Below are 72,089 nucleotides of genomic sequence, written 5' to 3'. Positions count from 1 at the left end.
AGTAAAAACCCATCAAAAATTTCAATGCTGCATGATTCTACCAAGAAATGTGATTCTTCATTCAAAACCTGATTTTTGCTATTGGGCTCTATTGAATAATGAATGTTTTGAATTTTCTCCAAAAGAAAAGTAGTTGCAAACTCATCCTTTTAGAGACTTGTTTGGGCTCATGAGAGGAGTAGAAAAATATCAAAAATTTCAGTCCTGCACGATTCTACCAAGAAATGTGTGTTCATTCAAACCGCTGGTTTTTGATATTTTGGGCCCTATTGAATAATGAATGTTTTGAATTTTCTCCAAAAGTAAAGTAGTTGCAAACTCATCCTTTTAGAAACTTGTTTGGGCTGTTGAGAGGAGTAAAAAACCATCAAAAATTTCAATCCTGCATGATTCTACCAAGAAATGTGATTCTTCATTCAAAACCTGATTTTTGCTATTGGGCTCTATTGAATAATGAATGTTTTGAATTTTCTCCAAAAGTAAAGTAGTTGCAAACTCATGCATTTAGAGACTTGTTTGGGCTCATGAGAGGAGTAGAAAAACATCAAAAATTTCAGTCCTGCATGATTCTACCAAGAAATGTGTGTTCATTGAAACCGCTGGTTTTTGATAGTTTGGGCCCTATTGAATAATGAATGTTTTGAATTTTCTCCAAAAGTAAAGTAGTTGCAAACTCATCCTTTTAGAAACTTGTTTGGGCTGTTGAGAGGAGAAAAAAACCAACAAAAATTTCAATCCTGCATGATTCTACCAAGAAATGTGATTCTTCATTCAAAACGCTGGTTTTTGCTATTGGGCTCTATTGAATAATGAATGTTTTGAATTTTCTCCAAAAGTAAAGTAGGTGCAAACTCATCCTTTTAGAGACTTGTTTGGGCTCATGAGAGGAGTAGAAAAACATCAAAAATTTCAGTCCTGCACGATTCTACCAAGAAATGTGTGTTCATTCAAACCGCTGGTTTTTGATATTATGGGCCCTATTGAATAATGAATGTTTTGAATTTTCTCCAAAAGTAAAGTAGTTGCAAACTCATCCTTTTAGAAACTTGTTTGGGCTGTTGAGAGGAGTAAAAAACCATCAAAAATTTCAATCCTGCATGATTCTACCAAGAAATGTGATTCTTCATTCAAAACCTGATTTTTGCTATTGGGCCCTATTGAATAATGAATGTTTTGAATTTTCTCCAAAAGTAAAGTAGTTGCAAACTCATCCTTTTAAAAACTTGTTTGGGCTGTTGAGAGGAGTAAAAAACCATCAAAAATTTCAATCCTGCATGATTCTACCAAGAAATGTGATTCTTCATTCAAAACGCTGGTTTTTGCTATTGGGCTCTATTGAATAATGAATGTTTTGAATTTTCTCCAAAAGTAAAGTAGTTGCAAACTCATCCTTTTAGAGATTTGTTTGGGCTCATGAGAGGAGTAGAAAAACATCAAAAATTTCAGTCCTGCATGATTCTACCAAGAAATGTGTGTTCATTGAAACCGCTCGTTTTTGATAGTTTGGGCCCTATTGAATAATGAATGTTTTGAATTTTCTCCAAAAGTAAAGTAGTTGCAAACTCATCCTTATAGAAACTTGTTTGGGCTGTTGAGAGGAGTAAAAAACCATCAAAAATTTCAATCCTGCATGATTCTACCAAGAAATGTGATTCTTCATTCAAAACGCTGGTTTTTGCTATTGGGCTCTATTGAATAATGAATGTTTTGAATTTTCTCCAAAAGTAAAGTAGTTGCAAACTCATCCTTTTAGAGACTTGTTTGGGCTCATGAGAGGAGTAGAAAAACATCAAAAATTTCAGTCTTGCACAATTCTACCAAGAAATGTGTGTTCATTCAAACTGCTGGTTTTTGATATTTTGGGCCCTATTGAATAATGAATGTTTTGAATTTTCTCCAAAAGTAAAGTAGTTGCAAACTCATCCTTTTAGAAACTTGTTTGGGCTGTTGAGAGGAGTAAAAAACCATCAAAAATTTCAATCCTGCATGATTCTACCAAGAAATGTGATTCTTCATTCAAAACCTGATTTTTGCTATTGGGCCCTATTGAATAATGAATGTTTTGAATTTTCTCCAAAAGTAAAGTAGTTGCAAACTCATCCTTTTAGAAACTTGTTTGGGCTGTTGAGAGGAGTAAAAAACCATCAAAAATTTCAATCCTGCATGATTCTACCAAGAAATGTGATTCTTCATTCAAAACCTGATTTTTGCTATTGGGCTCTATTGAATAATGAATGTTTTGAATTTTCTCCAAAAGTAAAGGAGTTGCAAACTCATCCTTTTAGAGACTTGTTTGGGCTCATGAGAGGAGTAGAAAAATATCAAAAATTTCAGTCCTGCACGATTCTACCAAGAAATGTGTGTTCATTCAAACCGCTGGTTTTTGATAGTTTGGGCCCTATTGAATAATGAATGTTTAGAATTTTCTCCAAAAGTAAAGTAGTTGCAAACTCATCCTTTTAGAAAATTGTTTGGGCTGTTGAGAGGAGTAAAAAACCATCAAAAATTTCAATCCTGCATGATTCTACCAAGAAATGTGATTCTTCATTCAAAACCTGATTTTTGCTATTGGGCTCTATTGAATAATGAATGTTTTGAATTTTCTCCAAAAGTAAAGTAGTTGCAAACTCATGCTTTTAGAGACTTGTTTGGTCTCATGAGAGGAGTAGAAAAACATCAAAAATTTCAGTCCTGCATGATTCTACCAAGAAATGTGTGTTCATTGAAACCGCTGGTTTTTGATATTTTGGGCCCTATTGAATAATGAATGTTTTGAATTTTCTCCAAAAGTAAAGTAGTTGCAAACTCATCCTTTTAGAAACTTGTTTGGGCTGTTGAGAGGAGTAAAAAACCATCAAAAATTTCAATCCTGCATGATTCTACCAAGAAATGTGATTCTTCATTCAAAACGCTGGTTTTTGCTTTTGGGCTCTATTGAATAATGAATGTTTTGAATTTTCTCCAAAAGTAAAGTAGTTGCAAACTCATCCTTTTAGAGACTTGTTTGGGCTCATGAGAGGAGTAGAAAAACATCAAAAATTTCAGTCTTGCACTATTCTACCAAGAAATGTGTGTTCATTCAAACCGCTGGTTTTTGATATTTTGGGCCCTATTGAATAATGAATGTTTTGAATTTTCTCCAAAAGTAAAGTAGTTGCAAACTCATCCTTTTAGAAACTTGTTTGGGCTGTTGAGAGGAGTAAAAAACCATCAAAAATTTCAATCCTGCATGATTCTACCAAGAAATGTGATTCTTCATTCAAAACGCTGGTTTTTGCTATTGGGCTCTATTGAATAATGAATGTTTTGAATTTTCTCCAAAAGTAAAGTAGTTGCAAACTCATCCTTTTAGAGTCTTGTTTGGGCTCATGAGAGGAGTAGAAAAACATCAAAAATTTCAGTCTTGCACGATTCTACCAAGAAATGTGTGTTCATTCAAACCGCTGTTTTTTGATATTTTGGGCCCTATTGAATAATGAATGTTTTGAATTTTCTCCAAAAGTAAAGTAGTTGCAAACTCATCCTTTTAGAAACTTGTTTGGGCTGTTGAGAGGAGTAAAAAACCATAAAAAATTTCAATCCTGCATGATTCTACCAAGAAATGTGATTCTTCATTCAAAACCTGATTTTTGCTATTGGGCTCTATTGAATAATGAATGTTTTGAATTTTCTCCATAAGTAAAGTAGTTGCAAACTCATGCTTTTAGAGACTTGTTTGGGCTCATGAGAGGAGTAGAAAAACATCAAAAATTTCAGTCCTGCATGATTCTACCAAGAAATGTGTGTTCATTGAATCCGCTGGTTTTTGATATTTTGGGCCCTATTGAATAATGAATGTTTTGAATTTTCTCCAAAAGTAAAGTAGTTGCAAACTCATCCTTTTAGAAACTTGTTTGGGCTGTTGAGAGGAGTAAAAAACCATCAAAAATTTCAATCCTGCATGATTCTAACAAGAAATGTGATTCTTCATTCAAAACGCTGGTTTTTGCTTTTGGGCTCTATTGAATAATGAATGTTTTGAATTTTCTCCAAAAGTAAAGTAGTTGCAAACTCATCCTTTTAGAGACTTGTTTGGGCTCATGAGAGGAGTAGAAAAACATCAAAAATTTCAGTCTTGCACGATTCTACCAAGAAATGTGTGTTCATTCAAGCCGCTGGTTTTTCATATTTTGGGCCCTATTGAATAATGAATGTTTTGAATTTTCTCCAAAAGTAAAGTAGTTGCAAACTCATCCTTTTAGAAACTTGTTTGGGCTGTTGAGAGGAGTAAAAACCCATCAAAAATTTCAATGCTGCATGATTCTACCAAGAAATGTGATTCTTCATTCAAAACCTGATTTTTGCTATTGGGCTCTATTGAATAATGAATGTTTTGAATTTTCTCCAAAAGAAAAGTAGTTGCAAACTCATCCTTTTAGAGACTTGTTTGGGCTCATGAGAGGAGTAGAAAAATATCAAAAATTTCAGTCCTGCACGATTCTACCAAGAAATGTGTGTTCATTCAAACCGCTGGTTTTTGATATTTTGGGCCCTATTGAATAATGAATGTTTTGAATTTTCTCCAAAAGTAAAGTAGTTGCAAACTCATCCTTTTAGAAACTTGTTTGGGCTGTTGAGAGGAGTAAAAAACCATCAAAAATTTCAATCCTGCATGATTCTACCAAGAAATGTGATTCTTCATTCAAAACCTGATTTTTGCTATTGGGCTCTATTGAATAATGAATGTTTTGAATTTTCTCCAAAAGTAAAGTAGTTGCAAACTCATCCTTTTAGAGATTTGTTTGGGCTCATGAGAGGAGTAGAAAAACATCAAAAATTTCAGTCCTGCATGATTCTACCAAGAAATGTGTGTTCATTGAAACCGCTCGTTTTTGATAGTTTGGGCCCTATTGAATAATGAATGTTTTGAATTTTCTCCAAAAGTAAAGTAGTTGCAAACTCATCCTTATAGAAACTTGTTTGGGCTGTTGAGAGGAGTAAAAAACCATCAAAAATTTCAATCCTGCATGATTCTACCAAGAAATGTGATTCTTCATTCAAAACGCTGGTTTTTGCTATTGGGCTCTATTGAATAATGAATGTTTTGAATTTTCTCCAAAAGTAAAGTAGTTGCAAACTCATCCTTTTAGAGACTTGTTTGGGCTCATGAGAGGAGTAGAAAAACATCAAAAATTTCAGTCTTGCACAATTCTACCAAGAAATGTGTGTTCATTCAAACTGCTGGTTTTTGATATTTTGGGCCCTATTGAATAATGAATGTTTTGAATTTTCTCCAAAAGTAAAGTAGTTGCAAACTCATCCTTTTAGAAACTTGTTTGGGCTGTTGAGAGGAGTAAAAAACCATCAAAAATTTCAATCCTGCATGATTCTACCAAGAAATGTGATTCTTCATTCAAAACCTGATTTTTGCTATTGGGCCCTATTGAATAATGAATGTTTTGAATTTTCTCCAAAAGTAAAGTAGTTGCAAACTCATCCTTTTAGAAACTTGTTTGGGCTGTTGAGAGGAGTAAAAAACCATCAAAAATTTCAATCCTGCATGATTCTACCAAGAAATGTGATTCTTCATTCAAAACCTGATTTTTGCTATTGGGCTCTATTGAATAATGAATGTTTTGAATTTTCTCCAAAAGTAAAGTAGTTGCAAACTCATCCTTTTAGAGACTTGTTTGGGCTCATGAGAGGAGTAGAAAAATATCAAAAATTTCAGTCCTGCACGATTCTACCAAGAAATGTGTGTTCATTCAAACCGCTGGTTTTTGATAGTTTGGGCCCTATTGAATAATGAATGTTTAGAATTTTCTCCAAAAGTAAAGTAGTTGCAAACTCATCCTTTTAGAAAATTGTTTGGGCTGTTGAGAGGAGTAAAAAACCATCAAAAATTTCAATCCTGCATGATTCTACCAAGAAATGTGATTCTTCATTCAAAACCTGATTTTTGCTATTGGGCTCTATTGAATAATGAATGTTTTGAATTTTCTCCAAAAGTAAAGTAGTTGCAAACTCATGCTTTTAGAGACTTGTTTGGTCTCATGAGAGGAGTAGAAAAACATCAAAAATTTCAGTCCTGCATGATTCTACCAAGAAATGTGTGTTCATTGAAACCGCTGGTTTTTGATATTTTGGGCCCTATTGAATAATGAATGTTTTGAATTTTCTCCAAAAGTAAAGTAGTTGCAAACTCATCCTTTTAGAAACTTGTTTGGGCTGTTGAGAGGAGTAAAAAACCATCAAAAATTTCAATCCTGCATGATTCTACCAAGAAATGTGATTCTTCATTCAAAACGCTGGTTTTTGCTTTTGGGCTCTATTGAATAATGAATGTTTTGAATTTTCTCCAAAAGTAAAGTAGTTGCAAACTCATCCTTTTAGAGACTTGTTTGGGCTCATGAGAGGAGTAGAAAAACATCAAAAATTTCAGTCTTGCACTATTCTACCAAGAAATGTGTGTTCATTCAAACCGCTGGTTTTTGATATTTTGGGCCCTATTGAATAATGAATGTTTTGAATTTTCTCCAAAAGTAAAGTAGTTGCAAACTCATCCTTTTAGAAACTTGTTTGGGCTGTTGAGAGGAGTAAAAAACCATCAAAAATTTCAATCCTGCATGATTCTACCAAGAAATGTGATTCTTCATTCAAAACGCTGGTTTTTGCTATTGGGCTCTATTGAATAATGAATGTTTTGAATTTTCTCCAAAAGTAAAGTAGTTGCAAACTCATCCTTTTAGAGTCTTGTTTGGGCTCATGAGAGGAGTAGAAAAACATCAAAAATTTCAGTCTTGCACGATTCTACCAAGAAATGTGTGTTCATTCAAACCGCTGTTTTTTGATATTTTGGGCCCTATTGAATAATGAATGTTTTGAATTTTCTCCAAAAGTAAAGTAGTTGCAAACTCATCCTTTTAGAAACTTGTTTGGGCTGTTGAGAGGAGTAAAAAACCATAAAAAATTTCAATCCTGCATGATTCTACCAAGAAATGTGATTCTTCATTCAAAACCTGATTTTTGCTATTGGGCTCTATTGAATAATGAATGTTTTGAATTTTCTCCATAAGTAAAGTAGTTGCAAACTCATGCTTTTAGAGACTTGTTTGGGCTCATGAGAGGAGTAGAAAAACATCAAAAATTTCAGTCCTGCATGATTCTACCAAGAAATGTGTGTTCATTGAATCCGCTGGTTTTTGATATTTTGGGCCCTATTGAATAATGAATGTTTTGAATTTTCTCCAAAAGTAAAGTAGTTGCAAACTCATCCTTTTAGAAACTTGTTTGGGCTGTTGAGAGGAGTAAAAAACCATCAAAAATTTCAATCCTGCATGATTCTAACAAGAAATGTGATTCTTCATTCAAAACGCTGGTTTTTGCTTTTGGGCTCTATTGAATAATGAATGTTTTGAATTTTCTCCAAAAGTAAAGTAGTTGCAAACTCATCCTTTTAGAGACTTGTTTGGGCTCATGAGAGGAGTAGAAAAACATCAAAAATTTCAGTCTTGCACGATTCTACCAAGAAATGTGTGTTCATTCAAGCCGCTGGTTTTTCATATTTTGGGCCCTATTGAATAATGAATGTTTTGAATTTTCTCCAAAAGTAAAGTAGTTGCAAACTCATCCTTTTAGAAACTTGTTTGGGCTGTTGAGAGGAGTAAAAACCCATCAAAAATTTCAATGCTGCATGATTCTACCAAGAAATGTGATTCTTCATTCAAAACCTGATTTTTGCTATTGGGCTCTATTGAATAATGAATGTTTTGAATTTTCTCCAAAAGAAAAGTAGTTGCAAACTCATCCTTTTAGAGACTTGTTTGGGCTCATGAGAGGAGTAGAAAAATATCAAAAATTTCAGTCCTGCACGATTCTACCAAGAAATGTGTGTTCATTCAAACCGCTGGTTTTTGATATTTTGGGCCCTATTGAATAATGAATGTTTTGAATTTTCTCCAAAAGTAAAGTAGTTGCAAACTCATCCTTTTAGAAACTTGTTTGGGCTGTTGAGAGGAGTAAAAAACCATCAAAAATTTCAATCCTGCATGATTCTACCAAGAAATGTGATTCTTCATTCAAAACCTGATTTTTGCTATTGGGCTCTATTGAATAATGAATGTTTTGAATTTTCTCCAAAAGTAAAGTAGTTGCAAACTCATGCATTTAGAGACTTGTTTGGGCTCATGAGAGGAGTAGAAAAACATCAAAAATTTCAGTCCTGCATGATTCTACCAAGAAATGTGTGTTCATTGAAACCGCTGGTTTTTGATAGTTTGGGCCCTATTGAATAATGAATGTTTTGAATTTTCTCCGAAAGTAAAGTAGTTGCAAACTCATCCTTTTAGAAACTTGTTTGGGCTGTTGAGAGGAGAAAAAAACCAACAAAAATTTCAATCCTGCATGATTCTACCAAGAAATGTGATTCTTCATTCAAAACGCTGGTTTTTGCTATTGGGCTCTATTGAATAATGAATGTTTTGAATTTTCTCCAAAAGTAAAGTAGGTGCAAACTCATCCTTTTAGAGACTTGTTTGGGCTCATGAGAGGAGTAGAAAAACATCAAAAATTTCAGTCCTGCACGATTCTACCAAGAAATGTGTGTTCATTCAAACCGCTGGTTTTTGATATTATGGGCCCTATTGAATAATGAATGTTTTGAATTTTCTCCAAAAGTAAAGTAGTTGCAAACTCATCCTTTTAGAAACTTGTTTGGGCTGTTGAGAGGAGTAAAAAACCATCAAAAATTTCAATCCTGCATGATTCTACCAAGAAATGTGATTCTTCATTCAAAACCTGATTTTTGCTATTGGGCCCTATTGAATAATGAATGTTTTGAATTTTCTCCAAAAGTAAAGTAGTTGCAAACTCATCCTTTTAAAAACTTGTTTGGGCTGTTGAGAGGAGTAAAAAACCATCAAAAATTTCAATCCTGCATGATTCTACCAAGAAATGTGATTCTTCATTCAAAACGCTGGTTTTTGCTATTGGGCTCTATTGAATAATGAATGTTTTGAATTTTCTCCAAAAGTAAAGTAGTTGCAAACTCATCCTTTTAGAGATTTGTTTGGGCTCATGAGAGGAGTAGAAAAACATCAAAAATTTCAGTCCTGCATGATTCTACCAAGAAATGTGTGTTCATTGAAACCGCTCGTTTTTGATAGTTTGGGCCCTATTGAATAATGAATGTTTTGAATTTTCTCCAAAAGTAAAGTAGTTGCAAACTCATCCTTATAGAAACTTGTTTGGGCTGTTGAGAGGAGTAAAAAACCATCAAAAATTTCAATCCTGCATGATTCTACCAAGAAATGTGATTCTTCATTCAAAACGCTGGTTTTTGCTATTGGGCTCTATTGAATAATGAATGTTTTGAATTTTCTCCAAAAGTAAAGTAGTTGCAAACTCATCCTTTTAGAGACTTGTTTGGGCTCATGAGAGGAGTAGAAAAACATCAAAAATTTCAGTCTTGCACAATTCTACCAAGAAATGTGTGTTCATTCAAACTGCTGGTTTTTGATATTTTGGGCCCTATTGAATAATGAATGTTTTGAATTTTCTCCAAAAGTAAAGTAGTTGCAAACTCATCCTTTTAGAAACTTGTTTGGGCTGTTGAGAGGAGTAAAAAACCATCAAAAATTTCAATCCTGCATGATTCTACCAAGAAATGTGATTCTTCATTCAAAACCTGATTTTTGCTATTGGGCCCTATTGAATAATGAATGTTTTGAATTTTCTCCAAAAGTAAAGTAGTTGCAAACTCATCCTTTTAGAAACTTGTTTGGGCTGTTGAGAGGAGTAAAAAACCATCAAAAATTTAAATCCTGCATGATTCTACCAAGAAATGTGATTCTTCATTCAAAACCTGATTTTTGCTATTGGGCTCTATTGAATAATGAATGTTTTGAATTTTCTCCAAAAGTAAAGTAGTTGCAAACTCATCCTTTTAGAGACTTGTTTGGGCTCATGAGAGGAGTAGAAAAATATCAAAAATTTCAGTCCTGCACGATTCTACCAAGAAATGTGTGTTCATTCAAACCGCTGGTTTTTGATAGTTTGGGCCCTATTGAATAATGAATGTTTAGAATTTTCTCCAAAAGTAAAGTAGTTGCAAACTCATCCTTTTAGAAAATTGTTTGGGCTGTTGAGAGGAGTAAAAAACCATCAAAAATTTCAATCCTGCATGATTCTACCAAGAAATGTGATTCTTCATTCAAAACCTGATTTTTGCTAATGGGCTCTATTGAATAATGAATGTTTTGAATTTTCTCCAAAAGTAAAGTAGTTGCAAACTCATGCTTTTAGAGACTTGTTTGGTCTCATGAGAGGAGTAGAAAAACATCAAAAATTTCAGTCCTGCATGATTCTACCAAGAAATGTGTGTTCATTGAAACCGCTGGTTTTTGATATTTTGGGCCCTATTGAATAATGAATGTTTTGAATTTTCTCCAAAAGTAAAGTAGTTGCAAACTCATCCTTTTAGAAACTTGTTTGGGCTGTTGAGAGGAGTAAAAAACCATCAAAAATTTCAATCCTGCATGATTCTACCAAGAAATGTGATTCTTCATTCAAAACGCTGGTTTTTGCTTTTGGGCTCTATTGAATAATGAATGTTTTGAATTTTCTCCAAAAGTAAAGTAGTTGCAAACTCATCCTTTTAGAGACTTGTTTGGGCTCATGAGAGGAGTAGAAAAACATCAAAAATTTCAGTCTTGCACTATTCTACCAAGAAATGTGTGTTCATTCAAACCGCTGGTTTTTGATATTTTGGGCCCTATTGAATAATGAATGTTTTGAATTTTCTCCAAAAGTAAAGTAGTTGCAAACTCATCCTTTTAGAAACTTGTTTGGGCTGTTGAGAGGAGTAAAAAACCATCAAAAATTTCAATCCTGCATGATTCTACCAAGAAATGTGATTCTTCATTCAAAACCTGATTTTTGCTATTGGGCCCTATTGAATAATGAATGTTTTGAATTTTCTCCAAAAGTAAAGTAGTTGCAAACTCATCCTTTTAGAAACTTGTTTGGGCTGTTGAGAGGAGTAAAAAACCATCAAAAATTTCAATCCTGCATGATTCTACCAAGAAATGTGATTCTTCATTCAAAACGCTGGTTTTTGCTATTGGGCTCTATTGAATAATGAATGTTTTGAATTTTCTCCAAAAGTAAAGTAGTTGCAAACTCATCCTTTTAGAGTCTTGTTTGGGCTCATGAGAGGAGTAGAAAAACATCAAAAATTTCAGTCTTGCACGATTCTACCAAGAAATGTGTGTTCATTCAAACCGCTGTTTTTTGATATTTTGGGCCCTATTGAATAATGAATGTTTTGAATTTTCTCCAAAAGTAAAGTAGTTGCAAACTCATCCTTTTAGAAACTTGTTTGGGCTGTTGAGAGGAGTAAAAAACCATAAAAAATTTCAATCCTGCATGATTCTACCAAGAAATGTGATTCTTCATTCAAAACCTGATTTTTGCTATTGGGCCCTATTGAATAATGAATGTTTTGAATTTTCTCCAAAAGTAAAGTAGTTGCAAACTCATCCTTTTAGAAACTTGTTTGGGCTGTTGAGAGGAGTAAAAAACCATCAAAAATTTCAATCCTGCATGATTCTACCAAGAAATGTGATTCTTCATTCAAAACCTGATTTTTGCTATTGGGCTCTATTGAATAATGAATGTTTTGAATTTTCTCCAAAAGTAAAGTAGTTGCAAACTCATCCTTTTAGAAACTTGTTTGGGCTGTTGAGAGGAGTAAAAAACCATCAAAAATTTCAATCCTGCATGATTCTACCAAGAAATGTGATTCTTCATTCAAAACGCTGGTTTTTGCTATTGGGCTCTATTGAATAATGAATGTTTTGAATTTTCTCCAAAAGTAAAGTAGTTGCAAACTCATCCTTTTAGAGACTTGTTTGGGCTCATGAGAGGAGTAGAAAAACATCAAAAATTTCAGTCTTGCACGATTCTACCAAGAAATGTGTGTTCATTCAAACCGCTGGTTTTTGATATTTTTGGCCCTATTGAATAATGAATGTTTTGAATTTTCTCCAAAAGTAAAGTAGTTGCAAACTCATCCTTTTAGAAACTTGTTTGGGCTGTTGAGAGGAGTAAAAAACCATCAAAAATTTCAATCCTGCATGATTCTACCAAGAAATGTGATTCTTCATTCAAAACCTGATTTTTGCTATTGGGCTCTATTAAATAATGAATGTTTTGAATTTTCTCCAAAAGTAAAGTAGTTGCAAACTCATCCTTTTAGAGACTTGTTTGGGCTCATGAGAGGAGTAGAAAAATATCAAAAATTTCAGTCCTGCACGATTCCACCAAGAAATGTGTGTTCATTCAAACCGCTGGTGTTTGATAGTTTGGGCCCTATTGAATAATGAATGTTTAGAATTTTCTCCAAAAGTAAAGTAGTTGCAAACTCATCCTTTTAGAAAATTGTTTGGGCTGTTGAGAGGAGTAAAAAACCATCAAAAATTTCAATCCTGCATGATTCTACCAAGAAATGTGATTCTTCATTCAAAACCTGATTTTTGCTATTGAGCTCTATTGAATAATGAATGTTTTGAATTTTCTCCATAAGTAAAGTAGTTGCAAACTCATGCTTTTAGAGACTTGTTTGGGCTCATGAGAGGAGTAGAAAAACATCAAAAATTTCAGTCCTGCATGATTCTACCAAGAAATGTGTGTTCATTGAAACCGCTGGTTTTTGATATTTTGGGCCCTATTGAATAATGAATGTTTTGAATTTTCTCCAAAAGTAAAGTAGTTGCAAACTCATCCTTTTAGAGACTTGTTTGGGCTCATGAGAGGAGTAGAAAAACATCAAAAATTTCAGTCTTGCACGATTCTACCAAGAAATGTGTGTTCATTCAAGCCGCTGGTTTTTCATATTTTGGGCCCTATTGAATAATGAATGTTTTGAATTTTCTCCAAAAGTAAAGTAGTTGCAAACTCATTCTTTTAGAAACTTGTTTGGGCTGTTGAGAGGAGTAAAAAACCATCAAAAATTTCAATGCTGCATGATTCTACCAAGAAATGTGATTCTTCATTCAAAACCTGATTTTTGCTATTGGGCTCTATTGAATAATGAATGTTTTGAATTTTCTCCAAAAGAAAAGTAGTTGCAAACTCATCCTTTTAGAGACTTGTTTGGGCTCATGAGAGGAGTAGAAAAACATCAAAAATTTCAGTCTTGCACGATTCTACCAAGAAATGTGTGTTCATTCAAGCCGCTGGTTTTTCATATTTTGGGCCCTATTGAATAATGAATGTTTTGAATTTTCTCCAAAAGTAAAGTAGTTGCAAACTCATTCTTTTAGAAACTTGTTTGGGCTGTTGAGAGGAGTAAAAACCCATCAAAAATTTCAATGCTGCATGATTCTACCAAGAAATGTGATTCTTCATTCAAAACCTGATTTTTGCTATTGGGCTCTATTGAATAATGAATGTTTTGAATTTTCTCCAAAAGAAAAGTAGTTGCAAACTCATCCTTTTAGAGACTTGTTTGGGCTCATGAGAGGAGTAGAAAAATATCAAAAATTTCAGTCCTGCACGATTCTACCAAGAAATGTGTGTTCATTCAAACTGCTGGTTTTTGATATTTTGGGCCCTATTGAATAATGAATGTTTTGAATTTTCTCCAAAAGTAAAGTAGTTGCAAACTCATTCTTTTAGAAACTTGTTTGGGCTGTTGAGAGGAGTAAAAAACCATCAAAAATTTCAATCCTGCATGATTCTACCAAGAAATGTGATTCTTCATTCAAAACCTGATTTTTGCTATTGGGCTCTATTGAATAATGAATGTTTTGAATTTTTTCCAAAAGTAAAGTAGTTGCAAACTCATGCTTTTAGAGACTTGTTTGGGCTCATGAGAGGAGTAGAAAAACATCAAAAATTTCAGTCCTGCATGATTCTACCAAGAAATGTGTGTTCATTGAAACCGCTGGTTTTTGATAGTTTGGGCCCTATTGAATAATGAATGTTTTGAATTTTCTCCAAAAGTAAAGTAGTTGCAAACTCATCCTTTTAGAAACTTGTTTGGGCTGTTGAGAGGAGAAAAAAACCAACAAAAATTTCAATCCTGCATGATTCTACCAAGAAATGTGATTCTTCATTCAAAACGCTGGTTTTTGCTATTGGGCTCTATTGAATAATGAATGTTTTGAATTTTCTCCAAAAGTAAAGTAGGTGCAAACTCATCCTTTTAGAGACTTGTTTGGGCTCATGAGAGGAGTAGAAAAACATCAAAAATTTCAGTCCTGCACGATTCTACCAAGAAATGTGTGTTCATTCAAACCGCTGGTTTTTGATATTTTGGGCCCTATTGAATAATGAATGTTTTGAATTTTCTCCAAAAGTAAAGTAGTTGCAAACTCATCCTTTTAGAAACTTGTTTGGGCTGTTGAGAGGAGTAAAAAACCATCAAAAATTTCAATCCTGCATGATTCTACCAAGAAATGTGATTCTTCATTCAAAACCTGATTTTTGCTATTGGGCCCTATTGAATAATGAATGTTTTGAATTTTCTCCAAAAGTAAAGTAGTTGCAAACTCATCCTTTTAAAAACTTGTTTGGGCTGTTGAGAGGAGTAAAAAACCATCAACAATTTCAATCCTGCATGATTCTACCAAGAAATGTGATTCTTCATTCAAAACGCTGGTTTTTGCTATTGGGCTCTATTGAATAATGAATGTTTTGAATTTTCTCCAAAAGTAAAGTAGTTGCAAACTCATCCTTTTAGAGATTTGTTTGGGCTCATGAGAGGAGTAGAAAAACATCAAAAATTTCAGTCCTGCATGATTCTGCCAAGAAATGTGTGTTCATTGAAACCGCTCGTTTTTGATAGTTTGGGCCCTATTGAATAATGAATGTTTTGAATTTTCTCCAAAAGTAAAGTAGTTGCAAACTCATCCTTTTAGAAACTTGTTTGGGCTGTTGAGAGGAGTAAAAAACCATCAAAAATTTCAATCCTGCATGATTCTACCAAGAAATGTGATTCTTCATTCAAAACCTGATTTTTGCTATTGGGCTCTATTGAATAATGAATGTTTTGAATTTTCTCCAAAAGTAAAGTAGTTGCAAACTCATCCTTTTAGAGACTTGTTTGGGCTCATGAGAGGAGTAGAAAAATATCAAAAATTTCAGTCCTGCACGATTCTACCAAGAAATGTGTGTTCATTCAAACCGCTGGTTTTTGATAGTTTGGGCCCTATTGAATAATGAATGTTTAGAATTTTCTCCAAAAGTAAAGTAGTTGCAAACTCATCCTTTTAGAAAATTGTTTGGGCTGTTGAGAGGAGTAAAAAACCATCAAAAATTTCAATCCTGCATGATTCTACCAAGAAATGTGATTCTTCATTCAAAACCTGATTTTTGCTATTGGGCTCTATTGAATAATGAATGTTTTGAATTTTCTCCAAAAGTAAAGTAGTTGCAAACTCATGCTTTTAGAGACTTGTTTGGTCTCATGAGAGGAGTAGAAAAACATCAAAAATTTCAGTCCTGCATGATTCTACCAAGAAATGTGTGTTCATTGAAACCGCTGGTTTTTGATATTTTGGGCCCTATTGAATAATGAATGTTTTGAATTTTCTCCAAAAGTAAAGTAGTTGCAAACTCATCCTTTTAGAAACTTGTTTGGGCTGTTGAGAGGAGTAAAAAACCATCAAAAATTTCAATCCTGCATGATTCTACCAAGAAATGTGATTCTTCATTCAAAACGCTGGTTTTTGCTTTTGGGCTCTATTGAATAATGAATGTTTTGAATTTTCTCCAAAAGTAAAGTAGTTGCAAACTCATCCTTTTAGAGACTTGTTTGGGCTCATGAGAGGAGTAGAAAAACATCAAAAATTTCAGTCTTGCACTATTCTACCAAGAAATGTGTGTTCATTCAAACCGCTGGTTTTTGATATTTTGGGCCCTATTGAATAATGAATGTTTTGAATTTTCTCCAAAAGTAAAGTAGTTGCAAACTCATCCTTTTAGAAACTTGTTTGGGCTGTTGAGAGGAGTAAAAAACCATCAAAAATTTCAATCCTGCATGATTCTACCAAGAAATGTGATTCTTCATTCAAAACCTGATTTTTGCTATTGGGCCCTATTGAATAATGAATGTTTTGAATTTTCTCCAAAAGTAAAGTAGTTGCAAACTCATCCTTTTAGAAACTTGTTTGGGCTGTTGAGAGGAGTAAAAAACCATCAAAAATTTCAATCCTGCATGATTCTACCAAGAAATGTGATTCTTCATTCAAAACGCTGGTTTTTGCTATTGGGCTCTATTGAATAATGAATGTTTTGAATTTTCTCCAAAAGTAAAGTAGTTGCAAACTCATCCTTTTAGAGTCTTGTTTGGGCTCATGAGAGGAGTAGAAAAACATCAAAAATTTCAGTCTTGCACGATTCTACCAAGAAATGTGTGTTCATTCAAACCGCTGTTTTTTGATATTTTGGGCCCTATTGAATAATGAATGTTTTGAATTTTCTCCAAAAGTAAAGTAGTTGCAAACTCATCCTTTTAGAAACTTGTTTGGGCTGTTGAGAGGAGTAAAAAACCATAAAAAATTTAAATCCTGCATGATTCTACCAAGAAATGTGATTCTTCATTCAAAACCTGATTTTTGCTATTGGGCCCTATTGAATAATGAATGTTTTGAATTTTCTCCAAAAGTAAAGTAGTTGCAAACTCATCCTTTTAGAAACTTGTTTGGGCTGTTGAGAGGAGTAAAAAACCATCAAAAATTTCAATCCTGCATGATTCTACCAAGAAATGTGATTCTTCATTCAAAACCTGATTTTTGCTATTGGGCTCTATTGAATAATGAATGTTTTGAATTTTCTCCAAAAGTAAAGTAGTTGCAAACTCATCCTTTTAGAAACTTGTTTGGGCTGTTGAGAGGAGTAAAAAACCATCAAAAATTTCAATCCTGCATGATTCTACCAAGAAATGTGATTCTTCATTCAAAACGCTGGTTTTTGCTATTGGGCTCTATTGAATAATGAATGTTTTGAATTTTCTCCAAAAGTAAAGTAGTTGCAAACTCATCCTTTTAGAGACTTGTTTGGGCTCATGAGAGGAGTAGAAAAACATCAAAAATTTCAGTCTTGCACGATTCTACCAAGAAATGTGTGTTCATTCAAACCGCTGGTTTTTGATATTTTTGGCCCTATTGAATAATGAATGTTTTGAATTTTCTCCAAAAGTAAAGTAGTTGCAAACTCATCCTTTTAGAAACTTGTTTGGGCTGTTGAGAGGAGTAAAAAACCATCAAAAATTTCAATCCTGCATGATTCTACCAAGAAATGTGATTCTTCATTCAAAACCTGATTTTTGCTATTGGGCTCTATTGAATAATGAATGTTTTGAATTTTCTCCAAAAGTAAAGTAGTTGCAAACTCATCCTTTTAGAGACTTGTTTGGGCTCATGAGAGGAGTAGAAAAATATCAAAAATTTCAGTCCTGCACGATTCCACCAAGAAATGTGTGTTCATTCAAACCGCTGGTGTTTGATAGTTTGGGCCCTATTGAATAATGAGTGTTTAGAATTTTCTCCAAAAGTAAAGTAGTTGCAAACTCATCCTTTTAGAAAATTGTTTGGGCTGTTGAGAGGAGTAAAAAACCATCAAAAATTTCAATCCTGCATGATTCTACCAAGAAATGTGATTCTTCATTCAAAACCTGATTTTTGCTATTGAGCTCTATTGAATAATGAATGTTTTGAATTTTCTCCATAAGTAAAGTAGTTGCAAACTCATGCTTTTAGAGACTTGTTTGGGCTCATGAGAGGAGTAGAAAAACATCAAAAATTTCAGTCCTGCATGATTCTACCAAGAAATGTGTGTTCATTGAAACCGCTGGTTTTTGATATTTTGGGCCCTATTGAATAATGAATGTTTTGAATTTTCTCCAAAAGTAAAGTAGTTGCAAACTCATCCTTTTAGAGACTTGTTTGGGCTCATGAGAGGAGTAGAAAAACATCAAAAATTTCAGTCTTGCACGATTCTACCAAGAAATGTGTGTTCATTCAAGCCGCTGGTTTTTCATATTTTGGGCCCTATTGAATAATGAATGTTTTGAATTTTCTCCAAAAGTAAAGTAGTTGCAAACTCATTCTTTTAGAAACTTGTTTGGGCTGTTGAGAGGAGTAAAAAACCATCAAAAATTTCAATGCTGCATGATTCTACCAAGAAATGTGATTCTTCATTCAAAACCTGATTTTTGCTATTGGGCTCTATTGAATAATGAATGTTTTGAATTTTCTCCAAAAGAAAAGTAGTTGCAAACTCATCCTTTTAGAGACTTGTTTGGGCTCATGAGAGGAGTAGAAAAACATCAAAAATTTCAGTCTTGCACGATTCTACCAAGAAATGTGTGTTCATTCAAGCCGCTGGTTTTTCATATTTTGGGCCCTATTGAATAATGAATGTTTTGAATTTTCTCCAAAAGTAAAGTAGTTGCAAACTCATTCTTTTAGAAACTTGTTTGGGCTGTTGAGAGGAGTAAAAACCCATCAAAAATTTCAATGCTGCATGATTCTACCAAGAAATGTGATTCTTCATTCAAAACCTGATTTTTGCTATTGGGCTCTATTGAATAATGAATGTTTTGAATTTTCTCCAAAAGAAAAGTAGTTGCAAACTCATCCTTTTAGAGACTTGTTTGGGCTCATGAGAGGAGTAGAAAAATATCAAAAATTTCAGTCCTGCACGATTCTACCAAGAAATGTGTGTTCATTCAAACTGCTGGTTTTTGATATTTTGGGCCCTATTGAATAATGAATGTTTTGAATTTTCTCCAAAAGTAAAGTAGTTGCAAACTCATTCTTTTAGAAACTTGTTTGGGCTGTTGAGAGGAGTAAAAAACCATCAAAAATTTCAATCCTGCATGATTCTACCAAGAAATGTGATTCTTCATTCAAAACCTGATTTTTGCTATTGGGCTCTATTGAATAATGAATGTTTTGAATTTTTTCCAAAAGTAAAGTAGTTGCAAACTCATGCTTTTAGAGACTTGTTTGGGCTCATGAGAGGAGTAGAAAAACATCAAAAATTTCAGTCCTGCATGATTCTACCAAGAAATGTGTGTTCATTGAAACCGCTGGTTTTTGATAGTTTGGGCCCTATTGAATAATGAATGTTTTGAATTTTCTCCAAAAGTAAAGTAGTTGCAAACTCATCCTTTTAGAAACTTGTTTGGGCTGTTGAGAGGAGAAAAAAACCAACAAAAATTTCAATCCTGCATGATTCTACCAAGAAATGTGATTCTTCATTCAAAACGCTGGTTTTTGCTATTGGGCTCTATTGAATAATGAATGTTTTGAATTTTCTCCAAAAGTAAAGTAGGTGCAAACTCATCCTTTTAGAGACTTGTTTGGGCTCATGAGAGGAGTAGAAAAACATCAAAAATTTCAGTCCTGCACGATTCTACCAAGAAATGTGTGTTCATTCAAACCGCTGGTTTTTGATATTTTGGGCCCTATTGAATAATGAATGTTTTGAATTTTCTCCAAAAGTAAAGTAGTTGCAAACTCATCCTTTTAGAAACTTGTTTGGGCTGTTGAGAGGAGTAAAAAACCATCAAAAATTTCAATCCTGCATGATTCTACCAAGAAATGTGATTCTTCATTCAAAACCTGATTTTTGCTATTGGGCCCTATTGAATAATGAATGTTTTGAATTTTCTCCAAAAGTAAAGTAGTTGCAAACTCATCCTTTTAAAAACTTGTTTGGGCTGTTGAGAGGAGTAAAAAACCATCAACAATTTCAATCCTGCATGATTCTACCAAGAAATGTGATTCTTCATTCAAAACGCTGGTTTTTGCTATTGGGCTCTATTGAATAATGAATGTTTTGAATTTTCTCCAAAAGTAAAGTAGTTGCAAACTCATCCTTTTAGAGATTTGTTTGGGCTCATGAGAGGAGTAGAAAAACATCAAAAATTTCAGTCCTGCATGATTCTGCCAAGAAATGTGTGTTCATTGAAACCGCTCGTTTTTGATAGTTTGGGCCCTATTGAATAATGAATGTTTTGAATTTTCTCCAAAAGTAAAGTAGTTGCAAACTCATCCTTTTAGAAACTTGTTTGGGCTGTTGAGAGGAGTAAAAAACCATCAAAAATTTCAATCCTGCATGATTCTACCAAGAAATGTGATTCTTCATTCAAAACCTGATTTTTGCTATTGGGCTCTATTGAATAATGAATGTTTTGAATTTTCTCCAAAAGTAAAGTAGTTGCAAACTCATCCTTTTAGAGACTTGTTTGGGCTCATGAGAGGAGTAGAAAAATATCAAAAATTTCAGTCCTGCACGATTCTACCAAGAAATGTGTGTTCATTCAAACCGCTGGTTTTTGATAGTTTGGGCCCTATTGAATAATGAATGTTTAGAATTTTCTCCAAAAGTAAAGTAGTTGCAAACTCATCCTTTTAGAAAATTGTTTGGGCTGTTGAGAGGAGTAAAAAACCATCAAAAATTTCAATCCTGCATGATTCTACCAAGAAATGTGATTCTTCATTCAAAACCTGATTTTTGCTATTGGGCTCTATTGAATAATGAATGTTTTGAATTTTCTCCAAAAGTAAAGTAGTTGCAAACTCATGCTTTTAGAGACTTGTTTGGGCTCATGAGAGGAGTAGAAAAACATCAAAAATTTCAGTCTTGCACTATTCTACCAAGAAATGTGTGTTCATTCAAACCGCTGGTTTTTGATATTTTGGGCCCTATTGAATAATGAATGTTTTGAATTTTCTCCAAAAGTAAAGTAGTTGCAAACTCATCCTTTTAGAAACTTGTTTGGGCTGTTGAGAGGAGTAAAAAACCATCAAAAATTTCAATCCTGCATGATTCTACCAAGAAATGTGATTCTTCATTCAAAACCTGATTTTTGCTATTGGGCCCTATTGAATAATGAATGTTTTGAATTTTCTCCAAAAGTAAAGTAGTTGCAAACTCATCCTTTTAGAAACTTGTTTGGGCTGTTGAGAGGAGTAAAAAACCATCAAAAATTTCAATCCTGCATGATTCTACCAAGAAATGTGATTCTTCATTCAAAACGCTGGTTTTTGCTATTGGGCTCTATTGAATAATGAATGTTTTGAATTTTCTCCAAAAGTAAAGTAGTTGCAAACTCATCCTTTTAGAGTCTTGTTTGGGCTCATGAGAGGAGTAGAAAAACATCAAAAATTTCAGTCTTGCACGATTCTACCAAGAAATGTGTGTTCATTCAAACCGCTGGTTTTTGATATTTTGGGCCCTATTGAATAATGAATGTTTTGAATTTTCTCCAAAAGTAAAGTAGTTGCAAACTCATCCTTTTAGAAACTTGTTTGGGCTGTTGAGAGGAGTAAAAAACCATAAAAAATTTCAATCCTGCATGATTCTACCAAGAAATGTGATTCTTCATTCAAAACCTGATTTTTGCTATTGGGCCCTATTGAATAATGAATGTTTTGAATTTTCTCCAAAAGTAAAGTAGTTGCAAACTCATCCTTTTAGAAACTTGTTTGGGCTGTTGAGAGGAGTAAAAAACCATCAAAAATTTCAATCCTGCATGATTCTACCAAGAAATGTGATTCTTCATTCAAAACCTGATTTTTGCTATTGGGCTCTATTGAATAATGAATGTTTTGAATTTTCTCCAAAAGTAAAGTAGTTGCAAACTCATCCTTTTAGAGACTTGTTTGGGCTCATGAGAGGAGTAGAAAAATATCAAAAATTTCAGTCCTGCACGATTCTACCAAGAAATGTGTGTTCATTCAAACCGCTGGTTTTTGATAGTTTGGGCCCTATTGAATAATGAATGTTTAGAATTTTCTCCAAAAGTAAAGTAGTTGCAAACTCATCCTTTTAGAAAATTGTTTGGGCTGTTGAGAGGAGTAAAAAACCATCAAAAATTTCAATCCTGCATGATTCTACCAAGAAATGTGATTCTTCATTCAAAACCTGATTTTTGCTATTGGGCTCTATTGAATAATGAATGTTTTGAATTTTCTCCAAAAGTAAAGTAGTTGCAAACTCATGCTTTTAGAGACTTGTTTGGGCTCATGAGAGGAGTAGAAAAACATCAAAAATTTCAGTCCTGCATGATTCTACCAAGAAATGTGTGTTCATTGAAACCGCTGGTTTTTGATATTTTGGGCCCTATTGAATAATGAATGTTTTGAATTTTCTCCAAAAGTAAAGTAGTTGCAAACTCATCCTTTTAGAAACTTGTTTGGGCTGTTGAGAGGAGTAAAAAACCATCAAAAATTTCAAACCTGCATGATTCTACCAAGAAATGTGATTCTTCATTCAAAACGCTGGTTTTTGCTTTTGGGCTCTATTGAATAATGAATGTTTTGAATTTTCTCCAAAAGTAAAGTAGTTGCAAACTCATCCTTTTAGAGACTTGTTTGGGCTCATGAGAGGAGTAGAAAAACATCAAAAATTTCAATCTTGCACGATTCTACCAAGAAATGTGTGTTCATTCAAACCGCTGGTTTTTGATATTTTGGGCCCTATTGAATAATGAATGTTTTGAATTTTCTCCAAAAGTAAAGTAGTTACAAACTCATCCTTTTAGAAACTTGTTTGGGCTGTTGAGAGGAGTAAAAAACCATCAAAAATTTCAATCCTGCATGATTCTACCAAGAAATGTGATTCTTCATTCAAAACCTGATTTTTGTTATTGGGCCCTATTGAATAATGAATGTTTTGAATTTTCTCCAAAAGTAAAGTAGTTGCAAACTCATCCTTTTAGAAACTTGTTTGGGCTGTTGAGAGGAGTAAAAAACCATCAAAAATTTCAATCCTGCATGATTCTACCAAGAAATGTGATTCTTCATTCAAAACGCTGGTTTTTGCTATTGGGCTCTATTGAATAATGAATGTTTTGAATTTTCTCCAAAAGTAAAGTAGTTGCAAACTCATCCTTTTAGAGACTTGTTTGGGCTCATGAGAGGAGTAGAAAAACATCAAAAATTTCAGTCCTGCACGATTCTACCAAGAAATGTGTGTTCATTCAAACCGCTGGTTTTTGATATTTTGGGCCCTATTGAATAATGACTGTTTTGAATTTTCTCCAAAAGTAAAGTAGTTGCAAACTCATCCTTTTAGAAACTTGTTTGGGCTGTTGAGAGGAGTAAAAAACCATCAAAAATTTCAATCCTGCATGATTCTACCAAGAAATGTGATTCTTCATTCAAAACCTGATTTTTTTCTATTGGGCTCTATTGAATAATGAATGTTTTGAATTTTCTCCAAAAGTAAAGTAGTTGCAAACTCATGCTTTTAGAGACTTGCTTGGGCTCATGAGAGGAGTAGAAAAACATCAAAAATTTCAGTCCTGCATGATTCTACCAAGAAATGTGTGTTCATTGAAACCGCTGGTTTTTGATAGTTTGGGCCCTATTGAATAATGAATGTTTTGAATTTTCTCCAAAAGTAAAGTAGTTGCAAACTCATCCTTTTAGAGACTTGTTTGGGCTCATGAGAGGAGTAGAAAAACATCAAAAATTTCAGTCCTGCACGATTCTACCTAGAAATGTGTGTTCATTCAAACCACTGGTTTTTGATATTTTGGGCCCTATTGAATAATGAATGTTTTGAATTTTCTCCAAAAGTAAAGTAGTTGCAAACTCATCCTTTTAGAAACTTGTTTGGGCTGTTGAGAGGAGTAAAAAACCATCAAAAATTTCAATCCTGCATGATTCTACCAAGAAATGTGATTCTTCATTCAAAACCTGATTTTTGCTATTGGGCCCTATTGAATAATGAATGTTTTGAATTTTCTCCAAAAGTAAAGTAGTTGCAAACTCATCCTTTTAAAAACTTGTTTGGGCTGTTGAGAGGAGTAAAAAACCATCAAAAATTTCAATCCTGCATGATTCTACCAAGAAATGTGATTCTTCATTCAAAACGCTGGTTTTTGCTATTGGGCTCTATTGAATAATGAATGTTTTGAATTTTCTCCAAAAGTAAAGTAGTTGCAAACTCATCCTTTTAGAGACTTGTTTGGGCTCATGAGAGGAGTAGAAAAACATCAAAAATTTCAGTCCTGCATGATTCTACCAAGAAATGTGTGTTCATTGAAACCGTTGGTTTTTGATAGTTTGGGCCCTATTGAATAATGAATGTTTTGAATTTTCTCCAAAAGTAAAGTAGTTGCAAACTCATCCTTTTAGAAACTTGTTTGGGCTGTTGAGAGGAGTAAAAAACCATCAAAAATTTCAATCCTGCATGATTCTACCAAGAAATGTGATTCTTCATTCAAAACGCTGGTTTTTGCTATTGGGCTCTATTGAATAATGAATGTTTTGAATTTTCTCCAAAAGTAAAGTAGTTGCAAACTCATCCTTTTAGAGACTTGTTTGGGCTCATGAGAGGAGTAGAAAAACATCAAAAATTTCAGTCTTGCACAATTCTACCAAGAAATGTGTGTTCATTCAAACCGCTGGTTTTTGATATTTTGGGCCCTATTGAATAATGAATGTTTTGAATTTTCTCCAAAAGTAAAGTAGTTGCAAACTCATCCTTTCAGAAACTTGTTTGGGCTGTTGAGAGGAGTAAAAAACCATCAAAAATTTCAATCCTGCATGATTCTACCAAGAAATGTGATTCTTCATTCAAAACCTGATTTTTGCTATTGGGCCCTATTGAATAATGAATGTTTTGAATTTTCTCCAAAAGTAAAGTAGTTGCAAACTCATCCTTTTAGAAACTTGTTTGGGCTGTTGAGAGGAGTAAAAAACCATCAAAAATTTCAATCCTGCATGATTCTACCAAGAAATGTGATTCTTCATTCAAAACCTGATTTTTGCTATTGGGCTCTATTGAATAATGAATGTTTTGAATTTTCTCCAAAAGTAAAGTAGTTGCAAACTCATCCTTTTAGAGACTTGTTTGGGATCATGAGAGGAGTAGAAAAATATCAAAAATTTCAGTCCTGCACGATTCTACCAAGAAATGTGTGTTCATTCAAACCACTGGTTTTTGATAGTTTGGGCCCTATTGAATAATGAATGTTTAGAATTTTCTCCAAAAGTAAAGTAGTTGCAAACTCATCCTTTTAGAAAATTGTTTGGGCTGTTGAGAGGAGTAAAAAACCATCAAAAATTTCAATCCTGCATGATTCTACCAAGAAATGTGATTCTTCATTCAAAACCTGATTTTTGCTATTGGGCTCTATTGAATAATGAATGTTTTGAATTTTCTCCAAAAGTAAAGTAGTTGCAAACTCATGCTTTTAGAGACTTGTTTGGTCTCATGAGAGGAGTAGAAAAACATCAAAAATTTCAGTCCTGCATGATTCTACCAAGAAATGTGTGTTCATTGAAACCGCTGGTTTTTGATATTTTGGGCCCTATTGAATAATGAATGTTTTGAATTTTCTCCTAAAGTAAAGTAGTTGCAAACTCATCCTTTTAGAAACTTGTTTGGGCTGTTGAGAGGAGTAAAAAACCATCAAAAATTTCAATCCTGCATGATTCTACCAAGAAATGTGATTCTTCATTCAAAACGCTGGTTTTTGCTTTTGGGCTCTATTGAATAATGAATGTTTTGAATTTTCTCCAAAAGTGAAGTAGTTGCAAACTCATCCTTTTAGAGACTTGTTTGGGCTCATGAGAGGAGTAGAAAAACATCAAAAATTTCAGTCTTGCACTATTCTACCAAGAAATGTGTGTTCATTCAAACCGCTGGTTTTTGATATTTTGGGCCCTATTGAATAATGAATGTTTTGAATTTTCTCCAAAAGTAAAGTAGTTGCAAACTCATCCTTTTAGAAACTTGTTTGGGCTGTTGAGAGGAGTAAAAAACCATCAAAAATTTCAATCCTGCATGATTCTACCAAGAAATGTGATTCTTCATTCAAAACCTGATTTTTGCTATTGGACCCTATTGAATAATGAATGTTTTGAATTTTCTCCAAAAGTAAAGTAGTTGCAAACTCATCCTTTTAGAAACTTGTTTGGGCTGTTGAGAGGAGTAAAAAACCATCAAAAATTTCAATCCTGCATGATTCTACCAAGAAATGTGATTCTTCATTCAAAACCTGATTTTTGCTATTGGGCTCTATTGAATAATGAATGTTTTGAATTTTCTCCAAAAGTAAAGTAGTTGCAAACTCATCCTTTTAGAGACTTGTTTGGGCTCATGAGAAGAGTAGAAAAATATCAAAAATTTCAGTCCTGCACGATTCTACCAAGAAATGTGTGTTCATTCAAACCGCTGGTTTTTGATAGTTTGGGCCCTATTGAATAATGAATGTTTAGAATTTTCTCCAAAAGTAAAGTAGTTGCAAACTCATCCTTTTAGAAAATTGTTTGGGCTGTTGAGAGGAGTAAAAAACCATCAAAAATTTCAATCCTGCATGATTCTACCAAGAAATGTGATTCTTCATTCAAAACCTGATTTTTGCTATTGGGCCCTATTGAATAATGAATGTTTTGAATTTTCTCCAAAAGTAAAGTAGTTGCAAACTCATCCTTTTAAAAACTTGTTTGGGCTGTTGAGAGGAGTAAAAAACCATCAAAAATTTCAATCCTGCATGATTCTACCAAGAAATGTGATTCTTCATTCAAAACGCTGGTTCTTGCTATTGGGCTCTATTGAATAATGAATGTTTTGAATTTTCTCCAAAAGTAAAGTAGTTGCAAACTCATCCTTTTAGAGACTTGTTTGGGCTCATGAGAGGAGTAGAAAAACATCAAAAATTTCAGTCCTGCATGATTCTACCAAGAAATGTGTGTTCATTGAAACCGTTGGTTTTTGATAGTTTGGGCCCTATTGAATAATGAATGTTTTGAATTTTCTCCAAAAGTAAAGTAGTTGCAAACTCATCCTTTTAGAAACTTGTTTGGGCTGTTGAGAGGAGTAAAAAACCATCAAAAATTTCAATCCTGCATGATTCTACCAAGAAATGTGATTCTTCATTCAAAACGCTGGTTTTTGCTATTGGGCTCTATTGAATAATGAATGTTTTGAATTTTCTCCAAAAGTAAAGTAGTTGCAAACTCATCCTTTTAGAGACTTGTTTGGGCTCATGAGAGGAGTAGAAAAACATCAAAAATTTCAGTCTTGCACAATTCTACCAAGAAATGTGTGTTCATTCAAACCGCTGGTTTTTGATATTTTGGGCCCTATTGAATAATGAATGTTTTGAATTTTCTCCAAAAGTAAAGTAGTTGCAAACTCATCCTTTCAGAAACTTGTTTGGGCTGTTGAGTGGAGTAAAAAACCATCAAAAATTTCAATCCTGCATGATTCTACCAAGAAATGTGATTCTTCATTCAAAACCTGATTTTTGCTATTGGGCCCTATTGAATAATGAATGTTTTGAATTTTCTCCAAAAGTAAAGTAGTTGCAAACTCATCCTTTTAGAAACTTGTTTGGGCTGTTGAGAGGAGTAAAAAACCATCAAAAATTTCAATCCTGCATGATTCTACCAAGAAATGTGATTCTTCATTCAAAACCTGATTTTTGCTATTGGGCTCTATTGAATAATGAATGTTTTGAATTTTCTCCAAAAGTAAAGTAGTTGCAAACTCATCCTTTTAGAGACTTGTTTGGGATCATGAGAGGAGTAGAAAAATATCAAAAATTTCAGTCCTGCACGATTCTACCAAGAAATGTGTGTTCATTCAAACCACTGGTTTTTGATAGTTTGGGCCCTATTGAATAATGAATGTTTAGAATTTTCTCCAAAAGTAAAGTAGTTGCAAACTCATCCTTTTAGAAAATTGTTTGGGCTGTTGAGAGGAGTAAAAAACCATCAAAAATTTCAATCCTGCATGATTCTACCAAGAAATGTGATTCTTCATTCAAAACCTGATTTTTGCTATTGGGCTCTATTGAATAATGAATGTTTTGAATTTTCTCCAAAAGTAAAGTAGTTGCAAACTCATGCTTTTAGAGACTTGTTTGGTCTCATGAGAGGAGTAGAAAAACATCAAAAATTTCAGTCCTGCATGATTCTACCAAGAAATGTGTGTTCATTGAAACCGCTGGTTTTTGATATTTTGGACCCTATTGAATAATGAATGTTTTGAATTTTCTCCTAAAGTAAAGTAGTTGCAAACTCATCCTTTTAGAAACTTGTTTGGGCTGTTGAGAGGAGTAAAAAACCATCAAAAATTTCAATCCTGCATGATTCTACCAAGAAATGTGATTCTTCATTCAAAACGCTGGTTTTTGCTTTTGGGCTCTATTGAATAATGAATGTTTTGAATTTTCTCCAAAAGTAAAGTAGTTGCAAACTCATCCTTTTAGAGACTTGTTTGGGCTCATGAGAGGAGTAGAAAAACATCAAAAATTTCAGTCTTGCACTATTCTACCAAGAAATGTGTGTTCATTCAAACCGCTGGTTTTTGATATTTTGGGCCCTATTGAATAATGAATGTTTTGAATTTTCTCCAAAAGTAAAGTAGTTGCAAACTCATCCTTTTAGAAACTTGTTTGGGCTGTTGAGAGGAGTAAAAAACCATCAAAAATTTCAATCCTGCATGATTCTACCAAGAAATGTGATTCTTCATTCAAAACCTGATTTTTGCTATTGGACCCTATTGAATAATGAATGTTTTGAATTTTCTCCAAAAGTAAAGTAGTTGCAAACTCATCCTTTTAGAAACTTGTTTGGGCTGTTGAGAGGAGTAAAAAACCATCAAAAATTTCAATCCTGCATGATTCTACCAAGAAATGTGATTCTTCATTCAAAACCTGATTTTTGCTATTGGGCTCTATTGAATAATGAATGTTTTGAATTTTCTCCAAAAGTAAAGTAGTTGCAAACTCATCCTTTTAGAGACTTGTTTGGGCTCATGAGAAGAGTAGAAAAATATCAAAAATTTCAGTCCTGCACGATTCTACCAAGAAATGTGTGTTCATTCAAACCGCTGGTTTTTGATAGTTTGGGCCCTATTGAATAATGAATGTTTAGAATTTTCTCCAAAAGTAAAGTAGTTGCAAACTCATCCTTTTAGAAAATTGTTTGGGCTGTTGAGAGGAGTAAAAAACCATCAAAAATTTCAATCCTGCATGATTCTACCAAGAAATGTGATTCTTCATTCAAAACCTGATTTTTGCTATTGGGCTCTATTGAATAATGAATGTTTTGAATTTTCTCCAAAAGTAAAGTAGTTGCAAACTCATGCTTTTAGAGACTTGTTTGGGCTCATGAGAGGAGTAGAAAAACATCAAAAATTTCAGTCCTGCATGATTCTACCAAGAAATGTGTGTTCATTGAAACCGCTGGTTTTTGATATTTTGGGCCCTATTGAATAATGAATGTTTTGAATTTTCTCCAAAAGTAAAGTAGTTGCAAACTCATCCTTTTAGAAACTTGTTTGGGCTGTTGAGAGGAGTAAAAAAACATCAAAAATTTCAATCCTGCATGATTCTACCAAGAAATGTGATTCTTCATTCAAAACGCTGGTTTTTGCTTTTGGGCTCTATTGAATAATGAATGTTTTGAATTTTCTCCAAAAGTAAAGTAGTTGCAAACTCATCCTTTTAGAGACTTGTTTGGGCTCATGAGAGGAGTAGAAAAACATCAAAAATTTCAGTCTTGCACGATTCTACCAAGAAATGTGTGTTCATTCAAACCGCTGGTTTTTGATATTTTGGGCCCTATTGAATAATGAATGTTTTGAATTTTCTCCAAAAGTAAAGTAGTTACAAACTCATCCTTTTAGAAACTTGTTTGGGCTGTTGAGAGGCGTAAAAAACCATCTAAAATTTCAATCCTGCATGATTCTACCAAGAAATGTGATTCTTCATTCAAAACCTGAGTTTTGTTATTGGGCCCTATTGAATAATGAATGTTTTGAATTTTCTCCAAAAGTAAAGTAGTTGCAAACTCATCCTTTTAGAAACTTGTTTGGGCTGTTGAGAGGAGTAAAAAACCATCAAAAATTTCAATCCTGCATGATTCTACCAAGAAATGTGATTCTTCATTCAAAACGCTGGTTTTTGCTATTGGGCTCTATTGAATAATGAATGTTTTGAATTTTCTCCAAAAGTAAAGTAGTTGCAAACTCATCCTTTTAGAGACTTGTTTGGGCTTATGAGAGGAGTAGAAAAACATCAAAAATTTCAGTCCTGCACGATTCTACCAAGAAATGTGATTCTTCATTCAAAACCTGATTTTTTTCTATTGGGCTCTATTGAATAATGAATGTTTTGAATTTTCTCCAAAAGTAAAGTAGTTGCAAACTCATGCTTTTAGAGACTTGTTTGGGCTCATGAGAGGAGTAGAAAAAAATCAAAAATTTCAGTCCTGCATGATTCTACCAAGAAATGTGTGTTCATTGAAACCGCTGGTTTTTGATAGTTTGGGCCCTATTGAATAATGAATGTTTTGAATTTTCTCCAAAAGTAAAGTAGTTGCAAACTCATCCTTTTAGAAACTTGTTTGGGCTGTTGAGAGGAGTAAAAAACCATCAAAAATTTCAATCCTGCATGATTCTACCAAGAAATGTGATTCTTCATTCAAAACGCTGGTTTTTGCTATTGAGCTCTATTGAGTAATGAATGGTTTGAATTTTCTCCAAAAGTAAAGTAGTTGCAAACTCATCCTTTTAGAGACTTGTTTGGGCTCATGAGAGGAGTAGAAAAACATCAAAAATTTCAGTCCTGCACGATTCTACCAAGAAATGTGTGTTCATTCAAACCGCTGGTTTTTGATATTTTGGGCCCTATTGAATAATGAATGTTTTGAATTTTCTCCAAAAGTAAAGTAGTTGCAAACTCATCCTTTTAGAAACTTGTTTGGGCTGTTGAGAGGAGTAAAAACCATCAAAAATTTTATCCTGCATGATTCTACCAAGAAATGTGATTCTTCATTCAAAACCTGATTTTTGCTATTGGGCTCTATTGAATAATGAATGTTTTGAATTTTCTCCAAAAGTAAAGCAGTTGCAAACTCATGCTTTTAGAGACTTGTTTGGGCTCATGAGAGGAGTAGAAAAACATCAAAAATTTCAGTCCTGCATGATTCTATCAAGAAATGTGTGTTCATTGAAACCGCTGGTTTTTGATAGTTTTGGGCCCTATTGAATAATGAATGTTTTGAATTTTCTCCAAAAGTAAAGTAGTTGCAAACTCATCCTTTTAGAAACTTGTTTGGGCTGTTGAGAGGAGTAAAAAACCATCAAAAATTTCAATCCTGCATGATTCTACCAAGAAATGTGATTCTTCATTCAAAACGCTGGTTTTTGCTATTGGGCTCTATTGAATAATGAATGTTTTGAATTTTCTCCAAAAGTAAAGTAGTTGCAAACTCATCCTTTTAGAAACTTGTTTGGGTTCATGAGAGGAGTAGAAAAACATCAAAAATTTCAGTCCTGCACGATTCTACCAAGAAATGTGTTCATTCAAACCGCTGGTTTTTGATATTTTGGGCCCTATTGAATAATGAATGTTTTGAATTTTCTCCAAAAGTAAAGTAGTTGCAAACTCATCCTTTTAGAAACTTGTTTGGGCTGTTGAGAGGAGTAAAAAACCATCAAAAATTTCAATCCTGCATGATTCTACCAAGAAATGTGATTCTTCATTCAAAACCTGATTTTTGCTATTGGGCATTATTGAATAATGAATGTTTTGAATTTTCTCCAAAAGTAAAGTAGTTGCAAACTCATGCTTTTAGAAACTTGTTTGGGCTGTTGAGAGGAGTAAAAAACCATCAAAAATTTCAATCCTGCATGATTCTACCAAGAAATGTGATTCTTCATTCAAAACCTGATTTTTGCTATTGGGCTCTATTGAATAATGAATGTTTTGAATTTTCTCCAAAAGTAAAGTAGTTGCAAACTCATCCTTTTAGAGTCTTGTTTGGGCTCATGAGAGAAGTAGAAAAACATCAAAAATTTCAGTCCTGCACGATTCTGCCAAGAAATGTGTGTTTATTCAAACCGCTGGTTTTTGATAGTTTGGGCCCTATTGAATAATGAATGTTTTGAATTTTCTCCAAAAGTAAAGTAGTTGCAAACTCATCCTTTTAGAAACTTGGTTGGGCTGTTGAGAGGAGTAAAAACCCAACAAAAATTTCAATCCTGCATGATTCTACCAAGAAATGTGATTCTTCATTCAAAACCTGATTTTTGCTATTGGGCGCTATTGAATAATGGATGTTTTGAATTTTCTCCAAAAGTAAAGTAGTTGCAAACTCATCCTTTTAGAGACTTGTTTGTGCTCATGAGAGGAGTAGAAAAATATCAAAAATTTCAGTCCTGCACGATTCTACCAAGAAATGTGTGTTCATTCAAACCACTGGTTTTTGATATTTTGGGCCCTATTGGGCTCTATTGAATAATGAATGTTTTGAATTTTCTCCAAAAGTAAAGTAGTTGCAAACTCATCCTTTTAGAGACTTGTTTGGGCTCATGAGAGAAGTAGAAAAACATCAAAAATTTCAGTCTTGCACGATTCTACCAAGAAATGTGTGTTCATTCAAACCGCTGGTTTTTGATATTTTGTGCCCTATTGAAAAATGAATGTTTTGAATTTTCTCCAAAAGTAAAGTAGTTGCAAACTCATCCTTTTAGAAACTTGTTTGGGCTGTTGAGAGGAGTAAAAAACCATCAAAAATTTCAATCCTGCATGATTCTACCAAGAAATGTGATTCTTCATTCAAAACCTGATTTTTGCTATTGGGCTCTATTGAATAATGAATGTTTTGATTTTTCTCCAAAAGTAAAGTAGTTGCAAACTCATGCTTTTATAGACTTGTTTGGGCTCATGAGAGGAGTAGAAAAACATCAAAAATGTCAGTCCTGCATGATTCTACCAAGAAATGTGTGTTCAAACAAACAAACAAACTCTCCAAACTCTCCAAACAAACCTATTTCAACACCCTCATCATCTCACTGTCCAATAACCCGAAACGTCTCTTTGACACTTTTCATTCTCTACTCAATCCAAGAGTACAGGCCCCAACCACTGAGCTCCGAGCTGACGATCTGGCCAATTACTTCAAAGAAAAAATTGACCAGATCCGACAGGAAATTATCTCCAAATCCCCTCATACCATGCACTGTCCTCCCTCCCCCACTGCATCTAACTCACTCTCTGATTTTGAACCAGTCACAGAAGAAGAAGTAAGCAGGCTCCTTGCATCTTCTCGCCCAACTACTTGCACCAGTGACCCATTTCCGTCACATCTCCTCCAGTCCCTTTCCCCTGCTGTCACCCCTCACCTAACTAAAATATTTAACCTCTCTCTCTCTTCTGGTATTTTTCCCTCCTCATTTAAGCATGCCATCATACATCCACTACTTAAAAAACCATCCCTCGACCAAAACTGTGCCGCTAACTATAGACCTGTCTCTAATCTTCCCTTCATCTCTAAACTCCTGGAACGCCTGGTCCACTCCCGTCTTATCCGCTATCTCTCAGAAAACTCTGTTCTCGACCCTCTCCAATCCGGTTTCCGCTCTTTACACTCCACTGAAACTGCCCTCACTAAAGTCTCTAATGATCTGCTAACAGCTAAATCAAATGGTCATTACTCCATGCTAATTCTCTTGGATCTCTCTGCAGCATTCGACACTGTGGATCATCAGCTCCTCCTCACTATGCTCCGTTCCATTGGCCTCAAGGACACCGTTCTCTCCTGGTTCTCCTCCTATCTCTCCGACCGCTCCTTTACTGTTTCTTTTGCCGGTTCCTCCTCCTCTCACCTTCCTCTTACTGTTGGGGTTCCTCAAGGATCGGTTCTAGGCCCCCTCCTCTTCTCCTTGTACACTGCCCCTATTGGTCAAACAATCAGTAGATTTGGTTTCCAGTACCATCTCTATGCTGATGACACCCAATTATACGCTTCTTCTCCTGACATCACGCCAGCCTTTCTAGAAAACACTGGCGATTGTCTAAACGCTGTGTCTAATATCATGTCCTCACTATATCTGAAACTGAACCTATCAAAGACTGAACTCCTTGTGTTTCCTCCCGCTACTAATGTACCTACACCCGACATTGCCATTTCCGTCTGTGGTTCCACTATTACTCCCCAGCAACATGCCCGCTGTCTTGGGGTCATACTTGATTCCGAGCTTTCCTTTGCCCCCCACATTCGATCACTGGCTCGCTCTTGTCATCTGCACCTCAAAAACATTTCTAGAATTCGACCTTTTCTTACTTTGGACTCTGCAAAAACTCTTACTGTTTCTCTTATTCATTCTCGTCTCGACTATTGTAACTCTCTTCTAATCGGTCTCCCTCTTACAAAACTCTCCCCTCTCCAATCTGTCTTGAATGCTGCAGCCAGGATCATATTCCTCACCAATCGTTACACCGATGCCTCTACCTTGTGCCAGTCATTACACTGGCTACCCATCCACTCCAGAATTCAGTATAAACTTATTACCCTCACCCACAAAGCCCTCCATGGCTCAGCACCACCCTACATCTCCTCCCTTGTTTCAGTATACCACCCTACCCGCGCCCTCCGTTCTGCTGATGACCTGAGGTTAGTATCCTCAATAGTCAGAACCTCCCACTCCCGTCTCCAAGACTTTACACGTGCCGCGCCAATTCTTTGGAATGCACTTCCCAGGTCAATACGATTAGTCCCCAGTCCCCACAATTTTAAGCGTGTCCTGAAAACGCATTTATTCAGACTGGCCTATCGCCTCAACACATTAACCTAACCTATCCCTGTGTGGCAGAGCCAAAAATTTTACCATAACCAGGTTCCCAGCATCATGTTCCCACATGCTTTATGCATCCATTAGCCCTCTGTGTCTGTACTGTTACACACTTAACATTATGGCTGGTCCATACAATCAGGGCAACTGTTACCACCCACCTTTCGTGTCTACCTCTTTCCTCATAGACTGTAAGCTTGCGAGCAGGGCCCTCACTCCTCTTGGTATTTGTTATAATCTACTGTATGTGATTATTGTTATGCTGTAATGTCTATTGTCTGTACAAATCCCCTCTGAAATGTAAAGTGCTGCGGAATATGTCGGCGCTATAAAAATAAAATTTATTATTATTATTATTTATTATTATTGTTCATTGAAACCGCTGGTTTTTGATAGTTTGGGCCCTATTGAATAATGAATGTTTTGAATTTTCTCCAAAAGTAAAGTAGTTGCAAACTCATCCTTTTAGAAACTTGTTTGGGCTGTTGAGAGGAGTAAAAAACCATCAAAAATTTCAATCCTGCATGATTCTACCAAAAAATGTGATTCTTCATTCAAAACGCTGGTTTTTGCTATTGGGCTCTATTGAATAATGAATGTTTTGAATTTTCTCCAAAAGTAAAGTAGTTGCAAACTCATCCTTTTAGAGACTTGTTTGGGCTCATGAGAGGAGTAGAAAAACATCAAAAATTTCAGTCCTGCACGACTCTACCAAGAAATGTGTGTTTATTCAAACCGCTGGTTTTTGATACTTTGGGCCCTATTGAATAATGAATGTTTTGAATTTTCTCCAAAAGTAAAGTAGTTGCAAACTCATCCTTTTAGAAACTTGTTTGGGCTGTTGAGAGGAGTAAAAACCCATCAAAAATTTCAATCCTGCATGATTCTACCAAGAAATGTGATTCTTCATTCAAAACCTGATTTTTGCTATTGGGCTCTATTGAATAATGAATGTTTTGAATTTTCTCCAAAAGTAAAGTAGTTGCAAACTCATCCTTTTAGAGACTTGTTTGGGCTCATGAGAGGAGTAGAAAAATATCAAAAATTTCAGTCCTGCACGATTCTACCAAGAAATGTGTGTTCATTCAAACCGCTGGTTTTTGATATTTTGGGCCCTATTGAATAATGAATGTTTTGAATTTTCTCCAAAAGTAAAGTAGTTGCAAACTCATCCTTTTAGAAACTTGTTTGGGCTGTTGAGAGGAGTAAAAAACCATCAAAAATTTCAATCCTGCATGATTCTACCAAGAAATGTGATTCTTCATTCAAAACCTGATTTTTGCTATTGGGCTCTATTGAATAATGAATGTTTTGATTTTTCTCCAAAAGTAAAGTAGTTGCAAACTCATGCTTTTATAGACTTGTTTGGGCTCATGAGAGGAGTAGAAAAACATCAAAAATGTCAGTCCTGCATGATTCTACCAAGAAATGTGTGTTCATTGAAACCGCTGGTTTTTGATAGTTTGGGCCCTATTGAATAATGAATGTTTTGAATTTTCTCCAAAAGTAAAGTAGTTGCAAACTCATCCTTTTAGAAACTTGTTTGGGCTGTTGAGAGGAGTAAAAAACCATCAAAAATTTCAATCCTGCATGATTCTACCAAAAAATGTGATTCTTCATTCAAAACGCTGGTTTTTGCTATTGGGCTCTATTGAATAATGAATGTTTTGAATTTTCTCCAAAAGTAAAGTAGTTGCAAACTCATCCTTTTAGAGACTTGTTTGGGCTCATGAGAGGAGTAGAAAAACATCAAAAATTTCAGTCCTGCACAACTCTACCAAGAAATGTGTGTTTATTCAAACCGCTGGTTTTTGATACTTTGGGCCCTATTGAATAATGAATGTTTTGAATTTTCTCCAAAAGTAAAGTAGTTGCAAACTCATCCTTTTAGAAACTTGTTTGGGCTGTTGAGAGGAGTAAAAACCCATCAAAAATTTCAATCCTGCATGATTCTACCAAGAAATGTGATTCTTCATTCAAAACCTGATTTTTGCTATTGGGCTCTATTGAATAATGAATGTTTTGAATTTTCTCCAAAAGTAAAGTAGTTGCAAACTCATCCTTTTAGAGACTTGTTTGGGCTCATGAGAGGAGTAGAAAAATATCAAAAATTTCAGTCCTGCACGATTCTACCAAGAAATGTGTGTTCATTCAAACCGCTGGTTTTTGATATTTTGGGCCCTATTGAATAATGAATGTTTTGAATTTTCTCCAAAAGTAAAGTAGTTGCAAACTCATCCTTTTAGAAACTTGTTTGGGCTGTTGAGAGGAGTAAAAAACCATCAAAAATTTCAATCCTGCATGATTCTACCAAGAAATGTGATTCTTCATTCAAAACCTGATTTTTGCTATTGGGCTCTATTGAATAATGAATGTTTTGAATTTTCTCCAAAAGTAAAGTAGTTGCAAACTCATGCTTTTAGAGACTTGTTTGGGCTCATGAGAGGAGTAGAAAAACATCAAAAATTTCAGTCCTGCACGATTCTACCAAGAAATGTGTGTTCATTCAAACCGCTGGTTTTTGATATTTTGGGCCCTATTGAATAATGAATGTTTTGAATTTTCTCCAAAAGTAAAGTAGTTGCAAACTCATCCTTTTAGAAACTTGTTTGGGCTGTTGAGAGGAGTAAAAAAACATCAAAAATTTCAATCCTGCATGATTCTACCAAGAAATGTGATTCTTCATTCAAAACCTGATTTTTGCTATTGGGCTCTATTGAATAATGAATGTTTTGAATTTTCTCCAAAAGTAAAGTAGTTGCAAACTCATGCTTTTAGAGACTTGTTTGGGCTCATGAGAGGAGTAGAAAAACATCAAAAATTTCAGTCCTGCATGATTCTACCAAGAAATGTGTGTTCATTGAAACCGCTGGTTTTTGATAGTTTGGGCCCTATTGAATAATGAATGTTTTGAATTTTCTCCAAAAGTAAAGTAGTTGCAAACTCATCCTTTTAGAAACTTGTTTGGGCTGTTGAGAGGAGTAAAAACCCAACAAAAATTTCAATCCTCCATGATTCTACCAAGAAATGTGATTCTTCATTCAAAACCTGATTTTTGCTATTGGGCTCTATTGAATAATGGATGTTTTGAATTTTCTCCAAAAGTAAAGTAGTTGCAAACTCATCCTTTTAGAGACTTGTTTGTGCTCATGAGAGGAGTAGAAAAATATCAAAAATTTCAGTCCTGCACGATTCTACCAAGAAATGTGTGTTCATTCAAACCACTGGTTTTTGATATTTTGGGCCCTATTGGGCTCTATTGAATAATGAATGTTTTGAATTTTCTCCAAAAGTAAAGTAGTTGCAAACTCATCCTTTTAGAGACTTGTTTGGGCTCATGAGAGAAGTAGAAAAACATCAAAAATTTCAGTCTTGCACGATTCTACCAAGAAATATGTGTTCATTCAAACCGCTGGTTTTTGATATTTTGTGCCCTATTGAAAAATGAATGTTTTGAATTTTCTCCAAAAGTAAAGTAGTTGCAAACTCATCCTTTTAGAAACTTGTTTGGGCTGTTGAGAGGAGTAAAAAACCATCAAAAATTTCAATCCTGCATGATTCTACCAAGAAATGTGATTCTTCATTCAAAACCTGATTTTTGCTATTGGGCTCTATTGAATAATGAATGTTTTGATTTTTCTCCAAAAGTAAAGTAGTTGCAAACTCATGCTTTTATAGACTTGTTTGGGCTCATGAGAGGAGTAGAAAAACATCAAAAATTTCAGTCCTGCATGATTCTACCAAGACATGTGTGTTCATTGAAACCGCTGGTTTTTGATAGTTTGGGCCCTATTGAATAATGAATGTTTTGAATTTTCTCCAAAAGTAAAGTAGTTGCAAACTCATCCTTTTAGAAACTTGTTTGGGCTGTTGAGAGGAGTAAAAAACCATCAAAAATTTCAATCCTGCATGATTCTACCAAAAAATGTGTTTCTTCATTCAAAACGCTGGTTTTTGCTATTGGGCTCTATTGAATAATGAATGTTTTGAATTTTCTCCAAAAGTAAAGTAGTTGCAAACTCATCCTTTTAGAGACTTGTTTGGGCTCATGAGAGGAGTAGAAAAACATCAAAAATTTCAGTCCTGCACGACTCTACCAAGAAATGTGTGTTTATTCAAACCGCTGGTTTTTGATACTTTGGGCCCTATTGAATAATGAATGTTTTGAATTTTCTCCAAAAGTAAAGTAGCTGCAAACTCATCCTTTTAGAAACTTGTTTGGGCTGTTGAGAGGAGTAAAAACCCATCAAAAATTTCAATCCTGCATGATTCTACCAAGAAATGTGATTCTTCATTCAAAACCTGATTTTTGCTATTGGGCTCTATTGAATAATGAATGTTTTGAATTTTCTCCAAAAGTAAAGTAGTTGCAAACTCATCCTTTTAGAGACTTGTTTGGGCTCATGAGAGGAGTAGAAAAACATCAAAAATTTCAGGCCTGCACGATTCTACCAAGAAATGTGTGTTCATTCAAACCGCTGGTTTTTGATATTTTGGGCCCTATTGAATAATGAATGTTTTGAATTTTCTCCAAAAGTAAAGTAGTTGCAAACTCATCCTTTTAGAAACTTGTTTGGGCTGTTGAGAGGAGTAAAAAACCATCAAAAATTTCAATCCTGCATGATTCTACCAAGAAATGTGATTCTTCATTCAAAACCTGATTTTTGCTATTGGGCCCTATTGAATAATGAATGTTTTGAATTTTCTCCAAAAGTAAAGTAGTTGCAAACTCATCCTTTTAGAAACTTGTTTGGGCTGTTGAGAGGAGTAAAAAACCATCAAAAATTTCAATCCTGCATGATTCTACCAAGAAATGTGATTCTTCATTCAAAACGCTGGTTTTTGCTATTGGGCTCTATTGAATAATGAATGTTTTGAATTTTCTCCAAAAGTAAAGTAGTTGCAAACTCATCCTTTTAGAGACTTGTTTGGGCTCATGAGAGGAGTAGAAAAACATCAAAAATTTCAGTCCTGCATGATTCTACCAAGAAATGTGTGTTCATTGAAACCGCTCGTTTTTGATAGTTTGGGCCCTATTGAATAATGAATGTTTTGAAATTTCTCCAAAAGTAAAGTAGTTGCAAACTCATCCTTTTAGAAACTTGTTTGGGCTGTTGAGAGGAGTAAAAAACCATCAAAAATTTCAATCCTGCATGATTCTACCAAGAAATGTGATTCTTCATTCAAAACACTGGTTTTTGCTATTGGGCTCTATTGAATAATGAATGTTTTGAATTTTCTCCAAAAGTAAAGTAGTTGCAAACTCATCCTTTTAGAGACTTGTTTGGGCTCATGAGAGGAGTAGAAAAACATCAAAAATTTCAGTCTTGCACGATTCTACCAAGAAATGTGTGTTCATTCAAACCGCTGGTTTTTGATATTTTGGGCCCTATTGAATAATGAATGTTTTGAATTTTCTCCAAAAGTAAAGTAGTTGCAAACTCATCCTTTTACAAACTTGTTTGGGCTGTTGAGAGGAGTAAAAAACCATCAAAAATTTCAATCCTGCATGATTCTACCAAGAAATGTGATTCTTCATTCAAAACCTGATTTTTGCTATTGGGCCCTATTGAATAATGAATGTTTTGAATTTTCTCCAAAAGTAAAGTAGTTGCAAACTCATCCTTTTACAAACTTGTTTGGGCTGTTGAGAGGAGTAAAAACCCATCAAAAATTTCAATCCTGCATGATTCTACCAAGAAATGTGATTCTTCATTCAAAACCTGATTTTTGCTATTGGGCTCTATTGAATAATGAATGTTTTGAATTTTCTCCAAAAGTAAAGTAGTTGTAAACTCATCCTTTTAGAGACTTGTTTGGGCTCATGAGAGGAGTAGAAAAATATCAAAAATTTCAGTCCTGCACGATTCCACCAAGAAATGTGTGTTCATTCAAACCGCTGGCGTTTGATAGTTTGGGCCCTATTGAATAATGAATGTTTAGAATTTTCTCCAAAAGTAAAGTAGTTGCAAACTCATCCTTTTAGAAAATTGTTTGGGCTGTTGAGAGGAGTAAAAAACCATCAAAAATTTCAATCCTGCATGATTCTACCAAGAAATGTGATTCTTCATTCAAAACCTGATTTTTGCTATTGGGCTCTATTGAATAATGAATGTTTTGAATTTTCTCCATAAGTAAAGTAGTTGCAAACTCATGCTTTTAGAGACTTGTTTGGGCTCATGAGAGGAGTAGAAAAACATCAAAAATTTCAGTCCTGCATGATTCTACCAAGAAATGTGTGTTCATTGAAACCGCTGGTTTTTGATATTTTGGGCCCTAAAGAATAATGAATGTTTTGAATTTTCTCCAAAAGTAAAGTAGTTGCAAACTCATCCTTTTAGAAACTTGTTTGGGCTGTTGAGAGGAGTAAAAAACCATCAAAAATTTAAATCCTGCATGATTCTAACAAGAAATGTGATTCTTCATTCAAAACACTGGTTTTTGCTTTTGGGCTCTATTGAATAATGAATGTTTTGAATTTTCTCCAAAAGTAAAGTAGTTGCAAACTCATCCTTTTAGAGACTTGTTTGGGCTCATGAGAGGAGTAGAAAAACATCAAAAATTTCAGTCTTGCACGATTCTACCAAGAAATGTGTGTTCATTCAAGCCGCTGGTTTTTGATATTTTGGGCCCTATTGAATAATGAATGTTTTGAATTTTCTCCAAAAGTAAAGTAGCTGCAAACTCATCCTTTTAGAAACTTGTTTGGGCTGTTGAGAGGAGTAAAAACCCATCAAAAATTTCAATCCTGCATGATTCTACCAAGAAATGTGATTCTTCATTCAAAACCTGATTTTTGCTATTGGGCTCTATTGAATAATGAATGTTTTGAATTTTCTCCAAAAGTAAAGTAGTTGCAAACTCATCCTTTTAGAGACTTGTTTGGGCTCATGAGAGGAGTAGAAAAACATCAAAAATTTCAGGCCTGCACGATTCTACCAAGAAATGTGTGTTCATTCAAACCGCTGGTTTTTGATATTTTGGGCCCTATTGAATAATGAATGTTTTGAATTTTCTCCAAAAGTAAAGTAGTTGCAAACTCATCCTTTTAGAAACTTGTTTGGGCTGTTGAGAGGAGTAAAAAACCATCAAAAATTTCAATCCTGCATGATTCTACCAAGAAATGTGATTCTTCATTCAAAACCTGATTTTTGCTATTGGGCCCTATTGAATAATGAATGTTTTGAATTTTCTCCAAAAGTAAAGTAGTTGCAAACTCATCCTTTTAGAAACTTGTTTGGGCTGTTGAGAGGAGTAAAAAACCATCAAAAATTTCAATCCTGCATGATTCTACCAAGAAATGTGATTCTTCATTCAAAACGCTGGTTTTTGCTATTGGGCTCTATTGAATAATGAATGTTTTGAATTTTCTCCAAAAGTAAAGTAGTTGCAAACTCATCCTTTTAGAGACTTGTTTGGGCTCATGAGAGGAGTAGAAAAACATCAAAAATTTCAGTCCTGCATGATTCTACCAAGAAATGTGTGTTCATTGAAACCGCTCGTTTTTGATAGTTTGGGCCCTATTGAATAATGAATGTTTTGAAATTTCTCCAAAAGTAAAGTAGTTGCAAACTCATCCTTTTAGAAACTTGTTTGGGCTGTTGAGAGGAGTAAAAAACCATCAAAAATTTCAATCCTGCATGATTCTACCAAGAAATGTGATTCTTCATTCAAAACACTGGTTTTTGCTATTGGGCTCTATTGAATAATGAATGTTTTGAATTTTCTCCAAAAGTAAAGTAGTTGCAAACTCATCCTTTTAGAGACTTGTTTGGGCTCATGAGAGGAGTAGAAAAACATCAAAAATTTCAGTCTTGCACGATTCTACCAAGAAATGTGTGTTCATTCAAACCGCTGGTTTTTGATATTTTGGGCCCTATTGAATAATGAATGTTTTGAATTTTCTCCAAAAGTAAAGTAGTTGCAAACTCATCCTTTTACAAACTTGTTTGGGCTGTTGAGAGGAGTAAAAAACCATCAAAAATTTCAATCCTGCATGATTCTACCAAGAAATGTGATTCTTCATTCAAAACCTGATTTTTGCTATTGGGCCCTATTGAATAATGAATGTTTTGAATTTTCTCCAAAAGTAAAGTAGTTGCAAACTCATCCTTTTACAAACTTGTTTGGGCTGTTGAGAGGAGTAAAAACCCATCAAAAATTTCAATCCTGCATGATTCTACCAAGAAATGTGATTCTTCATTCAAAACCTGATTTTTGCTATTGGGCTCTATTGAATAATGAATGTTTTGAATTTTCTCCAAAAGTAAAGTAGTTGTAAACTCATCCTTTTAGAGACTTGTTTGGGCTCATGAGAGGAGTAGAAAAATATCAAAAATTTCAGTCCTGCACGATTCCACCAAGAAATGTGTGTTCATTCAAACCGCTGGCGTTTGATAGTTTGGGCCCTATTGAATAATGAATGTTTAGAATTTTCTCCAAAAGTAAAGTAGTTGCAAACTCATCCTTTTAGAAAATTGTTTGGGCTGTTGAGAGGAGTAAAAAACCATCAAAAATTTCAATCCTGCATGATTCTACCAAGAAATGTGATTCTTCATTCAAAACCTGATTTTTGCTATTGGGCTCTATTGAATAATGAATGTTTTGAATTTTCTCCATAAGTAAAGTAGTTGCAAACTCATGCTTTTAGAGACTTGTTTGGGCTCATGAGAGGAGTAGAAAAACATCAAAAATTTCAGTCCTGCATGATTCTACCAAGAAATGTGTGTTCATTGAAACCGCTGGTTTTTGATATTTTGGGCCCTAAAGAATAATGAATGTTTTGAATTTTCTCCAAAAGTAAAGTAGTTGCAAACTCATCCTTTTAGAAACTTGTTTGGGCTGTTGAGAGGAGTAAAAAACCATCAAAAATTTAAATCCTGCATGATTCTAACAAGAAATGTGATTCTTCATTCAAAACACTGGTTTTTGCTTTTGGGCTCTATTGAATAATGAATGTTTTGAATTTTCTCCAAAAGTAAAGTAGTTGCAAACTCATCCTTTTAGAGACTTGTTTGGGCTCATGAGAGGAGTAGAAAAACATCAAAAATTTCAGTCTTGCACGATTCTACCAAGAAATGTGTGTTCATTCAAGCCGCTGGTTTTTGATATTTTGGGCCCTATTGAATAATGAATGTTTTGAATTTTCTCCAAAAGTAAAGTAGTTGCAAACTCATCCTTTTAGAAACTTGTTTGGGCTGTTGAGAGGAGTAAAAACCCATCAAAAATTTCAATGCTGCATGATTCTACCAAGAAATGTGATTCTTCATTCAAAACCTGATTTTTGCTATTGGGCTCTATTGAATAATGAATGTTTTGAATTTTCTCCAAAAGAAAAGTAGTTGCAAACTCATCCTTTTAGAGACTTGTTTGGGCTCATGAGAGGAGTAGAAAAATATCAAAAATTTCAGTCCTGCACGATTCTACCAAGAAATGTGTGTTCATTCAAACCGCTGGTTTTTGATATTTTGGGCCCTATTGAATAATGAATGTTTTGAATTTTCTCCAAAAGTAAAGTAGTTGCAAACTCATCCTTTTAGAAACTTGTTTGGGCTGTTGAGAGGAGTAAAAAACCATCAAAAATTTCAATCCTGCATGATTCTACCAAGAAATGTGATTCTTCATTCAAAACCTGATTTTTGCTATTGGGCTCTATTGAATAATGAATGTTTTGAATTTTCTCCAAAAGTAAAGTAGTTGCAAACTCATGCATTTAGAGACTTGTTTGGGCTCATGAGAGGAGTAGAAAAATATCAAAAATTTCAGTCCTGCATGATTCTACCAAGAAATGTGTGTTCATTGAAACTGCTGGTTTTTGATATTTTGGGCCCTATTGAATAATGAATGTTTTGAATTTTCTCCAAAAGTAAAGTAGTTGCAAACTCATCCTTTTAGAAACTTGTTTGGGCTGTTGAGAGGAGTAAAAAACCATCAAAAATTTCAATCCTGCATGATTCTACCAAGAAATGTGATTCTTCATTCAAAACGCTGGTTTTTGCTATTGGGCTCTATTGAATAATGAATGTTTTGAATTTTCTCCAAAAGTAAAGTAGCTGCAAACTCATCCTTTTAGAGATTTGTTTGGGCTCATGAGAGGAGTAGAAAAACATCAAAAATTTCAGTCCTGCATGATTCTACCAAGAAATGTGTGTTCATTGAAACCGCTCGTTTTTGATAGTTTGGGCCCTATTGAATAATGAATGTTTTGAATTTTCTCCAAAAGTAAAGTAGTTGCAAACTCATCCTTTTAGAAACTTGTTTGGGCTGTTGAGAGGAGTAAAAAACCATCAAAAATTTCAATCCTGCATGATTCTACCAAGAAATGTGATTCTTCATTCAAAACGCTGGTTTTTGCTATTGGGCTCTATTGAATAATGAATGTTTTGAATTTTCTCCAAAAGTAAAGTAGTTGCAAACTCATCCTTTTAGAGACTTGTTTGGGCTCATGAGAGGAGAAGAAAAACATCAAAAATTTCAGTCTTGCACAATTCTACCAAGAAATGTGTGTTCATTCAAACCGCTGGTTTTTGATATTTTGGGCCCTATTGAATAATGAATGTTTTGAATTTTCTCCAAAAGTAAAGTAGTTGCAAACTCATCCTTTTAGAAACTTGTTTGGGCTGTTGAGAGGAGTAAAAAACCATCAAAAATTTCAATCCTGCATGATTCTACCAAGAAATGTGATTCTTCATTCAAAACCTGATTTTTGCTATTGGGCCCTATTGAATAATGAATGTTTTGAATTTTCTCCAAAAGTAAAGTAGTTGCAAACTCATCCTTTTAGAAACTTGTTTGGGCTGTTGAGACGAGTAAAAACCCATCAAAAATTTCAATCCTGCATGATTCTACCAAGAAATGTGATTCTTCATTCAAAACCTGATTTTTGCTATTGGGCTCTATTGAATAATGAATGTTTTGAATTTTCTCCAAAAGTAAAGTAGTTGCAAACTCATCCTTTTAGAGACTTGTTTGGGCTCATGAGAGGAGTAGAAAAATATCAAAAATTTCAGTCCTGCACGATTCTACCAAGAAATGTGTGTTCATTCAAACCGCTGGTTTTTGATAGTTTGGGCCCTATTGAATAATGAATGTTTAGAATTTTCTCCAAAAGTAAAGTAGTTGCAAACTCATCCTTTTAGAAAATTGTTTGGGCTGTTGAGAGGAGTAAAAAACCATCAAAAATTTCAATCCTGCATGATTCTACCAAGAAATGTGATTCTTCATTCAAAACCTGATTTTTGCTATTGGGCTCTATTGAATAATGAATGTTTTGAATTTTCTCCAAAAGTAAAGTAGTTGCAAACTCATCCTTTTAGAGACTTGTTTGGGCTCATGAGAGGAGTAGAAAAACATCAAAAATTTCAGTCCTGCATGATTCTACCAAGAAATGTGTGTTCATTGAAACCGCTGGTTTTTGATATTTTGGGCCCTATTGAATAATGAATGTTTTGAAATTTCTCCAAAAGTAAAGTAGTTGCAAACTCATCCTTTTAGAAACTTGTTTGGGCTGTTGAGAGGAGTAAAAAACCATCAAAAATTTCAATCCTGCATGATTCTACCAAGAAATGTGATTCTTCATTCAAAACGCTGGTTTTTGCTATTGGGCTCTATTGAATAATGAATGTTTTGAATTTTCTCCAAAAGTAAAGTAGTTGCAAACTCATCCTTTTAGAGACTTGTTTGGGCTCATGAGAGGAGTAGAAAAACATCAAAAATTTCAGTCTTGCACGATTCTACCAAGAAATGTGTGTTCATTCAAACCGCTGGTTTTTGATATTTTGGGCCCTATTGAATAATGAATGTTTTGAATTTTCTCCAAAAGTAAAGTAGTTGCAAACTCATCCTTTTACAAACTTGTTTGGGCTGTTGAGAGGAGTAAAAAACCATCAAAAATTTCAATCCTGCATGATTCTACCAAGAAATGTGATTCTTCATTCAAAACCTGATTTTTGCTATTGGGCCCTATTGAATAATGAATGTTTTGAATTTTCTCCAAAAGTAAAGTAGTTGCAAACTCATCCTTTTAGAAACTTGTTTGGGCTGTTGAGAGGAGTAAAAACCCATCAAAAATTTCAATCCTGCATGATTCTACCAAGAAATGTGATTCTTCATTCAAAACCTGATTTTTGCTATTGGGCTCTATTGAATAATGAATGTTTTGAATTTTCTCCAAAAGTAAAGTAGTTGCAAACTCATCCTTTTAGAGACTTGTTTGGGCTCATGAGAGGAGTAGAAAAATATCAAAAATTTCAGTCCTGCACGATTCCACCAAGAAATGTGTGTTCATTCAAACCGCTGGTGTTTGATAGTTTGGGCCCTATTGAATAATGAATGTTTAGAATTTTCTCCAAAAGTAAAGTAGTTGCAAACTTATCCTTTTAGAAAATTGTTTGGGCTGTTGAGAGGAGTAAAAAACCATCAAAAATTTCAATCCTGCATGATTCTACCAAGAAATGTGATTCTTCATTCAAAACCTGATTTTTGCTATTGGGCTCTATTGAATAATGAATGTTATGAATTTTCTCCATAAGTAAAGTAGTTGCAAACTCATGCTTTTAGAGACTTGTTTGGGCTCATGAGAGGAGTAGAAAAACATCAAAAATTTCAGTCCTGCATGATTCTACCAAGAAATGTGTGTTCATTGAAACCGCTGGTTTTTGATATTTTGGGCCCTATTGAATAATGAATGTTTTGAATTTTCTCCAAAAGTAAAGTAGTTGCAAACTCATCCTTTTAGAAACTTGTTTGGGCTGTTGAGAGGAGTAAAAAACCATCAAAAATTTCAATCCTGCATGATTCTAACAAGAAATATGATTCTTCATTCAAAACGCTGGTTTTTGCTTTTGGGCTCTATTGAATAATGAATGTTTTGAATTTTCTCCAAAAGTAAAGTAGTTGCAAACTCATCCTTTTAGAGACTTGTTTGGGCTCATGAGAGGAGTAGAAAAACATCAAAAATTTCAGTCTTGCACGATTCTACCAAGAAATGTGTGTTCATTCAAGCCGCTGGTTTTTGATATTTTGGGCCCTATTGAATAATGAATGTTTTGAATTTTCTCCAAAAGTAAAGTAGTTGCAAACTCATCCTTTTAGAAACTTGTTTGGGCTGTTGAGAGGAGTAAAAACCCATCAAAAATTTCAATGCTGCATGATTCTACCAAGAAATGTGATTCTTCATTCAAAACCTGATTTTTGCTATTGGGCTCTATTGAATAATGAATGTTTTGAATTTTCTCCAAAAGAAAAGTAGTTGCAAACTCATCCTTTTAGAGACTTGTTTGGGCTCATGAGAGGAGTAGAAAAATATCAAAAATTTCAGTCCTGCACGATTCTACCAAGAAATGTGTGTTCATTCAAACCGCTGGTTTTTGATATTTTGGGCCCTATTGAATAATGAATGTTTTGAATTTTCTCCAAAAGTAAAGTAGTTGCAAACTCATCCTTTTAGAAACTTGTTTGGGCTGTTGAGAGGAGTAAAAAACCATCAAAAATTTCAATCCTGCATGATTCTACCAAGAAATGTGATTCTTCATTCAAAACCTGATTTTTGCTATTGGGCTCTATTGAATAATGAATGTTTTGAATTTTCTCCAAAAGTAAAGTAGTTGCAAACTCATGCATTTAGAGACTTGTTTGGGCTCATGAGAGGAGTAGAAAAACATCAAAAATTTCAGTCCTGCATGATTCTACCAAGAAATGTGTGTTCATTGAAACCGCTGGTTTTTGATATTTTGGGCCCTATTGAATAATGAATGTTTTGAATTTTCTCCAAAAGTAAAGTAGTTGCAAACTCATCCTTTTAGAAACTTGTTTGGGCTGTTGAGAGGAGTAAAAAACCATCAAAAATTTCAATCCTGCATGATTCTACCAAGAAATGTGATTCTTCATTCAAAACGCTGGTTTTTGCTATTGGGCTCTATTGAATAATGAATGTTTTGAATTTTCTCCAAAAGTAAAGTAGTTGCAAACTCATCCTTTTAGAGATTTGTTTGGGCTCATGAGAGGAGTAGAAAAACATCAAAAATTTCAGTCCTGCATGATTCTACCAAGAAATGTGTGTTCATTGAAACCGCTCGTTTTTGATAGTTTGGGCCCTATTGAATAATGAATGTTTTGAATTTTCTCCAAAAGTAAAGTAGTTGCAAACTCATCCTTTTAGAAACTTGTTTGGGCTGTTGAGAGGAGTAAAAAACCATCAAAAATTTCAATCCTGCATGATTCTACCAAGAAATGTGATTCTTCATTCAAAACGCTGGTTTTTGCTATTGGGCTCTATTGAATAATGAATGTTTTGAATTTTCTCCAAAAGTAAAGTAGTTGCAAACTCATCCTTTTAGAGACTTGTTTGGGCTCATGAGAGGAGAAGAAAAACATCAAAAATTTCAGTCTTGCACAATTCTACCAAGAAATGTGTGTTCATTCAAACTGCTGGTTTTTGATATTTTGGGCCCTATTGAATAATGAATGTTTTGAATTTTCTCCAAAAGTAAAGTAGTTGCAAACTCATCCTTTTAGAAACTTGTTTGGGCTGTTGAGAGGAGTAAAAACCCATCAAAAATTTCAATGCTGCATGATTCTACCAAGAAATGTGATTCTTCATTCAAAACCTGATTTTTGCTATTGGGCTCTATTGAATAATGAATGTTTTGAATTTTCTCCAAAAGAAAAGTAGTTGCAAACTCATCCTTTTAGAGACTTGTTTGGGCTCATGAGAGGAGTAGAAAAATATCAAAAATTTCAGTCCTGCACGATTCTACCAAGAAATGTGTGTTCATTCAAACCGCTGGTTTTTGATATTTTGGGCCCTATTGAATAATGAATGTTTTGAATTTTCTCCAAAAGTAAAGTAGTTGCAAACTCATCCTTTTAGAAACTTGTTTGGGCTGTTGAGAGGAGTAAAAAACCATCAAAAATTTCAATCCTGCATGATTCTACCAAGAAATGTGATTCTTCATTCAAAACCTGATTTTTGCTATTGGGCTCTATTGAATAATGAATGTTTTGAATTTTCTCCAAAAGTAAAGTAGTTGCAAACTCATGCATTTAGAGACTTGTTTGGGCTCATGAGAGGAGTAGAAAAACATCAAAAATTTCAGTCCTGCATGATTCTACCAAGAAATGTGTGTTCATTGAAACCGCTGGTTTTTGATATTTTGGGCCCTATTGAATAATGAATGTTTTGAATTTTCTCCAAAAGTAAAGTAGTTGCAAACTCATCCTTTTAGAAACTTGTTTGGGCTGTTGAGAGGAGTAAAAAACCATCAAAAATTTCAATCCTGCATGATTCTACCAAGAAATGTGATTCTTCATTCAAAACGCTGGTTTTTGCTATTGGGCTCTATTGAATAATGAATGTTTTGAATTTTCTCCAAAAGTAAAGTAGTTGCAAACTCATCCTTTTAGAGATTTGTTTGGGCTCATGAGAGGAGTAGAAAAACATCAAAAATTTCAGTCCTGCATGATTCTATCAAGAAATGTGTGTTCATTGAAACCGCTCGTTTTTGATAGTTTGGGCCCTATTGAATAATGAATGTTTTGAATTTTCTCCAAAAGTAAAGTAGTTGCAAACTCATCCTTTTAGAAACTTGTTTGGGCTGTTGAGAGGAGTAAAAAACCATCAAAAATTTCAATCCTGCATGATTCTACCAAGAAATGTGATTCTTCATTCAAAACGCTGGTTTTTGCTATTGGGCTCTATTGAATAATGAATGTTTTGAATTTTCTCCAAAAGTAAAGTAGTTGCAAACTCATCCTTTTAGAGACTTGTTTGGGCTCATGAGAGGAGAAGAAAAACATCAAAAATTTCAGTCTTGCACAATTCTACCAAGAAATGTGTGTTCATTCAAACTGCTGGTTTTTGATATTTTGGGCCCTATTGAATAATGAATGTTTTGAATTTTCTCCAAAAGTAAAGTAGTTGCAAACTCATCCTTTTAGAAACTTGTTTGGGCTGTTGAGAGGAGTAAAAAACCATCAAAAATTTCAATCCTGCATGATTCTACCAAGAAATGTGATTCTTCATTCAAAACCTGATTTTTGCTATTGGGCCCTATTGAATAATGAATGTTTTGAATTTTCTCCAAAAGTAAAGTAGTTGCAAACTCATCCTTTTAGAAACTTGTTTGGGCTGTTGAGAGGAGTAAAAAACCATCAAAAATTTCAATCCTGCATGATTCTACCAAGAAATGTGATTCTTCATTCAAAACCTGATTTTTGCTATTGGGCTCTATTGAATAATGAATGTTTTGAATTTTCTCCAAAAGTAAAGTAGTTGCAAACTCATCCTTTTAGAGACTTGTTTGGGCTCATGAGAGGAGTAGAAAAATATCAAAAATTTCAGTCCTGCACGATTCTACCAAGAAATGTGTGTTCATTCAAACCGCTGGTTTTTGATAGTTTGGGCCCTATTGAATAATGAATGTTTAGAATTTTCTCCAAAAGTAAAGCAGTTGCAAACTCATCCTTTTAGAAAATTGTTTGGGCTGTTGAGAGGAGTAAAAAACCATCAAAAATTTCAATCCTGCATGATTCTACCAAGAAATGTGATTCTTCATTCAAAACCTGATTTTTGCTATTGGGCTCTATTGAATAATGAATGTTTTGAATTTTCCCCAAAAGTAAAGTAGTTGCAAACTCATGCTTTTAGAGACTTGTTTGGTCTCATGAGAGGAGTAGAAAAACATCAAAAATTTCAGTCCTGCATGATTCTACCAAGAAATGTGTGTTCATTGAAACCGCTGGTTTTTGATATTTTGGGCCCTATTGAATAATGAATGTTTTGAATTTTCTCCAAAAGTAAAGTAGTTGCAAACTCATCCTTTTAGAAACTTGTTTGGGCTGTTGAGAGGAGTAAAAAACCATCAAAAATTTCAATCCTGCATGATTCTACCAAGAAATGTGATTCTTCATTCAAAATGCTGGTTTTTGCTTTTGGGCTCTATTGAATAATGAATGTTTTGAATTTTCTCCAAAAGTAAAGTAGTTGAAAACTCATCCTTTTAGAGACTTGTTTGGGCTCATGAGAGGAGTAGAAAAACATCAAAAATTTCAGTCTTGCACTATTCTACCAAGAAATGTGTGTTCATTCAAACCGCTGGTTTTTGATATTTTGGGCCCTATTGAATAATGAATGTTTTGAATTTTCTCCAAAAGTAAAGTAGTTGCAAACTCATCCTTTTAGAAACTTGTTTGGGCTGTTGAGAGGAGTAAAAAACCATCAAAAATTTCAATCCTGCATGATTCTACAAAGAAATGTGATTCTTCATTCAAAACCTGATTTTTGCTATTGGGCCCTATTGAATAATGAATGTTTTGAATTTTCTCCAAAAGTAAAGTAGTTGCAAACTCATCCTTTTAGAAACTTGTTTTGGGCTGTTGAGAGGAGTAAAAAACCATCAAAAATTTCAATCCTGCATGATTCTACCAAGAAATGTGATTCTTCATTCAAAACGCTGGTTTTTGCTATTGGGCTCTATTGAATAATGAATGTTTTGAATTTTCTCCAAAAGTAAAGTAGTTGCAAACTCATGCTTTTAGAGACTTGTTTGGTCTCATGAGAGGAGTAGAAAAACATCAAAAATTTCAGTCCTGCATGATTCTACCAAGAAATGTGTGTTCATTGAAACCGCTGGTTTTTGATATTTTGGGCCCTATTGAATAATGAATGTTTTGAATTTTCTCCAAAAGTAAAGTAGTTGCAAACTCATCCTTTTAGAAACTTGTTTGGGCTGTTGAGAGGAGTAAAAAACCATCAAAAATTTCAATCCTGCATGATTCTACCAAGAAATGTGATTCTTCATTCAAAACGCTGGTTTTTGCTTTTGGGCTCTATTGAATAATGAATGTTTTGAATTTTCTCCAAAAGTAAAGTAGTTGCAAACTCATCCTTTTAGAGACTTGTTTGGGCTCATGAGAGGAGTAGAAAAACATCAAAAATTTCAGTCTTGCACTATTCTACCAAGAAATGTGTGTTCATTCAAACCGCTGTTTTTTGATATTTTGGGCCCTATTGAATAATGAATGTTTTGAATTTTCTCCAAAAGTAAAGTAGTTGCAAACTCATCCTTTTAGAAACTTGTTTGGGCTGTTGAGAGGAGTAAAAAACCATCAAAAATTTCAATCCTGCATGATTCTACCAAGAAATGTGATTCTTCATTCAAAACCTGATTTTTGCTATTGGGCCCTATTGAATAATGAATGTTTTGAATTTTCTCCAAAAGTAAAATAGTTGCAAACTCATCCTTTTAGAAACTTGTTTGGGCTGTTGAGAGGAGTAAAAAACCATCACAAATTTCAATCCTGCATGATTCTACCAAGAAATGTGATTCTTCATTCAAAACGCTGGTTTTTGCTATTGGGCTCTATTGAATAATGAATGTTTTGAATTTTCTCCAAAAGTAAAGTAGTTGCAAACTCATCCTTTTAGAGTCTTGTTTGGGCTCATGAGAGGAGTAGAAAAACATCAAAAATTTCAGTCTTGCACGATTCTACCAAGAAATGTGTGTTCATTCAAACCGCTGGTTTTTGATATTTTGGGCCCTATTGAATAATGAATGTTTTGAATTTTCTCCAAAAGTAAAGTAGTTGCAAACTCATCCTTTTAGAAACTTGTTTGGGCTGTTGAGAGGAGTAAAAAACCATAAAAAATTTCAATCCTGCATGATTCTACCAAGAAATGTGATTCTTCATTCAAAACCTGATTTTTGCTATTGGGCCCTATTGAATAATGAATGTTTTGAATTTTCTCCAAAAGTAAAGTAGTTGCAAACTCATCCTTTTAGAAACTTGTTTGGGCTGTTGAGAGGAGTAAAAAACCATCAAAAATTTCAATACTGCATGATTCTACCAAGAAATGTGATTCTTCATTCAAAACCTGATTTTTGCTATTGGGCTCTATTGAATAATGAATGTTTTGAATTTTCTCCAAAAGTAAAGTAGTTGCAAACTCATGCTTTTAGAGACTTGTTTGGGCTCATGAGAGGAGTAGAAAAACATCAAAAATTTCAGTCCTGCATGATTCTACCAAGAAATGTGTGTTCATTGAAACCGCTGGTTTTTGATATTTTGGGCCCTATTGAATAATGAATGTTTTGAATTTTCTCCAAAAGTAAAGTAGTTGCAAACTCATCCTTTTAGAAACTTGTTTGGGCTGTTGAGAGGAGTAAAAAACCATCAAAAATTTCAAACCTGCATGATTCTACCAAGAAATGTGATTCTTCATTCAAAACGCTGGTTTTTGCTTTTGGGCTCTATTGAATAATGAATGTTTTGAATTTTCTCCAAAAGTAAAGTAGTTGCAAACTCATCCTTTTAGAGACTTGTTTGGGCTCATGAGAGGAGTAGAAAAACATCAAAAATTTCAGTCTTGCACGATTCTACCAAGAAATGTGTGTTCATTCAAACCGCTGGTTTTTGATATTTTGGGCCCTATTGAATAATGAATGTTTTGAATTTTCTCCAAAAGTAAAGTAGTTACAAACTCATCCTTTTAGAAACTTGTTTGGGCTGTTGAGAGGAGTAAAAAACCATCAAAAATTTCAATCCAGCATGATTCTACCAAGAAATGTGATTCTTCATTCAAAACCTGATTTTTGTTATTGGGCCCTATTGAATAATGAATGTTTTGAATTTTCTCCAAAAGTAAAGTAGTTGCAAACTCATCCTTTTAGAAACTTGTTTGGGCTGTTGAGAGGAGTAAAAAACCATCAAAAATTTCAATCCTGCATGATTCTACCAAGAAATGTGATTCTTCATTCAAAACGCTGGTTTTTGCTATTGGGCTCTATTGAATAATGAATGTTTTGAATTTTCTCCAAAAGTAAAGTAGTTGCAAACTCATCCTTTTAGAGACTTGTTTGGGCTCATGAGAGGAGTAGAAAAACATCAAAAATTTCAGTCTTGCACGATTCTACCAAGAAATGTGTGTTCATTCAAACCGCTGGTTTTTGATATTTTGGGCCCTATTGAATAATGACTGTTTTGAATTTTCTCCAAAAGTAAAGTAGTTGCAAACTCATCCTTTTAGAAACTTGTTTGGGCTGTTGAGAGGAGTAAAAAACCATCAAAAATTTCAATCCTGCATGATTCTACCAAGAAATGTGATTCTTCATTCAAAACCTGATTTTTGCTATTGGGCTCTATTGAATAATGAATGTTTTGAATTTTCTCCAAAAGTAAAGTAGTTGCAAACTCATGCTTTTAGAGACTTGTTTGGGCTCATGAGAGGAATAGAAAAACATCAAAAATTTCAGTCCTGCATGATTCTACCAAGAAATGTGTGTTCATTGAAACCGCTGGTTTTTGATAGTTTGGGCCCTATTGAATAATGAATGTTTTGAATTTTCTCCAAAAGTAAAGTAGTTGCAAACTCATCCTTTTAGAAACTTGTTTGGGCTGTTGAGAGGAGTAAAAAACCATCAAAAATTTCAATCCTGCATGATTCTACCAAAAAATGTGATTCTTCATTCAAAACGCTGGTTTTTGCTATTGGGCTCTATTGAATAATGAATGTTTTGAATTTTCTCCAAAAGTAAAGTAGTTGCAAACTCATCCTTTTAGAGACTTGTTTGGGCTCATGAGAGGAGTAGAAAAACATCAAAAATTTCAGTCCTGCACGATTCTACCAAGAAATGTGTGTTTATTCAAACCGCTGGTTTTTGATACTTTGGGCCCTATTGAATAATGAATGATTTGAATTTTCTCCAAAAGTAAAGTAGTTGCAAACTCATCCTTTTAGAAACTTGTTTGGGCTGTTGAGAGGAGTAAAAAACCATCAAAAATTTCAATCCTGCATGATTCTACCAAGAAATGTGATTCTTCATTCAAAACCTGATTTTTGCTATTGGGCTCTATTGAATAATGAATGTTTTGAATTTTCTCCAAAAGTAAAGTAGTTGCAAACTCATCCTTTTAGAGACTTGTTTGGGCTCATGAGAGGAGTAGAAAAATATCAAAAATTTCAGTCCTGCACGATTCTACCAAGAAATGTGTGTTCATTCAAACCGCTGGTTTTTGATACTTTGGGCCCTATTGAATAATGAATGTTTTGAATTTTCTCCAAAAGTAAAGTAGTTGCAAACTCATCCTTTTAGAAACTTGTTTGGGCTGTTGAGAGGAGTAAAAAACCATCAAAAATTTCAATCCTGCATGATTCTACCAAGAAATGTGATTCTTCATTCAAAACCTGATTTTTGCTATTGGGCTCTATTGAATAATGAATGTTTTGAATTTTCTCCAAAAGTAAAGTAGTTGCAAACTCATGCTTTTAAAGACTTGTTTGGGCTCATGAGAGGAGTAGAAAAACATCAAAAATTTCAGTCCTGCACGATTCTACCAAGAAATGTGTGTTCATTCAAACCGCTGGTTTTTGATATTTTTGGGCCCTATTGAATAATGAATGTTTTGAATTTTCTCCAAAAGTAAAGTAGTTGCAAACTCATGCTTTTAGAGACTTGTTTGGGCTCATGAGAGGAGTAGAAAAACATCAAAAATTTCAGTCCTGCATGATTCTACCAAGAAATGTGTGTTCATTGAAACCGCTGGTTTTTGATAGTTTGGGCCCTATTGAATAATGAATGTTTTGAATTTTCTCCAAAAGTAAAGTAGTTGCAAACTCATCCTTTTAGAAACTTGTTTGGGCTGTTGAGAGGAGAAAAAAACCAACAAAAATTTCAATCCTGCATGATTCTACCAAGAAATGTGATTCTTCATTCAAAACACTGGTTTTTGCTATTGGGCTCTATTGAATAATGAATGTTTTGAATTTTCTCCAAAAGTAAAGTAGTTGCAAACTCATCCTTTTAGAGACTTGTTTGGGCTCATGAGAGGAGTAGAAAAACATCAAAAATTTCAGGCCTGCACGATTCTACCAAGAAATGTGTGTTTATTCAAACCGCTGGTTTTTGATATTTTGGGCCCTATTGAATAATGAATGTTTTGAATTTTCTCCAAAAGTAAAGTAGTTGCAAACTCATCCTTTTAGAAACTTGTTTGGGCTGTTGAGAGGAGTAAAAAACCATCAAAAATTTCAATCCTGCATGATTCTACCAAGAAATGTGATTCTTCATTCAAAACCTGATTTTTGCTATTGGGCCCTATTGAATAATGAATGTTTTGAATTTTCTCCAAAAGTAAAGTAGTTGCAAACTCATCCTTTTAGAAACTTGTTTGGGCTGTTGAGAGGAGTAAAAAACCATCAAAAATTTCAATCCTGCATGATTCTACCAAGAAATGTGATTCTTCATTCAAAACGCTGGTTTTTGCTATTGGGCTCTATTGAATAATGAATGTTTTGAATTTTCTCCAAAAGTAAAGTAGTTGCAAACTCATCCTTTTAGAGACTTGTTTGGGCTCATGAGAGGAGTAGAAAAACATCAAAAATTTCAGTCCTGCATGATTCTACCAAGAAATGTGTGTTCATTGAAACCGCTCGTTTTTGATAGTTTGGGCCCTATTGAATAATGAATGTTTTGAATTTACTCCAAAAGTAAAGTAGTTGCAAACTCATCCTTTTAGAAACTTGTTTGGGCTGTTGAGAGGAGTAAAAAACCATCAAAAATTTCAATCCTGCATGATTCTACCAAGAAATGTGATTCTTCATTCAAAACCTGATTTTTGCTATTGGGCTCTATTGAATAATGAATGTTTTGAATTTTCTCCAAAAGTAAAGTAGTTGCAAACTCATCCTTTTAGAGACTTGTTTGGGCTCATGAGAGGAGTAGAAAAATATCAAAAATTTCAGTCCTGCACGATTCCACCAAGAAATATGTGTTCATTCAAACCGCTGGTGTTTGATAGTTTGGGCCCTATTGAATAATGAATGTTTAGAATTTTCTCCAAAAGTAAAGTAGTTGCAAACTCATCCTTTTAGAAAATTGTTTGGGCTGTTGAGAGGAGTAAAAAACCATCAAAAATTTCAATCCTGCATGATTCTACCAAGAAATGTGATTCTTCATTCAAAACCTGATTTTTGCTATTGGGCTCTATTGAATAATGAATGTTTTGAATTTTCTCCATAAGTAAAGTAGTTGCAAACTCATGCTTTTAGAGACTTGTTTGGGCTCATGAGAGGAGTAGAAAAACATCAAAAATTTCAGTCCTGCATGATTCTACCAAGAAATGTGTGTTCATTGAAACCGCTGGTTTTTGATATTTTGGGCCCTATTGAATAATGAATGTTTTGAATTTTCTCCAAAAGTAAAGTAGTTGCAAACTCATCCTTTTAGAAACTTGTTTGGGCTGTTGAGAGGAGTAAAAAACCATGAAAAATTTCAATCCTGCATGATTCTACCAAGAAATGTGATTCTTCATTCAAAACCTGATTTTTGCTATTGGGCTCTATTGAATAATGAATGTTTTGAATTTTCTCCATAAGTAAAGTAGTTGCAAACTCATGCTTTTAGAGACTTGTTTGGGCTCATGAGAGGAGTAGAAAAACATCAAAAATTTCAGTCCTGCATGATTCTACCAAGAAATGTGTGTTCATTGAAACCGCTGGTTTTTGATATTTTGGGCCCTATTGAATAATGAATGTTTTGAATTTTCTCCAAAAGTAAAGTAGTTGCAAACTCATCCTTTTAGAAACTTGTTTGGGCTGTTGAGAGGAGTAAAAAACCATCAAAAATTTCAATCCTGCATGATTCTAACAAGAAATGTGATTCTTCATTCAAAACGCTGGTTTTTGCTTTTGGGCTCTATTGAATAATGAATGTTTTGAATTTTCTCCAAAAGTAAAGTAGTTGCAAACTCATCCTTTTAGAGACTTGTTTGGGCTCATGAGAGGAGTAGAAAAACATCAAAAATTTCAGTCTTGCACGATTCTACCAAGAAATGTGTGTTCATTCAAGCCGCTGGTTTTTGATATTTTGGGCCCTATTGAATAATGAATGTTTTGAATTTTCTCCAAAAGTAAAGTAGTTGCAAACTCATCCTTTTAGAAACTTGTTTGGGCTGTTGAGAGGAGTAAAAACCCATCAAAAATTTCAATGCTGCATGATTCTACCAAGAAATGTGATTCTTCATTCAAAACCTGATTTTTGCTATTGGGCTCTATTGAATAATGAATGTTTTGAATTTTCTCCAAAAGAAAAGTAGTTGCAAGCTCATCCTTTTAGAGACTTGTTTGGGCTCATGAGAGGAGTAGAAAAATATCAAAAATTTCAGTCCTGCACGATTCTACCAAGAAATGTGTGTTCATTCAAACCGCTGGTTTTTGATATTTTGGGCCCTATTGAATAATGAATGTTTTGAATTTTCTCCAAAAGTAAAGTAGTTGCAAACTCATCCTTTTAGAAACTTGTTTGGGCTGTTGAGAGGAGTAAAAAACCATCAAAAATTTCAATCCTGCATGATTCTACCAAGAAATGTGATTCTTCATTCAAAACCTGATTTTTGCTATTGGGCTCTATTGAATAATGAATGTTTTGAATTTTCTCCAAAAGTAAAGTAGTTGCAAACTCATGCATTTAGAGACTTGTTTGGGCTCATGAGAGGAGTAGAAAAACATCAAAAATTTCAGTCCTGCATGATTCTACCAAGAAATGTGTGTTCATTGAAACCGCTGGTTTTTGATATTTTGGGCCCTATTGAATAATGAATGTTTTGAATTTTCTCCAAAAGTAAAGTAGTTGCAAACTCATCCTTTTAGAAACTTGTTTGGGCTGTTGAGAGGAGTAAAAAACCATCAAAAAATTCAATCCTGCATGATTCTACCAAGAAATGTTATTCTTCATTCAAAACGCTGGTTTTTGCTATTGGGCTCTATTGAATAATGAATGTTTTGAATTTTCTCCAAAAGTAAAGTAGTTGCAAACTCATCCTTTTAGAGATTTGTTTGGGCTCATGAGAGGAGTAGAAAAACATCAAAAATTTCAGTCCTGCATGATTCTACCAAGAAATGTGTGTTCATTGAAACCGCTCGTTTTTGATAGTTTGGGCCCTATTGAATAATGAATGTTTTGAATTTTCTCCAAAAGTAAAGTAGTTGCAAACTCATCCTTTTAGTAACTTGTTTGGGCTGTTGAGAGGAGTAAAAAACCATCAAAAATTTCAATCCTGCATGATTCTACCAAGAAATGTGATTCTTCATTCAAAACCTGATTTTTGCTATTGGGCCCTATTGAATAATGAATGTTTTGAATTTTCTCCAAAAGTAAAGTAGTTGCAAACTCATCCTTTTAGAAACTTGTTTGGGCTGTTGAGAGGAGTAAAAAACCATCAAAAATTTCAATCCTGCATGATTCTACCAAGAAATGTGATTCTTCATTCAAAACGCTGGTTTTTGCTATTGGGCTCTATGGAATAATGAATGTTTTGAATTTTCTCCAAAAGTAAAGTAGTTGCAAACTCATCCTTTTAGAGTCTTGTTTGGGCTCATGAGAGGAGTAGAAAAACATCAAAAATTTCAGTCTTGCACGATTCTACCAAGAAATGTGTGTTCATTCAAACCGCTGGTTTTTGATATTTTGGGCCCTATTGAATAATGAATGTTTAGAATTTTCTCCAAAAGTAAAGTAGTTGCAAACTCATCCTTTTAGAAAATTGTTTGGGCTGTTGAGAGGAGTAAAAAACCATCAAAAATTTCAATCCTGCATGATTCTACCAAGAAATGTGATTCTTCATTCAAAACCTGATTTTTGCTATTGGGCTCTATTGAATAATGAATGTTTTGAATTTTCTCCAAAAGTAAAGTAGTTGCAAACTCATCCTTTTAGAGACTTGTTTGGGCTCATGAGAGGAGTAGAAAAATATCAAAAATTTCAGTCCTGCACGATTCTACCAAGAAATGTGTGTTCATTCAAACCGCTGGTTTTTGATAGTTTGGGCCCTATTGAATAATGAATGTTTAGAATTTTCTCCAAAAGTAAAGTAGTTGCAAACTCATCCTTTTAGAAAATTGTTTGGGCTGTTGAGAGGAGTAAAAAACCATCAAAAATTTCAATCCTGCATGATTCTACCAAGAAATGTGATTCTTCATTCAAAACCTGATTTTTGCTATTGGGCTCTATTGAATAATGAATGTTTTGAATTTTCTCCAAAAGTAAAGTAGTTGCAAACTCATGCTTTTAGAGACTTGTTTGGGCTCATGAGAGGAGTAGAAAAATATCAAAAATTTCAGTCCTGCACGATTCTACCAAGAAATGTGTGTTCATTCAAACCGCTGGTTTTTGATAGTTTGGGCCCTATTGAATAATGAATGTTTAGAATTTTCTCCAAAAGTAAAGTAGTTGCAAACTCATCCTTTTAGAAAATTGTTTGGGCTGTTGAGAGGAGTAAAAAACCATCAAAAATTTCAATCCTGCATGATTCTACCAAGAAATGTGATTCTTCATTCAAAACCTGATTTTTGCTATTTGGCTCTATTGAATAATGAATGTTTTGAATTTTCTCCAAAAGTAAAGTAGTTGCAAACTCATGCTTTTAGAGACTTGTTTGGGCTCATGAGAGGAGTAGAAAAACATCAAAAATTTCAGTCTTGCACTATTCTACCAAGAAATGTGTGTTCATTCAAACCGCTGGTTTTTGATATTTTGGGCCCTATTGAATAATGAATGTTTTGAATTTTCTCCAAAAGTAAAGTAGTTGCAAACTCATCCTTTTAGAAACTTGTTTGGGCTGTTGAGAGGAGTAAAAAACCATCAAAAATTTCAATCCTGCATGATTCTACCAAGAAATGTGATTCTTCATTCAAAACCTGATTTTTGCTATTGGGCCCTATTGAATAATGAATGTTTTTAATTTTCTCCAAAAGTAAAGTAGTTGCAAACTCATCCTTTTAGAAACTTGTTTGGGCTTTTGAGAGGAGTAAAAAACCATCAAAAATTTCAATCCTGCATGATTCTACCAAGAAATGTGATTCTTCATTCAAAACCTGATTTTTGCTATTGGGCTCTATTGAATAATGAATGTTTTGAATTTTCTCCAAAAGTAAAGTAGTTGCAAACTCATGCTTTTAGAGACTTGTTTGGTCTCATGAGAGGAGTAGAAAAACATCAAAAATTTCAGTCCTGCATGATTCTACCAAGAAATGTGTGATCATTGAAACCGTTGGTTTTTGATATTTTGGGCCCTATTGAATAATGAATGTTTTGAATTTTCTCCAAAAGTAAAGTAGTTGCAAACTCATCCTTTTAGAAACTTGTTTGGGCTGTTGAGAGGAGTAAAAAACCATCAAAAATTTCAATCCTGCATGATTCTACCAAGAAATGTGATTCTTCATTCAAAACGCTGGTTTTTGCTTTTGGGCTCTATTGAATAATGAATGTTTTGAATTTTCTCCAAAAGTAAAGTAGTTGCAAACTCATCCTTTTAGAGACTTGTTTGGGCTCATGAGAGGAGTAGAAAAACATCAAAAATTTCAGTCTTGCACTATTCTACCAAGAAATGTGTGTTCATTCAAACCGCTGGTTTTTGATATTTTGGGCCCTATTGAATAATGAATGTTTTGAATTTCCTCCAAAAGTAAAGTAGCTGCAAACTCATCCTTTTAGAAACTTGTTTGGGCTGTTGAGAGGAGTAAAAAACCATAAAAAATTTCAATCCTGCATGATTCTACCAAGAAATGTGATTCTTCATTCAAAACGCTGGTTTTTGCTATTGGGCTCTATTGAATAATGAATGTTTTGAATTTTCTCCAAAAGTAAAGTAGTTGCAAACTCATCCTTTTAGAGACTTGTTTGGGCTCATGAGAGGAGTAGAAAAACATCAAAAATTTCAGTCTTGCACGATTCTACCAAGAAATGTGTGTTCATTCAAACCGCTGGTTTTTGATATTTTGGGCCCTATTGAATAATGAATGTTTTGAATTTTCTCCAAAAGTAAAGTAGTTGCAAACTCATCCTTTTAGAAACTTGTTTGGGCTGTTGAGAGGAGTAAAAAACCATCAAAAATTTCAATCCTGCATGATTCTACCAAGAAATGTGATTCTTCATTCAAAACCTGATTTTTGCTATTGGGCCATATTGAATAATGAATGTTTTGAATTTTCTCCAAAAGTAAAGTAGTTGCAAACTCATCCTTTTAGAAACTTGTTTGGGCTGTTGAGAGGAGTAAAAAACCATCAAAAATTTCAATCCTGCATGATTCTACCAAGAAATGTGATTCTTCATTCAAAACCTGATTTTTGCTATTGGGCTCTATTGAATAATGAATGTTTTGAATTTTCTCCAAAAGTAAAGTAGTTGCAAACTCATCCTTTTAGAGACTTGTTTGGGCTCATGAGAAGAGTAGAAAAATATCAAAAATTTCAGTCCTGCACGATTCTACCAAGAAATGTGTGTTCATTCAAACCGCTGGTTTTTGATAGTTTGGGCCCTATTGAATAATGAATGTTTAGAATTTTCTCCAAAAGTAAAGTAGTTGCAAACTCATCCTTTTAGAAAATTGTTTGGGCTGTTGAGAGGCGTAAAAAACCATCAAAAATTTCAATCCTGCATGATTCTACCAAGAAATGTGATTCTTCATTCAAAACCTGATTTTTGCTATTGGGCTCTATTGAATAATGAATGTTTTGAATTTTCTCCAAAAGTAAAGTAGTTGCAAACTCATGCTTTTAGAGACTTGTTTGGGCTCATGAGAGGAGTAGAAAAACATCAAAAATTTCAGTCTTGCATGATTCTACCAAGAAATGTGTGTTCATTGAAACCGCTGGTTTTTGATATTTTGGGCCCTATTGAATAATGAATGTTTTGAATTTTCTCCAAAAGTAAAGTAGTTACAAACTCATCCTTTTAGAAACTTGTTTGGGCTGTTGAGAGGAGTAAAAAACCATCAAAAATTTCAATCCTGCATGATTCTACCAAGAAATGTGATTCTTCATTCAAAACCTGATTTTTGTTATTGGGCCCTATTGAATAATGAATGTTTTGAATTTTCTCCAAAAGTAAAGTAGTTGCAAACTCATCCTTTTAGAAACTTGTTTGGGCTGTTGAGAGGAGTAAAAAACCATCAAAAATTTCAATCCTGCATGATTCTACCAAGAAATGTGATTCTTCATTCAAAACGCTGGTTTTTGCTATTGGGCTCTATTGAATAATGAATGTTTTGAATTTTCTCCAAAAGTAAAGTAGTTGCAAACTCATCCTTTTAGAGACTTGTTTGGGCTCATGAGAGGAGTAGAAAAACATCAAAAATTTCAGTCCTGCACGATTCTACCAAGAAATGTGATTCTTCATTCAAAACCTGATTTTTTTCTATTGGGCTCTATTGAATAATGAATGTTTTGAATTTTCTCCAAAAGTAAAGTAGTTGCAAACTCATGCTTTTAGAGACTTGTTTGGGCTCATGAGAGGAGTAGAAAAACATCAAAAATTTCAGTCCTGCATGATTCTACCAAGAAATGTGTGTTCATTGAAACCGCTGGTTTTTGATAGTTTGGGCCCTATTGAATAATGAATGTTTTGAATTTTCTCCAAAAGTAAAGTAGTTGCAAACTCATCCTTTTAGAAACTTGTTTGGGCTGTTGAGAGGAGTAAAAAACCATCAAAAATTTCAATCCTGCATGATTCTACCAAGAAATGTGATTCTTCATTCAAAACGCTGGTTTTTGCTATTGGGCTCTATTGAATAATGAATGTTTTGAATTTTCTCCAAAAGTAAAGTAGTTGCAAACTCATCCTTTTAGAGACTTGTTTGGGCTCATGAGAGGAGTAGAAAAACATCAAAAATTTCAGTCCTGCACGATTCTACCAAGAAATGTGATTCTTCATTCAAAACCTGATTTTTTTCTATTGGGCTCTATTGAATAATGAATGTTTTGAATTTTCTCCAAAAGTAAAGTAGTTGCAAACTCATGCTTTTAGAGACTTGTTTGGGCTCATGAGAGGAGTAGAAAAACATCAAAAATTTCAGTCCTGCATGATTCTACCAAGAAATGTGTGTTCATTGAAACCGCTGGTTTTTGATAGTTTGGGCCCTATTGAATAATGAATGTTTTGAATTTTCTCCAAAAGTAAAGTAGTTGCAAACTCATCCTTTTAGAAACTTGTTTGGGCTGTTGAGAGGAGTAAAAAACCATCAAAAATTTCAATCCTGCATGATTCTACCAAGAAATGTGATTCTTCATTCAAAACGCTGGTTTTTGCTATTGAGCTCTATTGAATAATGAATGGTTTGAATTTTCTCCAAAAGTAAAGTAGTTGCAAACTCATCCTTTTAGAGACTTGTTTGGGCTCATGAGAGGAGTAGAAAAACATCAAAAATTTCAGTCCCGCACGATTCTACCAAGAAATGTGTGTTCATTGAAACCGCTGGTTTTTGATATTTTGGGCCCTATTGAATAATGAATGTTTTGAATTTTCTCCAAAAGTAAAGTAGTTGCAAACTCATCCTTTTAGAAACTTGTTTGGGCTGTTGAGAGGAGTAAAAAACCATCAAAAATTTCAATCCTGCATGATTCTACCAAGAAATGTGATTCTTCATTCAAAACCTGATTTTTGCTATTGGGCCCTATTGAATAATGAATGTTTTGAATTTTCTCCAAAAGTAAAGTAGTTGCAAACTCATCCTTTTAGAAACTTGTTTGGGCTGTTGAGAGGAGTAAAAAACCATCAAAAATTTCAATCCTGCATGATTCTACCAAGAAATGTGATTCTTCATTCAAAACGCTGGTTTTTGCTATTGGGCTCTATTGAATAATGAATGTTTTGAATTTTCTCCAAAAGTAAAGTAGTTGCAAACTCATGCTTTTAGAGACTTGTTTGGTCTCATGAGAGGAGTAGAAAAACATCAAAAATTTCAGTCCTGCATGATTCTACCAAGAAATGTGTGTTCATTGAAACCGCTGGTTTTTGATATTTTGGGCCCTATTGAATAATGAATGTTTTGAATTTTCTCCAAAAGTAAAGTAGTTGCAAACTCATCCTTTTAGAAACTTGTTTGGGCTGTTGAGAGGAGTAAAAAACCATCAAAAATTTCAATCCTGCATGATTCTAACAAGAAATGTGATTCTTCATTCAAAACGCTGGTTTTTGCTTTTGGGCTCTATTGAATAATGAATGTTTTGAATTTTCTCCAAAAGTAAAGTAGTTGCAAACTCATCCTTTTAGAGACTTGTTTGGGCTCATGAGAGGAGTAGAAAAACATCAAAAATTTCAGTCTTGCACGATTCTACCAAGAAATGTGTGTTCATTCAAGCCGCTGGTTTTTGATATTTTGGGCCCTATTGAATAATGAATGTTTTGAATTTTCTCCAAAAGTAAAGTAGTTGCAAACTCATCCTTTTAGAAACTTGTTTGGGCTGTTGAGAGGAGTAAAAAACCATCAAAAATTTCAATCCTGCATGATTCTACCAAGAAATGTGATTCTTCATTCAAAACGCTGGTTTTTGCTATTGGGCTCTATTGAATAATGAATGTTTTGAATTTTCTCCAAAAGTAAAGTAGTTGCAAACTCATGCTTTTAGAGACTTGTTTGGTCTCATGAGAGGAGTAGAAAAACATCAAAAATTTCAGTCCTGCATGATTCTACCAAGAAATGTGTGTTCATTGAAACCGCTGGTTTTTGATATTTTGGGCCCTATTGAATAATGAATGTTTTGAATTTTCTCCAAAAGTAAAGTAGTTGCAAACTCATCCTTTTAGAAACTTGTTTGGGCTGTTGAGAGGAGTAAAAAACCATCAAAAATTTCAATCCTGCATGATTCTAACAAGAAATGTGATTCTTCATTCAAAACGCTGGTTTTTGCTTTTGGGCTCTATTGAATAATGAATGTTTTGAATTTTCTCCAAAAGTAAAGTAGTTGCAAACTCATCCTTTTAGAGACTTGTTTGGGCTCATGAGAGGAGTAGAAAAACATCAAAAATTTCAGTCTTGCACGATTCTACCAAGAAATGTGTGTTCATTCAAGCCGCTGGTTTTTGATATTTTGGGCCCTATTGAATAATGAATGTTTTGAATTTTCTCCAAAAGAAAATTAGTTGCAAACTCATCCTTTTAGAGACTTGTTTGGGCTCATGAGAGGAGTAGAAAAATATCAAAAATTTCAGTCCTGCACGATTCTACCAAGAAATGTGTGTTCATTCAAACCGCTGGTTTTTGATATTTTGGGCCCTATTGAATAATGAATGTTTTGAATTTTCTCCAAAAGTAAAGTAGTTGCAAACTCATCCTTTTAGAAACTTGTTTGGGCTGTTGAGAGGAGTAAAAAACCATCAAAAATTTCAATCCTGCATGATTCTACCAAGAAATGTGATTCTTCATTCAAAACCTGATTTTTGCTATTGGGCTCTATTGAATAATGAATGTTTTGAATTTTCTCCAAAAGTAAAGTAGTTGCAAACTCATGCATTTAGAGACTTGTTTGGGCTCATGAGAGGAGTAGAAAAACATCAAAAATTTCAGTCCTGCATGATTCTACCAAGAAATGTGTGTTCATTGAAACCGCTGGTTTTTGATATTTTGGGCCCTATTGAATAATGAATGTTTTGAATTTTCTCCAAAAGTAAAGTAGTTGCAAACTCATCCTTTTAGAAACTTGTTTGGGCTGTTGAGAGGAGTAAAAAACCATCAAAAATTTCAATCCTGCATGATTCTACCAAGAAATGTGATTCTTCATTCAAAACGCTGGTTTTTGCTATTGGGCTCTATTGAATAATGAATGTTTTGAATTTTCTCCAAAAGTAAAGTAGTTGCAAACTCATCCTTTTAGAGATTTGTTTGGGCTCATGAGAGGAGTAGAAAAACATCAAAAATTTCAGTCCTGCATGATTCTACCAAGAAATGTGTGTTCATTGAAACCGCTCGTTTTTGATAGTTTGGGCCCTATTGAATAATGAATGTTTTGAATTTTCTCCAAAAGTAAAGTAGTTGCAAACTCATCCTTTTAGAAACTTGTTTGGGCTGTTGAGAGGAGTAAAAAACCATCAAAAATTTCAATCCTGCATGATTCTACCAAGAAATGTGATTCTTCATTCAAAACGCTGGTTTTTGCTATTGGGCTCTATTGAATAATGAATGTTTTGAATTTTCTCCAAAAGTAAAGTAGTTGCAAACTCATCCTTTTAGAGACTTGTTTGGGCTCATGAGAGGAGTAGAAAAATATCAAAAATTTCAGTCCTGCACGATTCTACCAAGAAATGTGTGTTCATTCAAACCGCTGGTTTTTGATATTTTGGGCCCTATTGAATAATGAATGTTTTGAATTTTCTCCAAAAGTAAAGTAGTTGCAAACTCATCCTTTTAGAAACTTGTTTGGGCTGTTGAGAGGAGTAAAAAACCATCAAAAATTTCAATCCTGCATGATTCTACCAAGAAATGTGATTCTTCATTCAAAACCTGATTTTTGCTATTGGGCTCTATTGAATAATGAATGTTTTGAATTTTCTCCAAAAGTAAAGTAGTTGCAAACTCATGCTTTTAGAGACTTGTTTGGGCTCATGAGAGGAGTAGAAAAACATCAAAAATTTCAGTCCTGCACGATTCTACCAAGAAATGTGTGTTCATTCAAACCGCTGGTTTTTGATATTTTGGGCCCTATTGAATAATGAATGTTTTGAATTTTCTCCAAAAGTAAAGTAGTTGCAAACTCATCCTTTTAGAAACTTGTTTGGGCTGTTGAGAGGAGTAAAAAACCATCAAAAATTTCAATCCTGCATGATTCTACCAAGAAATGTGATTCTTCATTCAAAACCTGATTTTTGCTATTGGGCTCTATTGAATAATGAATGTTTTGAATTTTCTCCAAAAGTAAAGTAGTTGCAAACTCATGCTTTTAGAGACTTGTTTGGGCTCATGAGAGGAGTAGAAAAACATCAAAAATTTCAGTCCTGCATGATTCTACCAAGAAATGTGTGTTCATTGAAACCGCTGGTTTTCGATAGTTTGGGCCCTATTGAATAATGAATGTTTTGAATTTTCTCCAAAAGTAAAGTAGTTGCAAACTCATCCTTTTAGAAACTTGTTTGTGCTGTTGAGAGGAGAAAAAAACCATCAAAAATTTCAATCCTGCATGATTCTACCAAGAAATGTGATTCTTCATTCAAAACCTGATTTTTGCTATTGGGCCCTATTGAATAATGAATGTTTTGAATTTTCTCCAAAAGTAAAGTAGTTGCAAACTCATCCTTTTAGAAACTTGTTTGGGCTGTTGAGAGGAGTAAAAAACCATCAAAAATTTCAATCCTCCATGATTCTACCAAGAAATGTGATTCTTCATTCAAAACGCTGGTTTTTGCTATTGGGCTCTATTGAATAATGAATGTTTTGAATTTTCTCCAAAAGTAAAGTAGTTGCAAACTCATCCTTTTAAAGACTTGTTTGGGCTCATGAGAGGAGTAGAAAAACATCAAAAATTTCAGTCCTGCATGATTCTACCAAGAAATGTGTGTTCATTGAAACCGCTCGTTTTTGATAGTTTGGGCCCTATTGAATAATGAATGTTTTGAATTTTCTCCAAAAGTAAAGTAGTTGCAAACTCATCCTTTTAGAAACTTGTTTGGGCTGTTGAGAGGAGTAAAAAACCATCAAAAATTTCAATCCTGCATGATTCTACCAAGAAATGTGATTCTTCATTCAAAACGCTGGTTTTTGCTATTGGGCTCTATTGAATAATGAATGTTTTGAATTTTCTCCAAAAGTAAAGTAGTTGCAAACTCATCCTTTTAGAGACTTGTTTGGGCTCATGAGAGGAGTAGAAAAACATCAAAAATTTCAGTCCTGCATGATTCTACCAAGAAATGTGTGTTCATTCAAACCGCTGGTTTTTGATATTTTGGGCCCTATTGAATAATGAATGTTTTGAATTTTCTCCAAAAGTAAAGTAGTTGCAAACTCATCCTTTTAGAAACTTGTTTGGGCTGTTTAGAGGAGTAGAAAACCATCAAACATTTCAATCCTGCATGATTCTACCAAGAAATGTGATTCTTCATTCAAAACCTGATTTTTGCTTTTGGGCTCTATTGAATAATGAATGTTTGGAATTTTCTCCAAAAGTAAAGTAGTTGCAAACTCATGCTTTTAGAGACTTGTTTGGGCTCATGAGAGGAGTAGAAAAACATCAAAAATTTCAGTCCTGCATGATTCTACCAAGAAATGTGTGTTCATTGAAACCGCTGGTTTTTGATAGTTTGGGCCCTATTGAATAATGAATGTTTTGAATTTTCTCCAAAAGTAAAGTAGTTGCAAACTCATCCTTTTAGAAACTTGTTTGGGCTGTTGAGAGGAGTAAAAAACCATCAAAAATTTCAATCCTGCATGATTCTACCAAGAAATGTGATTCTTCATTCAAAACCTGATTTTTGCTATTGGGCCCTATTGAATAATGAATGTTTTGAATTTTCTCCAAAAGTAAAGTAGTTGCAAACTCATCCTTTTAGAAACTTGTTTGGGCTGTTGAGAGGAGTAAAAAACCATCAAAAATTTCAATCCTGCATGATTCTACCAAGAAATGTGATTCTTCATTCAAAACGCTGGTTTTTGCTATTGGGCTCTATTGAATAATGAATGTTTTGAATTTTCTCCAAAAGTAAAGTAGTTGCAAACTCATGCTTTTAGAGACTTGTTTGGTCTCATGAGAGGAGTAGAAAAACATCAAAAATTTCAGTCCTGCATGATTCTACCAAGAAATGTGTGTTCATTGAAACCGCTGGTTTTTGATATTTTGGGCCCTATTGAATAATGAATGTTTTGAATTTTCTCCAAAAGTAAAGTAGTTGCAAACTCATCCTTTTAGAAACTTGTTTGGGCTGTTGAGAGGAGTAAAAAACCATCAAAAATTTCAATCCTTCATGATTCTAACAAGAAATGTGATTCTTCATTCAAAACGCTGGTTTTTGCTTTTGGGCTCTATTGAATAATGAATGTTTTGAATTTTCTCCAAAAGTAAAGTAGTTGCAAACTCATCCTTTTAGAGACTTGTTTGGGCTCATGAGAGGAGTAGAAAAACATCAAAAATTTCAGTCTTGCACGATTCTACCAAGAAATGTGTGTTCATTCAAGCCGCTGGTTTTTGATATTTTGGGCCCTATTGAATAATGAATGTTTTGAATTTTCTCCAAAAGTAAAGTAGCTGCAAACTCATCCTTTTAGAAACTTGTTTGGGCTGTTGAGAGGAGTAAAAACCCATCAAAAATTTCAATGCTGCATGATTCTACCAAGAAATGTGATTCTTCATTCAAAACCTGATTTTTGCTATTGGGCTCTATTGAATAATGAATGTTTTGAATTTTCTCCAAAAGAAAATTAGTTGCAAACTCATCCTTTTAGAGACTTGTTTGGGCTCATGAGAGGAGTAGAAAAATATCAAAAATTTCAGTCCTGCACGATTCTACCAAGAAATGTGTGTTCATTCAAACCGCTGGTTTTTGATATTTTGGGCCCTATTGAATAATGAATGTTTTGAATTTTCTCCAAAAGTAAAGTAGTTGCAAACTCATCCTTTTAGAAACTTGTTTGGGCTGTTGAGAGGAGTAAAAAACCATCAAAAATTTCAATCCTGCATGATTCTACCAAGAAATGTGATTCTTCATTCAAAACCTGATTTTTGCTATTGGGCTCTATTGAATAATGAATGTTTTGAATTTTCTCCAAAAGTAAAGTAGTTGCAAACTCATGCATTTAGAGACTTGTTTGGGCTCATGAGAGGAGTAGAAAAACATCAAAAATTTCAGTCCTGCATGATTCTACCAAGAAATGTGTGTTCATTGAAACCGCTGGTTTTTGATATTTTGGGCCCTATTGAATAATGAATGTTTTGAATTTTCTCCAAAAGTAAAGTAGTTGCAAACTCATCCTTTTAGAAACTTGTTTGGGCTGTTGAGAGGAGTAAAAAACCATCAAAAATTTCAATCCTGCATGATTCTACCAAGAAATGTGATTCTTCATTCAAAACGCTGGTTTTTGCTATTGGGCTCTATTGAATAATGAATGTTTTGAATTTTCTCCAAAAGTAAAGTAGTTGCAAACTCATCCTTTTAGAGATTTGTTTGGGCTCATGAGAGGAGTAGAAAAACATCAAAAATTTCAGTCCTGCATGATTCTACCAAGAAATGTGTGTTCATTGAAACCGCTCGTTTTTGATAGTTTGGGCCCTATTGAATAATGAATGTTTTGAATTTTCTCCAAAAGTAAAGTAGTTGCAAACTCATCCTTTTAGAAACTTGTTTGGGCTGTTGAGAGGAGTAAAAAACCATCAAAAATTTCAATCCTGCATGATTCTACCAAGAAATGTGATTCTTCATTCAAAACGCTGGTTTTTGCTATTGGGCTCTATTGAATAATGAATGTTTTGAATTTTCTCCAAAAGTAAAGTAGTTGCAAACTCATCCTTTTAGAGACTTGTTTGGGCTCATGAGAGGAGTAGAAAAATATCAAAAATTTCAGTCCTGCACGATTCTACCAAGAAATGTGTGTTCATTCAAACCGCTGGTTTTTGATATTTTGGGCCCTATTGAATAATGAATGTTTTGAATTTTCTCCAAAAGTAAAGTAGTTGCAAACTCATCCTTTTAGAAACTTGTTTGGGCTGTTGAGAGGAGTAAAAAACCATCAAAAATTTCAATCCTGCA

This window comes from Dendrobates tinctorius, unplaced genomic scaffold, assembly GCF_039654945.1.
Source record: "Dendrobates tinctorius isolate UK_male_01 unplaced genomic scaffold, ASM3965494v1 ptg000293l, whole genome shotgun sequence".
Taxonomy (NCBI): Eukaryota; Metazoa; Chordata; class Amphibia; order Anura; family Dendrobatidae; genus Dendrobates; species Dendrobates tinctorius.
Note: the sequence above shows the minus strand (reverse complement) of the source record.